The sequence below is a fragment of the Tenrec ecaudatus genome, chromosome 2, assembly GCF_050624435.1.
Source record: "Tenrec ecaudatus isolate mTenEca1 chromosome 2, mTenEca1.hap1, whole genome shotgun sequence".
Lineage (NCBI taxonomy): Eukaryota > Metazoa > Chordata > Mammalia > Afrosoricida > Tenrecidae > Tenrec > Tenrec ecaudatus.
Genome location: NC_134531.1, coordinates 200255865 through 200326097, shown reverse-complemented (window position 1 = coordinate 200326097; position 70233 = coordinate 200255865). Strand labels below are relative to the sequence as shown.

At 38.0% G+C, this 70233-nt stretch overlaps 3 protein-coding genes across 3 annotated transcripts; all 3 read left to right on the top strand.

The window, feature by feature from the left end:
- The first annotated feature begins 15307 nt into the window (after positions 1–15307).
- LOC142441222 (olfactory receptor 2T33-like) lies at positions 15308–16240 on the top strand. The gene has a single exon (XM_075543275.1). It carries the CDS (start codon positions 15308–15310, stop codon positions 16238–16240), a length of 933 nt encoding a protein of 310 aa, XP_075399390.1.
- Positions 16241–33984: 17744 nt separating this feature from the next.
- On the top strand, positions 33985–34926 carry LOC142440409 (olfactory receptor 2T33-like). Its single transcript, XM_075542858.1, has one exon. It carries the CDS (start codon positions 33985–33987, stop codon positions 34924–34926), a length of 942 nt encoding a protein of 313 aa, XP_075398973.1.
- A 15068-nt stretch (positions 34927–49994) lies between these two features.
- On the top strand, positions 49995–50942 carry LOC142440408 (olfactory receptor 2T33-like). Its single transcript, XM_075542857.1, has one exon. It carries the CDS (start codon positions 49995–49997, stop codon positions 50940–50942), a length of 948 nt encoding a protein of 315 aa, XP_075398972.1.
- The last annotated feature ends 19291 nt before the right edge of the window (positions 50943–70233 follow it).

Here is a 70233-nt window from a genome sequence, read left to right as displayed (position 1 = left end):
CAAGGAGGGTAAACCCACACGTCCTCCTTGGCACTTCAGTTGCAGAGGGAAAGCCACACGAAGTGCTCCAAGCATCCTGAGGCATAATTAGAGATCAACCAATGAAACGACATCCTCATAGGCCCACAAAATCCCAACCAGTGTCACATGAGAGGACTATCCAGCTCATATTCCAAATAATGGAATACTGGGAGGCTAGGGTAAGATTGAAACAGAAGCAAGATAAATCGGTAGCCTGACCCCTGAATACAGCTACAAGCAGGTTGTTCGTATAAGCACACATATGAGTCCTGCAAGAGAATTCCCAGTGTTTTTGACTCTGGAAGATGGCTCCAGGATCCTCTAATACAGCGCAAACAGATCCAGCCCTAAAAGCTTCAAGTAAAAAGCTGGAGAAACAGAAGACAATTCTGGAAGAAGTCATGAATCTAACAACGTGCATAGAAGAAACAGATATTGACCTGCCACAGAAAGAAATTTTCAGAGTGCTGCTTGGAGTCATACAGGATAGGAAGAAAGCAATATAGGAAAAGGTAGAAATGATTAATGAGATAAAGGCAACACACTATTTGACAGACTACGCCAATAGACTTGGGGAAACAGAGAATCACAAAACTGACCTACAAGATAATCAAACAGACCTCAGCAAACCGGAAAAGCAGTCAGATAAGGCAATCAGAGAAGCTGCAGAAAACTTGAGAGCCATGTCTGATGCTATGAAGCAGAACAATATTAGAATAATTGGATTACTGCAACAAGACACAAAGAAGAAGTCAACAGTGAAAATAGCAAGATAATTCATAGAGGAAAACTTCCCCAGCTTATAAAACGAAAATCAAGCACCATTCCGGTGGTAGAAAGTACACCAACTAGACTGAATCCCAAGAAATCACCAAGACAAATAGTAGTCAAATTATCCAACTATGAGGAAAAGAAGATCATAAAATCAGCTAGGGAAAAACAAAGAGTCACATATAAAATTACTCCAATAAGAGTATGTTCAGACCTATCAGCAGACACGATGAAGAAGAGACGGGAATGGAGTAATATTTCAAAAAATTTGAAAAAACAACACAAACCCAATAATTCTTTATCTGGCCAAGTTATCTATTACGATAGATAGAGAAGTAAGCGTCTACCAAGACAAGGAAAAACTCGGTGAATACATAAAAAGAAACCCAGCCCTACAAAAGATCATTATCAATCCAGTATGGGCAGAAGATCAACACTGACCAAGGGCAAATAAGTGACCATCACATAGAACAACTCCACCCATAGGACAATAAAAAGAAAACAGCCTCCAGGATAGCACTGGCTCAACAGTGGAAAGAAGGCAAAAATAGATCACACACGCAACACAAGCATATATGATAAGTAGGTAGGAAAATATCCAATATAAAAGAACAAGATAACATCACAGAGTCCACAGATGGATGTAATAATACTGAATAGCAATGGCCTGAACTCAGACATTAAAGGCAGATGGTAACAGACGGGCTCAGAAAACATAACCCATCAATGCTCCCTCCAGGAGGCACATCTCAAGCTAGCAGAGAAAAACAGGTTGAGAATTAAAGGCTGGAGATCAATATACCAATCAAATGGCTATGCAAAAAATATCAGGGGTAGTGATCTTAATATCTGACAAAATTGACCTCGAGTTAGAGGCCATAACAAGAGACAAGGAAGGACACTATGTAATGCTCAAGAGATCAGTAGAAAAAGAACCAGTGATCACAATAAAAATATACGTGTCCAATGAGAGACCCGTGAAATTTGTAAATCACACACTTAAATAAAAGAAAAAAAGTAACCTCAAGCTCAACAATTATAGTTGGTGACTTTAAGATACCTCACTCTGAAAAAGAGAGTTCACTGGGACTTAAACTCAACAAGGAGGCTATAGATCTAAACAGCATGTTTTTTTCAGAGCTTTACACCTACAGGAAAAAAATTTCACATTCTTTTCAAGTTCAAATGGTACATATTCAAAAGCAGAACACATGCTGGGAACAGTTGAAGTTGAGTAAATTCAAGCACATAGAAAATACACAGACATCTCTGTTCAATTACTGTGCCATAAGGCTGGAAATTAACAGAAGGATTTTGAAGAAAACAAGGGCAAACAACTGGAGCGTGAACAATTCTCTGTTATAAAAGGAGTGAGTTTTGCCCCAGATCAGACATAAAGCAGGAAGTTTCTAGAAACCAATAAGAACGAAAATACAATGTACCAAAACTTTTCGGATACAGCAAAGGCCTTTATCAGAGGAAGCCTGAGAGCAATAAATGCACACATGAAAAAAAGAACACAGACTCGTGGATGATAAACTGGCACCTAACTTACACCAATTTTAGCATAGTTGAACAATCCTACTAATATCAAGAGCATAGATATAATAAAAATCAGAACTGAGATACAGGAAATGTATGGAAAAAAATCAATGCAGCTAAAAGTTGGTTCTTAGAAAGAATTAACAGAGGTGATAGACCCACTGCCAACCTAACCAAAGAAAGGAAGGAACAAACGACTATTGCAAGGATGAGGGATGAAACAGGGGATATTACAACAGACGCTAATAAAATCAAAAGGATAATTATAATACTATGAAGGCCTATACTCTAATGAATTCAACAACTTGGAAGACATGGACAAAGATTTGGAAACACAATACCTCCCTAGACTATCCCAGATGGTTGTCAAGAACCTCAACATACCCATAGCAATGGAAGAAATAGACACGATTATTACAGGATTACCAATCAAAAAATCTCCCCGGACGAGATGGCTTCACAGAAGAATTCTATCAAGCATTCAGGATAGAACAGACATCAATTTTACACACTCTTCCACAACATAGAGAAACACAGAAAACTCCAAAACTCTTTCTATGAAGCTAGTATAATGCTGATACCTAAAGCTGGCAAAGATCCCACAAGAATTGTGAACAACAGAACAATATCCCTAGTAAACACCAATGCAAAAATTCTTAACAAAATACTGGCCAAAGAATACAAAAGCATATAAATTCACCATGACCAAGAGGAATTCATCCCAGGGATGGTTCAACGTACGAAGGACCATCAGTATTATTTGCCACATTGGCAAGAGAAATGATAAGAACCACATGATAAGATCGATGGATGCAGAAAAAGCATTCGACAACATCCAACATGTATTCTTGTTTAAGACATTAAAGAAGACAGGGATAGAAGGAAAATTCCTCAAATATACAAAATATACAATATATTTCAAAAACCAGTTCCACTGAAATTGGGGACTAGACGAAGATGTCTGCTGTCACCACTGCTATTTAACATTGTACTGGAGGTCTTAGTTAATAGCATAAGACCAAGAAAATATAGTAAAAGTATTCATTTGGCAACAGAAGAGGCAAAATTATGATTATTCACAATTGATATGATTCTATACATTGAAAATCCCTTAAGTTGAGTGTTTGGAAGCAACAGAGGAATATGGTAGAGTGGCACGATATAAAATCAACAAACGGAAGTCTATCAGACTGCTCTACACATCAGATAAGAGCACATTATTGATAATTAAAAATGTAGTACCCTTTACAATAGCTAAGCACAAATTGAAATATCTATGGATATACCTCACTAAAATATGAAAGATTTATATGAGTAAAATTATAATGCACTACTATATAAAAAACAAGAGTGACCTCAACAAATGGAAGATCAGCCTATGCTCATGGATTGGTAAATTCAATATAGTAAAGATATCAGTTCTGCCCAAAGCACTATATAAGTTCAATGCTATTCTGATACAAATACCACCATCCTTCTTCAAAGAATTGGAAAAACTGAATACCTGCTTCATATGGAGGAGCAAGAAACCCAGATGTAGCAGAGAACTCCTAAAGAAGAAGTACAAAGTGGGAGAGCTTGCGTTACCTGACTGTAGCATGAATTGTACAGCCAACGTAGTCAAAATAGTGTGGTACTGTTATAATGAGAGAATTTGAGATCAACGGAAAAGAGCTGAACACCCAGAAATAAAAACATCAGCATACAGGCAACTGATCTTTGATAAGGGTCCAAAAAATATCAAATGGAAGGAGATGCCCTCTCCAATAAATGGTGCTGCAAAAAGTGGATATCTACCTGCAGAAACTTAAGGAAGACTCCTATCTCACTCCATGCACAAGAATAAACTCAAGGTGGGTCACAGATCTTGAAATAAATCCCAAAACAATTAGGGTCATTAAGAGGGAATTACGTCAAACCTGAGAACCTTGGCACAGGGAATATTTAGGCTATTGGAAATAGGGAAGGAGACAAATGCAGAGGAATCACAAATAGACAAGTGGAATATACTGAAGGTAAGTCACCTGTGTACATGGAAATAATTCAACAAGAGAGTAAAATGACAGCCCAATGGCTGGGAAAACATCTCTAGCAATGACACATCAGACAAAGGCCTTATTACTAAAATCTACCATACTTAGCAAACTTACAAGAAGAGAAAATCTAATTACTCACTGAGAAGGTGGCAAAGGACCTGAACAGAAATTTCACAAGGTCTCAAATCTGAATGACCAATAAACATATGGGAAAATGTTCCTGATCATTAGCCATAAGAGAAATGCAAATTAAAATAACTATGAGATACGGACTAACACCTTCAAAGACAGCCCTATTCAAAACATCAGAAAGCAACAAGTGTTGGAGGGGCTATGGTAAGACAGGAACTTTCATTCACTTCGGGTGGACCTGTAGGTATATACAGCCACTAAAGAATGTGATTTGGCAATTTCTAAAACTGATGGAAATTGAGTGACAATATGACCCAACAATCCCCCTACTGGGCATATACCCAGAAGAGACAAGAAATAAACCAAGGTCAGACATCTGTGCTCCAGGTTTGGTTCATCACAGCACAGTTCACAATTGCAAGGAGATGAAACGACCCAAATTTCCATCAAAAGATGGATGGATTAAAAAACGATGGTACAACTAACTGAGAAACAACAAACTCCACATGGAAGCAGCACAGGCTTTGAAGGGATCAGGCATCAAAGACCAAAAAATAAATAAAATCATAGTATTGTGTATGAGGAGTGGGGACCCAGGGCCCATCTGTGGGAGATGGGACATTCTCTTGCAGAAGGGCTGCGGGGAGTGGACAAGCCATTCAGGGTGTGGTGTAGCAATGATGAAATATAAAAATTTCCTCTAGTTCTTGAATGCTTCCTACCTCCCACAATCATGATCCCATTTCTACCTTACAAATCCAGCTAGGTCAGAGATTGTACACTGGAACAGATAGGAACTGGAAACTTCGGGAATCTAGGACAGATGACCACCTTAGGATCAGTGGTGGGAGTGTCGATACCGGGAGGGTGGAGGGAAGGTGAGGGAGAAAGGGGAACAGATTATGAGGATCTACATATAACATCCTCCCTGTGGGACAGACAGCGGAGAAGTAGCTGAAGGGAGATGCCGGATGTTATAAGATTTGACAATATACTAATAATTTATAAAGTATCAAAGGTTCATGGGAGAGCACATCCTGGCCCATCAGCCCTGGAGGTTGATATCTCTGTTCCAAACAGCCAATGCACAGAGTGCAGCATATAGCCGATCCCATTAGGAGACACGATGTCCTTTGCTGACCCATGATCCTACAGGTGACAACACTCGAGACTCAGTGTCAGCATTGGCTGGTCTGACCCCACCACAGGCAAGGAATACACTAAAGGTGTGCGGCAGAACATCGGCGCAAGGGGTGGTGGTGGGGAGCAAAGCAAGGAGCTCCAGAAGGAGTGCAATGGATAAGCTTTGGGGCCAGAGCGTGGCACCCTATGGGACTTGACTGGAGGACTCTCCTAGAGGTCAAAAATCAGACCTTGATCAATTTATAGGTTTTTCTTTCTTTTTATTTTTTAAAAATTAATTAGTTCTTTTCTTGGTCTTTGGTTTACTTTTTTGTTGTAATCATTGTGTTTTCTTTTGCCCCTTTGTCTTGCTATGCCTTGTTTTTTGGTGTATATTATCTCTGCAGATCTATCTACATAAGATGGGCAGGATGAACAGTCTGGAGGAGAAAAAAACGGGACCGATGGCTCCGGGGGACACGGGAGGGGAGAGACTAGGGAAAGGAGGTGGTGTTGACCAACCCAAGGACAAGGGAGTAACAGGTGATCCAATACTAGAGGCAAGGAGGGTGTGAGTGACCTGGTATGAATTCAGCAAGGGTAATGTAACCGAGAGAAATTACTGAAACCCAAATGAAGGCTGAACATGATAGAGGGACAAGATGAAAGCAAAAGGAAATAGAGGAAAGAACTAGGAGGCAAATGACATTTTTAGAGGTCTAAATACAGGCATGGACATAAGTAAATATATTTATATAGGTTGGTGGGGAAATAGATCTACGTGCATATAATTATATGTTTAGTATTAAGGCAGAGATAGACATTGGACCTCCACTCAAGTCCTTACTCAATGCAAAATCACTTTGTTATATTAAATTGGCATTCCATGATGCACACCTTCCAAACATGATCTCTGAAAACTAATGTGTGCATAATGTGGTGAAGAAAGCTAATGGTGTTTGGTTATCAACAGATATGGCCTTTGGCGTCTTAAAGCCTTGCAGATAACCAAGCGGCCATCTAGCTCAGAGGCAACAAAGTCCATGAAAGAAGCCCACCAGCCTGTGTGACCACCAGGTGTCGAAGGGATTAGGTATCTGGCTTCAACGAACAAAAAATCATATCATTTTAAATGGGGAGAATGTAGACTGGAGACAAAAAGCTGTAGGCAACTGGACACCCCTTCTGTAGGCATCTGGACACCCCCTTACAGAAAGGTCATGGAGAGGAGATGAGCCAGTCAGGGTGCAGGATAGCCACGATGAACATACAGCTTTCCATAAGTTCTTAATTGCTTCCTACCTGCCACTCTCATGATCCTAATTCTACCTTAAAAATCTGGCTATACCAGAGGATGGACACTGGCACAGGTAGGAACTGGAAATGCAGGGAATCCAGGACAGATGATCCATTCAGGACCAGTGGTGAGAGTGGCAATAGCAGGAGGTGGTGGGGAAGTGGGGGAAAAAGGGGGAACCGATTATAAGGATTCTCATATAACCTCCTCCATGGAAGATGGGCAACAGAAAAGTAGGTGAGGGGAGACATCGACAGTGTAAGATATGGAAAAATATTAATAATTTGTAAATTATCTAGGGTTCATGAGGGAGTGGGGAGTTGGGAGGGAGAGGGAAGATAAGGAGCTGATTACAAAGGCTTAAGTAGAAAGCAAATGTTTTGAGAATAATGATGCCAATAAATGTATAAATATGCTTTACATATAATGAATGAATGTACGGATTGTGATAAGAGGTGTACAAGCCTGAAATAAAATGATAAAAAAGATAAACAATGAAGGAAAAGTGAGCAAAAATGAAATGCAACTGACTTTTTTTGAGTTGGAAAACCCCATGGTGTACAATGCAAAAATGACAAATCCAAGAGGAGGATGGCACTAATCATTAAAAACAACATTTCAAGATCTATTGTAAAGAATAATGCACTCTGTAATGGAATAATATCTACATACCTACAAGGAACACATGTTAATATGAATTTTACACAAATATATGCACTAATCTCCAAAAACAATAATGAAGAAAGATAATTCTACCAGTTTTCTTCAGTAGAAATTGATTCAGCATATAATCAGGATGTATTTACAGTTATTGAGATTGTAATGCAAAAGTTGGAAAGAAACAGTAGTTGAAAAATATGGTCTTGAACACAAAAACAATGCGGGAGACTGAATAGAAAAATGTTCCAAGAACAATGACTTATTCATCGCAAATATTAAAAAATAATTTAAATGAAAATTATATATTCATCTTGTTTGATAGAATAGACAGAAGTAAAATTCACCATTTATCTGGAGCTTGACAATGGAGAGGCTCAATTTCCTCAGCTAAAACAAAGGTAGGGAGCAGCTGTGGAACAATCTGTGATTTGTTTACGCCCGAGCTTTGTTAAATTATGTTGTGTTAAAGGTGAAACAATTCAGATTACTTAAAATGAAAAGAAACTGAAGCACTTGCTGACAAAGATAAAAGATTGCTTTTATTTTTCTGTGTAAATGAAACCCATCCTCAAAACTGGACCAATATGCAACATCTTGATAAATGAGAAAAAGATGGACATTGTCAAGAATGAAGTCTTGCTTGAATCCATGATAAATCATCATGGAGACAACATTTGAGAAATCAAATGCTAATTATTGTGGGAAAATGTGCTCTACGAAAACCTCTTTACAGTGTTGAATACCAAGGGCTTTATTATTTTGAGGACTAAGGTCCTACTAACCCAGGCTAGGATATTTTCAATCACCTCTTGCATGTGAAATTTGGACATCAATAAAAAGCTGGAAGAAGAATCCGTGCATTTGAATTGGGGGCTGAAGAAGAGTACTGGAAGTACCATCACTGCCTAAAGGTCAAATAAATATAACTTAGAAGAATGCCCAGAGTATTACTTTGAGCAAGGATGGTAGAACTTGTTCTTTTATATTTTGGACATATTTTCAAGATAAACCAATCCCTCGAAAATAGACCAGTCCCTATTTTCAGGATGTCCAGACCCAAGGCATCATGCTTGGTAGAGTGGAAATGAAAGAAAAGGCGATTCTCAATAAGTTGGTTGAACAATGGCTGCAACAATGGGCTCAAATATGACAACAATTTTGATGATGGCACAGGACTGGGCAGTTCTTCCTTGGTGTGCACAGGGTTTCAATAGACTGAAACCTAAAATTTTACAAAATGAAAAAGTCTGAAATCTGACCTTGAATATAATGCAGATTCATTTAGAGACCACGTCAACTGCATGTTTGACAGAGTCCATATAATTTGAAAGGTGATGTAGGATGACATGAAAAGCACCATATATAAGGAAAGCAAGAAATCACACAATGGGAGAGAAGAGAGACAGAATTGGGTGTAAAATAAAATTCAGAACACCTCTAAATTCTATTCCAGAACAGTATCTAAAGCAAATGTTAAGACAAACCAAACCTCACAACTGGACCAAGGAGTAGCATCGGGATAAATAGAGAAAAGATTGAAATTGTCAAGGAGTTTGTCTTGCTTGGATTCCCTGGTCAATATGCATGGAACCAGCAGTCAGAAGATCAAATGATGGGTTACAACATGGACACTTGCTGCACAAGACATTTTTACAGGGTGGGAAAGCAAAGATGCTACTTTGAGGACTAGGGTTGCCTAATCCAAGTCATGGCATGTTCCACCATGTGGAACTTGGACAGAGAATTAGGAAGGTCAAAGCAGAAACAATGGATTTGAAGTGTGGTGGTGGCAGAGACTTGAAACTTTCTGTCCAAAGGACAAACAATTCTGCTTTGAAAGAAGTACAGCAACCAAGCTCCTCAGAAACAAGGATGACAAGATTTTTATTCTGTACTTGATTGTGTATCGTGCTTGGTAAAGTACAGGGGCAGAGAAAAAGAGGAAGGTCTTCAATGACATTGATTGAAACAGTGGCTGCAACAATGAACTCGGGATGAGGAACATTGTGAGAATGATCCAGGATATGGTAGTGTTTCCTTCAGGTGTACATAGTGTCGCTGTGGATTGGAACTGACTCGATGACACTTAACAACAGCTCTGCCTCTTATAGTGTCAGGGCTGCTAAATTCTATTGCAGGATCTCCTTACTGAATGGTAATCTCATTGAATACTAATGAACCCTCTGCTTCAATTTCTGATGACGCTGGTCTCTCAGTCGCTTCAGGCAGAGATCTTGAATGTGCGCCACTCTTGGCTCTCCTTCCTTGATGACTCTAGAATTTCTATCTGTTCTTGCTTTTGCGATGGTTCATTTTTATAGCCAAAGAAATGACAACTGAAATTGACTCATTTTTCCTGTTAGTGTTACGCCTGTTCTATTTGCACAGTCTCATCCAATTCATTTTTGGGATTTACAGAGACCTAAATAAAAAAAGCCTTATTAAATTATTTCACTTCATCACGGCAAGGTATTGTCAAGTCTGGTAGTTATTTTCAGGGTACCATTTTCTGGGGCAATGCATTTCTAAGAGTACATCTCTTCCCTATACTTTATTATCTCTTTCTTAACATACTGAGCATTTTGAAAGTGTAAGTGCTAAGTACCATTCTCAGATATGAGATAGTTCTTGATATAAACATACTATAAGGTGGGTATAATTTTTATAAATGGGTTTCATCCTTGTTTTAGTGTGTTAATCATATCTCGAGATACAAAAATGAATTGTGTGTGGAGGTACTCAGTGGAGAAGGTATTTGATCATCAGTATTCTTCAAATGGTTTCCCATTAGCATTTTATTAGCCTGTAGACCAGTATTCCCTAAGGCTTTCCCCAGGTGCCGTGTGTCTTATATCCGTAATCCAAGCATTAGCTGACACTCGAATGTCAATTCTGGAACCAGAAGCAGGTTAGTAACTTGACTCTGGGATGGCCTGTTTTGCAGGGTAATTTACTCTAGAGCTTTCGGTGTTTTCTACTTATTTTGTTTTATTTTAAGAACTATATTATAATCATACTGCTTCAAAATCACAGAAATTAAAGTTCCAAGTTACCTCAATAACATATGACTATTTCCTTTTACTTTTATGCCAATCATATTCATCACCTTGAAAAATTTTGGTTTTTATTATATCAATTGCCTTGATATTCAAGACTATTCCAGATGATATATTGTGTTCCATGGAAATATACCAGTTCTATGGTAATTCCTGGTGAACAATTGTGAAAAACTTGCAAGATACTTCTGTGTTAATTAATGCGCCCATACACCTTTCTTTGGCGGTAATATTTTTTAGAATGATATCCAGAACTTATGGCAAAGTTTCCAAGGACCAAGACTAACTCTATGATGCTTGCTCCATATTGCCAAATTGCCTTTTACAACATTTATAACTTTTACCCTGTGAATACTTTTCATTACGTTTCAACTGGTAACACTTGCCATAATGAAGCACTTAAATCAACATTTGAGCATATATAAATAATAAATACTTGGTTTAAACTATTTTGTTTTAAAATTTCTAGTGAGACAAAACATTCTTTCATATTTATGTTGCACAACTATCATTTGATCAAATAGTAAAAGACAGGGTTTCATTCTAGGGACTCTATCATAATATATTCTGATATAAGTTGAATACCTAATTTTAAGAATAGTTTTCTTATTGTTGCATTTATTTTTTTGTTTGCATTAACCTGTTCTTTATTTTCCTTTGGGACAAGCATAATAATGATAACATCAGCAAAAGCACAACCATAGTATGCTTCTTTTTTAATTCAAATATGTTCTTAATTGAATGTTAGCTGTACAGGAATTTTTAGAAGAGTTGACTTTTGTTTGGTTAATACTCTAACTCTAAGGATAATTTACTAGTATCTTTAACAGTTTTTTCTTGTGAAACAGACATGTGTGTGTGTTTGTAGCTAAAAACTATACTGATGGTTATTTAGTGAAAGCATATTCTCAATAATTAATTTATCCTTCTATGCATACTACCTTAATTTCATTCTTACAACAGGCCTGCAAGATTTTAATTGAACTAAACTGAATATAAGGTATAAGAGAAGTAGGTGATTAACTTCATACAAGTAACAAACGCTCACATACAAACTGTAAGCTAGCTCTATCTGATTCATACTATCTGATTCATATATTCTCATCCTCCACCTCTCCACATCCTCTTACTCACACTGTGGAGTCTCTGGAATCTCTAATAGAGGAATGTGATTAAAACTACAAACAGGGAAGAAATTCCTCTTTCCTTTGATCAAATCAATGTTACTATATATTAATTTGCTCTTATATTTATTAAAATATATGTTTTCTCCATGCTTACACTTTGCAATGATATTATTGAAAGAGTCTGAGATTGTGCCCACTGAAAATGGCTACAACACATATTTTGTCTTCTTTTGTAATTATAACTTTTGTAAAAATGATTATTCAGGATAGATTACAGGTTTGAGGTAAGACATTTATGATTCAGTGGTAGAATGTTTGCTTTCAACCTGGGAGATCCAGTTCTGATTCACAGCTTCAACATCTAGGTGCAACCATAATCTTTCATTGGAGGTTTGCAAGTTGCTGTGATTCTAAACCAGTTTCAGAAGTTTTCCAGATTAAATGGAGAAGTAACTTATACGTAACCACCTCCTTACAAAATTTCAGCTAATATCTGTTCTATGAATCAAAATATTTGGATCAACTGCTGATGAGGATGGCAGAGGCCTGGACAGCATTTACTGTCATTGTGTCTGAGGTAGCCATAATTCGGATGACTTGAAAACACCTGAGAACAATGTGCTGGGTAGTTCATTCTTTATTTTACTTTGTTTTACTTTCTAAGTACTGACATTAGTAAGATAATTTTTGAAAGATAATTCTGTGAAGCTCAAATGACTGCGGAGTTTACTTTCATAAGCAGGCATCCAGCCTCATGCTTCCTACTTTTGAAATGAGAGACAAATAAATTAAGCTTTCTAATTCTTCATCTGAGGATCTGGAACAGTACCAAAGTTTCCGCATTTCGTTACTGTGACATTGGACAAGACAATCTGTATCGAGTTAACATAGTACTTTGAACATTGTTTTCTACCATTACCAAAATTCTTATGTCTGAGGTTCTTCATCTGTATCATTTAGATGTGAAATAAGAGTGATTTTTACTTTAAAAATTTTGAGCAAATTATGGTGAAAAACATACTAGATCAGACTACAATATTGGTCTGAAAAGGAGTAATGTAGTCCATATGGGAACGGAGAAGTTTTGCTAATATCTGGAAAAGGAAAAGTTTTACTAATTTCTGGAAAAGATAAAAATGAAATAATGTATTTAAAATGATAATTCTAGAATCACATATTATATGAAACTAGAAAATGAAACCACGTTTTTATCTGATTTTCAATGCATACAATAAAATAAAAACAACTAGGCAGTCTTTTTTTACCTCATTTTCTCTTTCTTTGATATTGTTGAATCATACATCATGTTCATGTTTTTACCTACTACTTTTTTCATTGTAAAGGTAATTTTAATATATGAACAATTCCATGAAATAGATTAAATATTCTCCATATACACTGGCTATTAAATGCATAAGGACACATTTAAAATTTAGCAATCAAAGAACATAATAGGTTTGGAAAAATTAAAATTAACTGTGATCATGTGTTATGTTCAAAAGAAATTCATAAAAGTTAGAGAGAGGGCAGAGGAAAAAGAAATCGAAACGATACAAAAAATGTTGGTTATGTGGAATAAAAAGAAAATTATTGATAAGTAATTTTGCTCTTTGTTTAGAGAAAATAATGTCTTATTTTAGATATATGTATAAATAGTAATTTATTATTTAAATCTTTGGTTAGAATATCTATCGATAGATAATAATATATTATTATAATCAGTACATCCATTGAACTCTTATGCACATTCTTCTTTACATTGCATGTCATTTTTCTTAAAGAAATTAAGATATAATCATTTGCTTGATTTTGCACATAACCAGATTAATTTTTAAGCACATGGCTCAAATTTATCGAGCTTCTAATTAATGTCATAGTTTTTAAACTCAAGCAAGATTTTATTTATATTATAGGTTTTTAGGTCCATGCAGGTAAAGAAAAATATTGCTAATATATTTGAACAGGCATTACCAAGGAAGTCATGTTTCATCTCTGAATTTAACAATTCCTGTTCATTTTATTTAAAATACACATATATTTTACATGATATTTGCTTTGAAAATGTCAGATTCAACTACTTACCCATAAAAGGGTAAAAGTAAATGAAATGACTCATATACTATGTTCAAATACTGCTAGTAGAAAACAATTCCTTATTCAATAGTAAATCTAAAGAAGACTTTCAGGATCACATTTCCATGATCTTGGAGCAGAGGAATGTTGGAAAGCTGACCTGAAGCACAGGACAATAAAAATTGGTTATCCATTTACCAAAGTATAGAGTACTCTTCAATGGAAGCCAGGACTATAAAACAGTAGTCCAAGAAAATAGTCGATCAATTTTCAGTACAAAAGACAAGTAGACTGACTCCAGGGGAGTAATGAATTTCCCCCAATATTACATTTGATTGCAAAGAAATTATGTACAGGGACTTATAGTTCTGGCTCCTGCTCATCAGGTTGTTTAACTAACTATAGTTCATTTTTCTATGTCCAGTATGCCTTGACCCAGAACGGACGACTTAACTGATTGAACTCTAAGCTTATGACCTTTAATTCAACTGCAGTCACAGAACTAGAGATCTGTCCGTGCACACAATGTAGTAGAAATGCTAACCATGTTTGATGGAATTCGAAAAGAAATCCATTAGAAAAGAAGCATGCTGTTGTCCTAGTTAATTGCTCTATAGCTGGTTCTGACTCATTGGGACACAAAGTGCAAGAGAACAATCCGTTTCCTGGTTCTGTGCCATGCTCACAATTGTGACTATGTTGTTGCAGCCACTGTGTTGCTCCATCACATTGCATGTCCTCCTCTTTTTCTCTTATCCCGTACTTCACAAAATGTGATGTCTTCCTCTCGATCCTGGTCCCTCCTGATAACACGTACAAAGTATTTGACGTCAATTCTCACTATATTCACTTCTAAAGAACATTCTAGCTGTAATTCCTCCAAAATAAATTTATTTGTTCTAACAATCTATGGTACTTGAAGTGCTCTCTGACAACACCATAATTCAAATGCATCAATTCGTCTCAGATCTTCTTAGTCACTGTTTAATTTTACATATATATATATAAAGCACCAGCAAACACGATGACTGGGGCAGGTACACCTTACTCCTCAAAGTGATATCATTGTTCTTTAGCATTTGGAAAGCTAGATATCAATGACCACTCCTGCTGCAGAAAGTAGCTCAAACATGACAACATATATGATGATGACACAGGAGAGTGTAATGTTTAATTTTGTGCAAAGAAGGTCGCTGTGAATTGGAAACAACTCAATCGCATCTAACAATAAAAAACATATGCACATTATCCAGGTTACATGCTATCTTTATGTGAATCCAAAAGAGTTGTCTGGCAAAAGCAGAGATGGATAATAAGATGCCCTGGTAAAAATCTTGTTCGTTACTGAAAGATTAAAGTAATGATTTGCCTTCCATGTCTGCAATTTCATAAGTAAAATTTTCATAAGAAGTTATCCAATTTTCCTTTTAAACCTATCTTCTTTCTTAGGTTTTCCAAACCGACAGAGGTATGGAAAATGCAAATAACAGCATCGGAATAAGTTTCATTCTTCTGGGGCTTTTTAACCACACAAAGCTGCACCAGTTCCTCTTTGCAATGGTGGTCTTGATCTTCATCACCTCACTGATGGGCAATGCCCTGATGATTACCCTCATCCTTGTGGACCCTCAACTCCACACACCCATGTACTTCTTGCTTAGCCAGCTTTCCCTCATGGACATGATGCTGGTCTCCAGTGTTGTTCCCAAAATGGCAGCAAACTACCTGATGAACAATAGTTTCATCTCGTCCACCGGCTGTGGTACCCAGATATTCCTGTTTCTCACATTTGGAGGTGGTGAGTGCTTCCTCTTGGCAGCCATGTCCTATGATCGGTACGTGGCTATATGTCATCCACTGCGCTACCCCATTCTTATGAGTCAGAGGCTCGGCTTGCTCATGACAATAGGTTCATGGCTTCTTGGAGCAGTTGACGGGCTAATGCAAGCTGCCATCACTTTGAGCTTCCCTTACTGCCACTCTAGGGAAATCAACCACTTCTTCTGTGAGGCGCCAGCACTGATCCGCCTTGCCTGTGCGGACACCAAGTTCTTCGAATCTTTCATGTATGTCTGCTGCATCCTGATGCTCTTGATCCCGTTGTCTCTCATTTTTGCCTCATACAGCCTCATTCTGGCCGCAGTGCTTCGAATGCGGTCAGCTGCAGCCCGGAACAAAGCCTTCACCACCTGCTCCTCTCACCTTGCAGTTGTGGGACTCTTTTTTGGGACCATCATGGTCATCTACATGAGGCCCAAGTCTTACAGGTCAGAGGACCATGATAAGGTGGTCTCAGCTATTTATACCATCTTTACGCCTCTCTTGAACCCTCTTATATACAGTGTGAGAAACAAAGATGTTAAGGGGGCATTGAAGAGGTTCCTGAGAAAACCTTTGTTGTAATGCCTACATTGCGAATATTTTTTCAAAATTGTGGCACACTAGCTGGTTTGAGATTAAAGTTCCAAAATATTGTTTTATTGCACTATTAATTTCATTTAATGTTCTCTCTTTTGTAATTCAGTATACTTTCCATTTCTTGGCAATATGCTTGCATTGTTTTATATGATTAATTTTACATTTGTATAATTAATTAACTACATTTGATTTGTGTCAAACAATTTAGTCTTATGTTTGCTCTGAAAGTAAGGCTTCAATAAATGAGCATTAGTAGTAAGTTAACTAACCAGTATATAAAACATTGTTCACTAATTGACCATATAACCTATATTTTTCCATAATGTGGAAATAATTAATTGGGATGAAGATATATTATTCAATAGATCCATAATAATTTGAAACATACATGTATATTCTAAACTTATATAGTGAAGTTAAAATCAATATCAAAATTCAAACAATATGAACAATGAACCTCAAACATAAATCATGTTTAAAAATTAGTAAAAATATTTTTTAATATGTTGCAATGAGATATGCTCATTATATATATAATTATTGAAAGTATGTCCATAGTTAAGTAGATCTCGAGATACCCTATTGTGAATTATAATTGACTTTTCATGATATATGTGAAAATATAAGGCTTAGATATGAGGTAACTTTTTTTGTAATAAAAGTTAAATATATTACTGATTCTTTTATATATTTTTCCTTACTATTTTAAGTCCTTCATATAATACTTCTCCAAAAGTGCGGTTAAGGGTATAAAAATATATGTTAATACAATGTTCTATACTTTAATACATATTACATATGTATTAAATAAAGCACATATCTGCAAACATAGAATTAAATCATTATTAATTCATATGAATAATTGGTGATTGTAAGATTGCATATATAATGTTGAAAGATTTTGTTTACTAGAAAAAGGTAAGACACAGAGAAATGTTGCTTTACATTTTATACTCCTTTCTACACTTGGCTAAGTATATGAAGTGACTGCTTACAGAATAAGCTTTAAATACTTTGGAATAAAAAATAATCTGTGTCAAACAGTATGACACTAGAGATATAAGCTAAATAAAAACATAATGTATATCATGCAGAAGATAAATAATGGATTATAAAAGAAACCTGCTTGTCTGAGCAAACAAGTCTCAATTTAAGAAAGGGCTCCAGGCAAAGATCCAGTAGAAGTCGGTGAAAATTTCAGCATGATTTAAGACAGTACCTCACACAAACACTTAAGTAAAAAGCCTTCTGAGAATGGTAAGAATCTTGGAGATTCTCTTCAGCTTTTGTTTTTTAAGCCATCAATAAAAAATTTAAGGTCCTGGAGTAAAGCCTCAGTGTCTCTGTAAACCACAGTATGATGTTCAATTCCATCCGCAGTTCCAAAGGAGGAAGTGAGTCTGTCCCCGGGAGTAAAGTTAGTTAATTCAAATCAACTTAAGGGCAATGAGACTGATTTTGTTGTTGGTAGCTTAGCAAGGCCATATGGAGTGCAAGCTTTGGAAGAGTTTATAAACTTTGATATTTGCGGCTTTTGTTTAATTAGGTAGATAACAATAGCTTTATGAAAAACAACATTTCCAAGCATTTTGTTTGTTTTTGTTGTGTTCTTCTTCCTGGTAGGAATACCAACCAGTTTTGTTTAAAATGTTAGATGACTAAATTGGCTACTCTTTAGTTTTAGGATAGAGAATGTCTGAAATGAAAGCAAGAGGCAAAGAACATGGAAAACAATTCTCAAAGAGTTATGCAGTCTTAATCAGGAACTGGCATCAATTTATATCAGCATTGCAGAATTGATAGAGATGAGTGATTCTTTCTCTCCCTAATCCCTGGTTTAAATATAAGTGTTTTAAAAGTAGAACATTATAAATTGATACAACAATATTGGTGAAGAGGAATTGAGACTCCTAGTGTGTATTCCCTGCTGAGACATATGCCTGTTTTAACGAAAGTTCTTTTTCAGTAATGTGGGGGCTCAACATGAAACTTGAGTTTTCAGCTTCCAGTTGTGTCATTCATGGGGTATAATGATAATGGATGGGGTAGAAATGAGCTGTCTCTGATAAAACTTGCTGACAGTGCATGTACATTTCAAAAATAAATAAATGTGTGAATTCCCTACTTATTGACTTGATATGGAATACCAATAATAGTGAACCTAAGGACAGAATAGACGGGACCTATCAAATTTACAAGGCAGTGCATCTTTAGGGAAGCATATTGCTATTTCTTTCTGTTGATGCGTTTGAACCACTGACCTTAGCTAACAATTTTGCACCAAGGCATTGTGTAGCGCATGTGTTTATCTATACACACCGTGTTGAAGGGGACTCTGGAGGTGTTTTGGACTGCTGATCTCAAGTCTATGATTCAAACCCACCAGCTGTCTCATGGCAGAAAGTGGGACCTATGTGCTCCCTTAAAGATCCAACCTTTTTTTTTTATGTCACATGAACTAGAATCAATGTCATTATTGCTGAATGGCATTGAGTTGATCCCTATGCAAAGTAACCCTGCACACAACAGAAAAAAACACATCCCAGTCTTGCAACATCCTCACGATTATTCCCAGGCTTGAGCTCATTGTTGCAGCTACTGGGTCAATCCATGTCCTCAAGCGCCTTCCTCTCTTCCACTGACCCTCGGCATCACCAAGCATGATGTTCTACCCCAAGGACTTTTTTCTCTTGATAATATTTTGAAAGTATAGAAGTTGATGTATTAACATATTTCCCTCTCAAAAGCATTACGGCTGTATTTCAATGGAAAGAGTATCAGTTTGTTCCGTGACCAGTTAATAGCACTTTCAATATTTTTTTTTAGTCCTGCAATTCAAATGCACACATTCTTCTTCAGTATGAACACTGCCAGATGAAACAACATTTTGCATTAAAGCCAGTCTTTCTTGAACACTGGCACTAAGTAGCCACCCGAAACTGAAACCTTTATCCTGGTGCCTCTTGCTAAGCTTGGCACCATGCTTTCTTTAACATTTTATAAAATTATTTTACAGACATTCCAGAAATGATTTTAGCATGGCATGGTCTATCAAAATTCTTTAATGACATGTAGTGCCCAGAGATGCCAGAGAAAACATGACAGAGGATATATATAATTGACAAATATATATTTATATACACATAATACATACATACATACACACACACATACACATATGCCAAGAGTATAAAGGATATATATCATAAACCTGGTGCAGCAAAATAGAAAGTAAATATGTGTGGTATTACACAATCTGGTGTCCATTTGGACTCAAGTGGATTAAGATTGAAGGTGTGGAGTCTAGTCTATCAATTGTGTTATAGCCAAAGAGGCCTCAATGTGGGCATGGATTTCTCCTGAGATTTTGGGAAATCCTGTTTTTCCTCATTGGAGGTGAGAGAGACTTTCTCTTGGCTACGTCCTTGGAGATTCTCTACTGACAAGGCTCACTCCCTGTGAGGCATTCCTAAAGGGAATCCACATTGACCTACCCTAATGCAGCCAAACACTGAACCTCGAGAAGCCACACAGAGACCTCTGCCAGCGCTGACATTCTGACAAAGCTACTGGATCTATAAGACTTCTCACACACTGGTCTTTGATCATCCAGCACTCAGCATCATTGCATGTGTTTTGTGAATCTGAAGAGAATGTTATAGATTAGTTTCATATACACAGGCTAATAATATTGGACTTTTGGACTTGATCTGGACCGCACTGATATTTTTTCCTCAATATCCAACTGCTCTTCTATATAAACCTCTTTCTTAAGGTTAGCAGCCCAACGTGTAAACCACTATACTATGAGGGCTCCTTATAAGCCTCTTTCTTATATATATGGGTTTCTCTAGCCTACCCAGAATAACAGAACCTATATATGCCATATACATACATACATATATCTATATATGCATATCACAGATAGTGAAACATATATTTGATGTTTCTCAGTGTGAATGAATTCAAGGAAAAAAATCCCTTGAATTCTGATATTGAGGGGTTATTTGTGCAAAATAATAAACAATTAAAATAATACCTAAAAAGGATGGAAAGAATGTAACAAATTAATAAGTCAATATTCAACATTTCAGGAGGTAGCATATGATCAAAAACCTACACAATTGTATTAAGAAGCCCAAGTGACACTGAAGACATTGGAATATATATATATATATATATATATATATATATATATATATATATAAATATAATACTTAAGGAGTTGATGAAATATGAACAAAAAATTCTAAAAATGAACGCGATCATTATATATGACATTTGTTTACACCAAGAAATTTGGATGTTTGGAACCTGACCAACCCACCGGATGTTTATACTTATTCTAAAAAAATGATATAACTTGTTGTGGAGATTATCAAACAATATTATTAATATCAAATGCAAGCAAAAATTTACAAAAAATCAAACATTATTGCAGCAGTGCATCAAGGGATATCATTGGTAATACTTGATGGATTTTGGTTCAAATCAGAGTACATCAACTATGTTTACCTCTATTTTATTGGCTATGCAAAGGCATTCAACTGTGTTGTCAGAAATGATGCAAATTAATAATGCAAAAAACAATAGCACCACACATTTTAGCCTTCTACTTAATTTTAACACAAATCTAAGAACAATCGCTTCTATGACATGGCCCTGCTTGATGTTCAGCCTCATGAAGTGATTGAAGATAAGGGTGCTGTAGAACAATGTGGTGAAGTAACCAGATGGTGCCCAGCTTTCAGAAAGAAAAGCAACCGGAACCCTAAAATCTTGTTTCCAACAAGCAGCCATCTAAGAGAGACATCTACTAAATCCACAAAAGAGAATCATGTAAGCCTGTGTGATTCGGGCATTGTGAATTTTAAATCCATATCTAATGGAGGGAATGGTATCAGAGCTTAAATTGTGAACACCAGGTTTGCTGAGGCGATGGATGAGAGTCGAAGCCCAAAAGTAAGCCTCTGCTGAAGTCATTTTGACTATAGTTATGAGAAGCTAATAGCCCTGTTATCAGACAGAGAACATTTTCAAGTGAATTACGGCAGATGAGGTTAGATCAAATTGTAATCTCTTTTGATTTTACTTTTGACTGATTTTAATGCTGTTTAGTTATAAAATAATAATAAGGTGGAAGAGGACTACATTAGGAACAGGCAGCAGGTTAATCTAGTCTGACCAAAGACTCCGGATGTGAATAGACAAATAGCTTTGTTAATTGTAAAACTGCAATGGAAAATAGATAGTTGCAGATGCAGTTAGGATAAAGTTATTATTTGATGTCTTTTATGAGCCATTTAAAATGTGTTAGTATTTAATCTTTTCAGGTTTTTGTTGAGGTTTTTATCTGTTTTACTTTATTATTCTTGATCCTTTCTTATGTTTTTTGTTTTCTAAGGTTTTTCTGTATATATATAATTCAGCAAAACATACATCTATAGAGATATTAACAGGATTAAGGATCTCTTAGTGGTTTTGTCCAGGGGATTGGGAGAAATATAGAGTAAATAGCTGAGTGAAAGGATGAAGAAAATACTTTAAAACCGGTATTGTACAACTCTTCTTTATGTGCCCAGAATTCAGTAGAATTCAGTAGAATACTACAGAATTTTATGATATGTGAATTATATGTCAATAAAATTGTTGAGAAAAACAGAAAAGTATCATAAACATTACAGAAAGACACTTTTCTATCCTAATAGGAATGTCACATCTGACTTCAAAATACCCATTCTACATTATTCTGGAAATATTGGCAGAGAACAGAAAACAAAAGCAAAATTTAAAATAGGACTAAAATTTCAAATAAGTAACGTTGTCTCTATGTAAGATGGCACAAACTTGTCAATCAAATACCATGAGTAGTATTCATCCATGTCTTCGTGAAATAGTAATATTACTGTGCTGTAGGAAGCTATGCCACTCATATTTGAACTGTCAGCTTGCACACTCATGGATATGCAGGACTAAGAAGAGACTTAGAAGAAGAAAAAGCCTGTCAAATTGTAAGGAATTAGTCATTGAAAACCTTATTAATACTATCAGGGATTTATATTGTACCAGATAGTGATTCCCTAGGTTGGAAGTTACTAAAAAAATGAATAGGGAAGAACTCTTGTACTCATCTTAGAATAACCTTAGTCAAATTAATGGACACAATGGTTGAGACCTTCGTTTGTGCAATAGGACATGACTAAAAATGAGATGAAACATCTGCAAATATCCAATTGTTATCAGAATGTAGACTGACCATTTAGCTGAGAAACAACAAAGCCCACCTGGAAGGAGCACACCAGCCTATCCCGACATGATCGCTGAAGACAAAGTGGGTGCATAAGCAAATGTGGTGAAAAAGCTGATGGTGTCCTGCTATCAAAAGATATAGAGTCTGGGATCCTTTAGGCTGGAAGTTAAACCAGTGGTCATCCAACTGAGAAACAACAAAGTCCACATGGAAGAAACACACCAGCCTGTGAGATCATAAGGCATCGAAGGGATCAGTTATCAAGCATCAAATATAAAAAAAAATCATAGCATTTTCAATGAGGGGGAGTGCAGAGTGGGGACCCAGTGACCATCTGTGGGAAATTGTACATCCCCTTGCAGAAAGGCTGTAGGGAGGAAGTGAGCCAGTCAGAGTACAGTGCAGCATTGATGAAACATAATTTTCCTCTTGTTCTTGAATGCTTCCTCCACCCCACCATCATGATCCAAATTCTACCTTACAAATCCGGCTGAATTGTAGAATGTACTCTGGTACAGACAAGAACTGGAAACCCAGGAAACCCAGGACAGATGAACCCCTCAGGATCAGTGATGTGAGTAGCGATTCTGGGAGGGTGGAAGGAAGGTGAGGGAAAAATGGTACAGATTACAAGGATCTATATATACCCTCCTCCTTGGGGGTCAGACAGTGAAGAAATGGGTGAAGGTTGACGTCAGGTGGTGTAAGATATGACTAATTAATATTAATTTATAAATTATCAAGGGTTCATGGGGGAGATGGGAGCGGAAAGGGAGGGGGAAAATGAGAAGCTGATACTAAGGGCTCAAGTAGAAAGGAAATGTTTTGAGAATGATGATAGAAATGAATGTACAAATGTTCTTGACACAAAGAATGTATGTATAGATTATGATAAGAGTTGTATGAACCCCTAATAAACTGATTAAAAAATCTGAAACAAAATGCATAAAAATGAACAACATATATATAAGTAAGCAAAATGAAATGTAATTGAATTTTTTGAGTTGGAAAACCCCATGGTAGACAATGTAGAGGATGACAAATGCTATAAGATATTGTATTAAACATCAATAGAATATTTCAAGGTCTTCTTTAAAGAATAATACACTCTGTAATGAAATAATATCTACACACCTCCCCGGAAGACATGTTAATATTAATTTACACAAATATATACAGCAACCACTGAAAACAATAATGAAGAAAGATAATTCTACCAGTTTTCTTCAGCTGGAATTGATGAAGCATATAATCAAGATGTATTTATATTTACTTGAGATTGGAATGCACAAGTTGGAAAGAAACAATAGTTGAAGAATATGGTCTTCAACTATGCGGGAGACACAATAGAAAAATGTTGCAAGATTGCTGACTTAATCATTCAAAATATTAAAAAAAACAATTTAAATGAAAATTATATATTCATCTTGCTAGATGGAGTAGAGAGAAGTAAAATCCACTGTATATCTGGAACATGACAATGGAGATGCTCAATTTCATCAGGCAAAACAATGGTAGGGAGCAGCTATGGAATAGTCTGTGATTTGTTTATAACCAAGTTTTGTTAAATTATGTTGTGTTAAAGGTGACACAACTCTGCTTACTGAAAATGAAAAGGACCGGAAGCACGCGCTGACAAAGATCAAAGATTGCTGTTATTATTCTGTGTATATGAAACCCATCCTCAAAACTGGACCAATATGCAACCACTTGATAAATGGAAAAAAGACTGATGTTGTCAAGGACATAGTCTTGCTTGAAACCATGATCAATCATTATGGAAACAACAGTTGAGAAATCAAAGGCTGCATTGTCGTGGACAAGTATGTTGTAGAAACCTCTTTAAATTGTTGAACACCAAGGGCTTTATTTTGAGGACTAAGGTCATACTAACCCAGGCCAGGGTATTTTCAATCACCTCATGCATGTGAAATTTGGACACCAATAAAAAGACGGAAGAAGAATCCGTGCATTTGAATTGTGGTGCTGGGGAGAATATTGCAAGTACCATCCACTCCTTAAATGTCAAATACGGACAACTTAGAAGAATACCCACAGTTCTCCTTAGAGCAAGGATGGTAAAGCTTTGTCCTATGTATTTTGGACACATTTTCAAGAGAGAACAGTCCCTGGAAAATAGACCAGTCCTATATTCAGGATGTCCAGACTCAAGGCATCATGCTAGTTAGAATGGCAGTGAAACAACGGTGCTCCTCAACAAGATGGTTGACTTAATGGTTTAAAATTGGCAACAACTGTGAGGATGGCACAGGACCAGGTAGTGCTTCCATGCCATGCATAGGGCTGCTATTGGCTGCCACCAAAATTTTACAAAATGATAAAGCCTAAAATATGACCTTGAATGTAATCCAGATTTGTTTACAAACCATCTCAAGGACATCTTTGACAGAGTCAATAGGATTTGAAAGGAGTTGTAGGATGACACCAGGAACATCATATGTAAGGAAAGCCAGAAGTCATTGAAAGGAAGGAAAAAAAGACAGAACTGGGTGTAATATAAAATCCAGAACATCTCTGAATTCTATTCTAGAACAGAGTATCTAAAACAAATGTAAAGACACACCAAGTCCTCACAATTGGACCAAGAGGCAACATGAGGATAAATATAGAAAAGATTGAAATTGCCTAGGCTTTTGTCTTGCTTGTATTCCCAGTCAATATTCATGGAACCAACAGTCAGAAGATCCAATGATACATTACAACGCAAAAAATTTGCTACACAAGACATTTTTAAACCATGTGAAAGTTGGACAGAGAAAGTTGGACAAAATAGAAACAATGGATTTGAATTATGGTGCTGGCAGAGACTATTGAACTTATCTGTCCAAAGGACGAACAATTCTGCTTTGAAAGAAGTACAAAAACCAAGCTCCTCCGAAGCAAGGATGACAAGATTTTTACTCTGTACTTTGAATGTGCTATCGTGCTTGGAAAAGTACAGGGGCAGAGAAAACGGGGAAGGCCCTCAACGAGATGCATTGAAACAGTGGCTGCAACAATGAACTCGGGATGAGGAACATTGTGAGAATGGCCCAGGATGTGGTAGTGTTTCCTTCAGTTGTACATAGTGTCGCTGTGGATTGGAACTGACTTGATGACACTTAACAACAGCTCTGCCTCTCTTATACTTGCAGGGCTGCTAAGTTCTATCGCATGATCTCCTTGCTGAATGGTAATCTCATTGAATACTAATGAACCCTCTGCTTCAATTTCTGATGACGCTGGTCTCTCAGTCGCTTCAGGCAGAGATCATGAATGTGCGCCACTACTGGCTCTCCTTCCTTGATGGGTCTTGAATTTCTATCTGTTCTTGCTTTTGAGATGACTCCTTTTTATAGCCAAAGAAATGACAACTGAAATAGACTCTTGCATTCCAATGGTGGTACACCTGTTCTATTTGCAGAGTCTCATCCAATTCATTGGTGGGATTACAGAGACCTAAATGAAAGAGCCTTATTAAATAATTTCACTTCATCACGGCTAGATATTGTCAAGCCAGTTAAGTTAATTTCGGCATACCATTTTCTGGGGCAAGCCATTTCTTAAAGTACATTCCCTTCCCAGTAATTTTATCATCTCTTTCTTAACACACTGAGCATTTTGAAAGTGTAAGTTGTAAGTGCAAATCTCAGATATGAGGTAGTTCTTGATATATACACACTGTAAGGTGGGTGTCATTTTTCTAAGTGGTCATATTCTTGTTTTAGTGTGTTGATTAAATCCCGAGATATGAAAATGAATCGTGTGTGGAGGTACTCAATGAAGATGGTATTTGGTCATCAGTTTTCTTCAAATGGTTTCCCAATAGGATTTTGTTAGCCTGAACCCAGCATTCCCTAAGGCTTTTGCCCGTGCCTAGTTTCTTATGCCAGTAATTGAAACATTAGTTGATATTCGAATGTCAACTGTGGAACCAGAAGCAGGTTAGTACCTTGGCTCTGGAATGGACTAAATTGCAGGGTGGTGTGCTCTAAAGCTTTCAGTGTTTTCTATTTAATTTACGTAACTTTGAGAACTGTATTTTCATCATACTGCTTTAAGATAACAGAAATTAAAGTGCCTAGGCCACTCTCAATAGCATAGGACTATCCTTGTCTATTTTCTGACAGTGACATTCATCACTTTGAAAAATAATGGTCAATTACCATGACAGGTGACACGATTCCAGATGATATATCATGTTCCATGTGAAATATATTAGTTTTAATGTAATTCTGAGTGCATGTTGTGAAAAACTTGTTCGATACTTTTTACTAATTGAAACACCCGTATGCGTTTCTTTTTGGTAGTATTTTTTTAGAATGCTATCCAGAACTATGGAAAAGCTTCAAAGGGCCCAGCCTAGCTCTATGACTCTTACTTCATATTAGCAAATTGACTTTTACAATATTTAAATTTTTACCAGGTGATTACTTTCCATTGTATTTCTATTGGTAACACGTGACTTAATGAAATGAGGCTGTTTGTTTTTTTTGTGTCCATTGGACAAAGAATTTTTTTTAATCATTTTACTGGGGCTCATACAGCCCTTAACACAATCCATCCATACATCAATTGTATAAAGCACGTCTGTGCATTCATTGCCCTCCTTATTCTCTAAACATTTTCTCTCCACTTGAGAGCTGGGTATCAGCTCATCAATTTTTCCCCTTCCCTCCCCTGTTCCTCATGAACCCTTGATAATTTATAAATTATTAATTTCTCATATATTACACCGTCAGATGTCTCCCTTTATAAATGATAAATACTTGGTTCAAACTATGGGCTTTTTAATTTCTGGTGAGACAAAACCTTCTTTCATATTTCCATTTCACACTTATCATTTTATCAAATAGTAAAGGAGAGGGTTTCGTTCTAGAGACTCTATCATAAATTGGTTGTGATATAAGCTGAATGTCGAATTTTAAGAATAGTTTTTTTTTTTTTAAACATTTTATTAGGGGCTCATACAATACTTATCACAATCCATACATAGACATACATCAATTGTATAAAGCACATCTGTACATATTTTGCCCTAATCATTTTCTTTTTTTTTTTTCTTCTTTTACATTTTATTAGGGACTCCAACAACTCTTACCACAATCCATACATATACATACATCAATTGTACAAAGCACACCCATACACTCCCTGTCCCAATCACTCTCAAGGCATTTGCTCTTCACCTAAGCCCCTTGCATCAGGTCCTCCTTTTTTTCCCCCCCTCCCTCCCTTTTCCCCCCTCCCTCATATGCCCTTGGTAATTTATACCTCGTTATTTTGTCATATCTTGCCCTATTCGGGGTCTCCCTTCCCCCCTTCTCTGCTGTCCCTCTCCCAGGGAAGAGGTCACATGTGGCTCCTTGTAATCAGTTTCCCCTTTCCAACCCACTCACCCTCCACTCTCCCAGCATCGTCCCTCACTCCCTTGGTCCTGGAGGTATCATCCACCCTGGATTCCCTGTATCTCCAACCCTCCTATGTACCAGTGTACAGCCTCTGTCCTATCCAGCCCTGCAAGGTAGAATTCGGATCATGGTAGTTGGGGGGAGGAAGCATCCAGGATCTGGGGGAAAGCTGTGTTCTTCATCGATACTACCTCACACCCTAATTAACCCATCTCCTCTCCTAAGCCCCTCTATGAGGGGATCTCCATTGGCTGACACTTGGGCCTTGGGTCTCCACTCTGCACTTCCCCCTTCATTTAATATAATATATATATACACATACATATATACATATACACATAAATACACATACATACACACACTTATATATATATATTTTTTTTTTTGCATGATGCCTTATATCTGTTCCCTTGGGCACCTCGTGATCGCACTGGCCGGTGTGCTTCTTCCATGTGGGCTTATTTGTTTCTGAGCGAGATGGCCGCTTGTTCACCTTCAAGCCTTTAAGACCCCAGACACTATCTCTTTTGATAGCCGGGCACCATCAGCTTTCTTCACCACATTTGCTTATGCACCCATTTGTCTTCAGCGATCCTATCATGGAGGTGTGCAGTCACTGATATGATTTTTTGTTCTTTGATGCCTGGTAACTGATCCCTTTGGGACCACTCGATCACACAGGCTGGTGTGTTCTTCCATGTGGACTTTGTTGCTTCTGAGCTGGATGGCCGCTTGTTTATCTTCAAGCCTTTAAGACCCCAGTCACTATCTCTTTTGATAGCCGGGCACCATCAGCTTTCTTCACCACATTTACTTGTTCACCCACTTTGGCTCCAGCCGTTGTGTCGGGAGAGGTTTCACATTCTTCTCCAATCCACACGGATCTTTCTCAAGAATAGATCACATGCTGGGGCACAAGGCCAGCCTGAGTAAATTCAAACACATAGATATTATCCAGACGTCTTTCTCAGACCACCATGCCATAAAGCTGGAGATTAATAGAAGGGCACCCAGAAAAGCAAGGGCCACCAATTGGAGAATAAACAACGATCTCCTGCGACATGAATGGGTTAAGGTCCAGATCAGAGAGGATATCAGGAAATTTCTAGAAACTAATGAGAACGAGCATACAACATATCAAAACTTATGGGACACTGCAAAGGCAGTTATCAGAGGTAGCTTGATATCACTGAATGCATACATGAAAAAAGAAGAAAGGCGTATGACAGATATGTTAACACAAAACCTCCAACAACTAGAACAGAGTCAACAGAACTACCCCTCCAATAGCAAGAGAAAAGAAATAATAAAAATCAGGGCGGAGTTAAACCAGTGGGAAGACAAAAGAACAATGCAAAGGATTAACGCAACTAGAAGCTGGTTTTATGAACGAATTAATAAAATTGACACTCCCCTGGCAAAGCTTACCAAAGATAGAAAGGAACAATCATCAATAGCCAGGATGAGGGATGAATCGGGGGCAATAACAACAGACCCCAATGAGATAAAAAGGATAATCACAAAGTACTATGAAGGTTTGTATTCTAATGAATTCAGAAACCTGGAAGACATGGATAAATATTTAGAAAAACAATCTATCCCTAGATTATCTGAGACAGAGATCAAGAACCTCAACAAACCCATAGCGAAGGAAGAAATAGAGAGTGTCATCAAAAACCTACCAAGGAAAAAGGCCCCAGGGCCAGATGGCTACACAGCAGAATTTTACCAAACATTCAGGGAAGAGCTGACACCGATCCTCCACAAAGTATTCCAGAACATAGAAAAGAACGGCAAGCTCCCAAACTCATTTTACGAAGCCAGCATTACTTTGATACCCAAACAGGGAAAAGACCCCACAAGTGTAGAGAATTATAGACCAATATCTCTAATGAACATAGATGCAAAAATCCTTAACAAAATATTGGCCAATAGAATACAAAGGAACATCAAACATATCATTCACCACGACCAAGTAGGATTCATCCCAGCGATGCAGGGATGGTTTAACACCCGAAAATCCATCAATATCATACACCACATCGAGAAGAAAAAGGATAAAAACCATATGATAATATCCATAGATGCGGAAAAAGCATTTGACAACATCCAGCATCCATTCCTAATCAAAACACTCATGAAGATAGGATTGGAAGGTAAGTTCCTCAAGCTCATACAAGCTATCTATGAAAGACCAACAGCCAACATCATAGTCAATGGAGAAAAGAATAGTTTTTTTTATGGTTGCTTTGATTATTAGTTTCTGGGTTAATCTGTTCTTTATTTGCCTTGGGACTAGTACAAGCACGATAACATCAGCAAAAGGACTGTCATAGCTATGCTTCCTCGTAACCCAATTACGATGTGAATGACTGGGGTTTTAGCTGTACACAAATTTTTAGAAGAATGGCATTTAGTTAATACTCTAGCTCTAAGGATAATTTACTAGTATCTTTAAAATTTTCTATCAATATCCTCTTGGAAAAGAGACAATTTCTGTATGCGTGTGTGTTTATATTTGTGTGTGTTTGTGTGTGCGTGCATAAAACCATACTGGCTGTTATGTATTGAAAACCTATTGTCACCAAGTTAGCATTCTATGTAGACTACATTATTTCATTATTACAACTGCTCTGTGATATTTTACATGTATTAACTTAAAAATAAGGTATAAGAGAATCGATTCCTAACTTCACAGGATTTACAAATGCTCAAATATAGATTGTAATTTTGCTCTTTCTGATTCATATACTCTCATCCTCAAACTCTCTGCACCCTCTTAATCAAACTGTGGAATCTCTGGAATCTCTGATAGAGTAATGTGTGTGTTCAAACTACAAATGGGGAAGAAGTTTCCTGTTCTCTTTGATCAAATCAACGTTTCTATAAATTCATTTACATATAGATATATTAAAACTTTTTCTTCATGCTTACATTGTGCAATAATATTACTGCAAGGGATTTGCATTGTGCTCACTGAAACAACTGCAGCAGATATTTTGTCTTCTTTGAGTAATTATAACTTTGTAAAAAGATTATTCAGGATAGCTTTCAGGTTTGAGGTAAGGCATTTATGATGAAGTGGTAGAAGTCTTGCTTTCAACCTGGGAGATGCAGGTTTGATTCACAGTCACGGAATCTAGGTGACAACTACAATCTCTCATCAAGACTTGCATGTTGCCGTGATTCTCAATCAGTCTCAGCAGATGTACAGATTAAATGGAAAGTAAGTAATACTTAACCACTTATTTCCAAAATTTCAGTTATTATCAGCTTCATGATTCCAAATATTTGGATCAACTATTGATGAGGATGGCAGAGGCCTGGGCAGCATTTATTTCATTGTGTACGAGGTAGTCATAATTTGAATGACTTTACAATATCAAAGAGCAATGTGCTTGTTAGTCCAGTCTGTATTTTAGTTTGCTTTATTGTGTAAGTCTTGTCATTATTAAGATAATTGTTGAAAGAAAAATTTGTGAAGCCTGAATGTAGAGTTTACTTTCATAACCAGGCATCTGATCTCCTTCTTCCTACTTTCAAAATGAGGGTCAATAATTTAATTTAATTTTCTTGTACTTCATCTGCAGATCTAGAATAATACCTAGGTTTCCACATTTAGTTATTGTGACATTGGATGATGAGGCAATCTTTTTTTAAAAACATTTTATTAGGGACTCATTCAACTCTTATCAAAATCCATACATATACATACATCACTTGTGTAAAGCACATCTGTACATTCTTTGCCCTCAGCCTTTTCAAAGCAGTTGCTCTCCAATTGGTTCCCCTTTCTCCCTTCCTCTCCCCTTCTTCCCCCTATGCTTCTAGTATCACTATTTCCACTCCTGCTCCTGTGTGTCCTGCGCTTCAATGCCTTTTTATACCTGTGTACATGCTGTGGTCTAGTCTGAATTGAGAAGCAGCACTGGGATCATGGTAGTGGGTAGTGAGAAAGCCTCAAGGAACCAGAGGAGTATTGTGTGTTTCATCAATACTTTACTGCACCCTGGTGATTGTTCCACTGTCTATAGGTGGGCTTTGGATCTCTACTCCAGCCCCCCTCATTCTAAAGAGTAGGTTTTTTGGTATGTGTCTGCTGATGCCTATTACTCTGTTCCTATGACTCCTCATGATCTACCAGCGGTATGCTTCTCCCATGTGGACTTGTTGCTTCGCTGCTGAATGGAGGCTTGTGTAACTTCAAGCGTTTAAGACCCCAGACACTACATCTTTTAATAACTGTGCACCATTCACTTTCTTAACCACCTTTGCTCATGCACTTGTTTTGTTATCTGAGATTGTGTCGGGAGTGTGAACATCTGAGACTCCCTATTGGATAGAACAAAGTGTTCTTGTATTGAAGGAAGGTAGGAACAGAGGGCCGAAGTCTATCCCCTACCTCCATGTATTGCCATATAAATATATGTACATATAAATATATGTACCTCTAATCTTGTGGATTAATGTATTTACATATGTTTACAACTGTATCCATTGCTTTGCATCCTAGGTCCTTCCTCTGTTTCCTTTTTATCTTCCTCCAGGTCCACTGACACTTTTCCCTTATTTCTCCCTCTTGGTACCTCCTCTTAGCTAGTTTGCTGTTGCTCTTACACACACACCCCACCTGGATCCCTATCTCCTCCTTGTAATTGACTCTAACACCTCAGTTGTTCCCCTGTCCATGGTACTGCCTGTCCCGCCCCCTTTGCCCACCACCCACCTCCCAGGTTTCCCAGGACCAATCCCGCTGCTCTCTCCTCGCACATGCCTCTCCTGCCTATCCTATATGGGTAGGTACACCGATTATGACCTAGCCCACCCTGATTTTTAAAAATGAAAATAGTAAGTGAATAAGAAAAATAAATTTTTTTAAAGAGAAGAAATATACACAACTCCTGGGTCTCTTCGCGGGCCTTCAAGTCTGTCAGGAGCTGCCTCTAACAGCCTGGAGCGCCCCTTGGGGGCTCCTCAGGCACTTCATAGCTCTGACTTGCTCCAACTGCTGCTCTGGTATGCTCCCTTCTTGGTTCGCTCAGTTTTGGGGCTTCAGACCATGCCGACTGCGCACCATCTAATCTCAGAAATGTCCTCCATAGCATTCAGCTCCAGTAAGGGAACAGCGTGTCACATGTTGTTATCTGTTGCAAAGTCCCCTCTGTGTCCATTAGTTTCTTGCAGGGACATCATCCTGCAAGTCTGGTGTGACAGGCTTGGGGTCCAGTCTAGCTCTTTCTTTCTCTTCCTCCCTCCTGCCTGCCTCACTGTGGGTGTGGCCTGCTGGCCCCTCTCCCCAATCTGTTGGTTCAGTTCTGCTCTCCTCCACTTCCAGGGAGGGGTCAGTTTGGCTCCGGTTGGGGCCAGCCCTGTAACTCTCCTTCCATGCATCCCTCCATGTGGCCATGCTGTCCTTATGGTTGGTGCATCATGGTAGGGTCTGAATGCTCACTCCCGACTATGTGCACACAGGACCAGGACTCTCGCCCTGGGTGGATTAGTGCCCCACTCCTTCTGTCTTCATTTTACTTTCAATGCCCTTTTTCTCCCATGCCCTTTCCTCTTTTTCGAATTGCTGTGTTGAATAATTGTTCAATTTTTAAATATAAGGCCATGGAAAATACCACGGATTGGGTCAGGTCTACTTTGGTCTTCAAAGTGATATCCTTGTTTTTAACATGTTAAAAGCTAGACAAAGACTAACACATATGCGGCAGCCAGGAACTCAAACATAACATTCAGGATGATGACACGAGAGCATAATGAATGATTTTGTGCATAGAAGGTCACTGTTAGTTGGAACCAACTCAAAAGCTTTTAACAAAAAAAGAGCAAAGGTTTATGCGTTATTTTTTTGTGAATCCAAAAGCGATGTGTAATAACAGCACAGATGGATTACAGGATGCTCTGGAAAAATATCTTGTTGATTATTGAAAGATTAAAGTAATAATTTTACCTCCCTCACTGTTATTTCACAATTCAAATTTTTGTAAGAATATATCCAATTTTTCTCTTAAACTAATCTTCTTTCTTCACCATTCTTAGGTTTTCCAAGCACCGTCAGAGGTATGGAAAATGCAAATAACACCAGCGGAATATATTTCATTCTTCTGGGGCTTTTTAACCACACAAAGCTGCACCGGTTCCTCTTTGCTATGGTGGTCTTGATCTTCATCACCTCACTGATGGGCAATGCCCTGATGATTACCCTCATCCTTGTGGACCCTCAACTCCACACACCCATGTACTTCTTGCTTAGCCAGCTTTCCCTCATGGACATGATGCTGGTCTCCACTATCGTTCCCAAAATGGCAGCCAACTACCTGATGGACACGAGGTTCATCTCTCCCACCGGCTGTGGAGCCCAGATATTCCTGTTTCTCACATTTGGAGGTGGTGAGTGCTTCCTCTTGGCAGCCATGGCCTATGACCGCTACGTGGCTATATGTCATCCACTGCGCTACCATATTCTTATGAGCCAGAGGCTCAGTTTGCTTATGACAACAGGTTCATGGCTTCTTGGAGCAGTTGACGGGCTAATGCAAGCTGCCACCACTTTGATTTTCCCTTACTGCCACTCTAGGGAAATCAACCACTTCTTCTGTGAGGCGCCAGCACTGATCCGCCTTGCCTGTGCAGACACCAAGCTCTTTGAGTCTTTCATGTACATCTGCTGCATCCTGATGCTCTTGATCCCGTTGTCTCTCATTTTTGCCTCATACAGCCTCATTCTAGTCGCAGTGCTTCGAATGCGTTCAGCTGCAGCCCGGAACAAAGCCTTCACCACCTGCTCCTCTCACCTTGCAGTTGTGGGACTCTTTTTTGGCACTATAATTGTCATCTACATGAGGCCCAAGTCTTACAGGTCAGAGGATCATGATAAGGTGGTCTCAGCTATTTATACCATCTTTACACCTCTCTTGAACCCTCTTATATACAGTGTGAGAAACAAAGATGTTAAGGGGGCATTGAAGAGGTTCCTGATAAAATGTTTGCAATGCCCACATTGAGAATATTTTTTTCAAAATTGTGGCACAGTGTCTGGTTTGAGATTAAAGTCCCAAAATATTGTTTTATTGCCCTATTAATTTCATTTTATTTTCTCTCTTTTGTAATTCAATATACTTTCCATTTCTTGGCAATATCCTTGCATGCATTCTTTTATTTGATTAATTTTAAATTTGAATAATTATTTAACTACATTTGATTGGTGTCACACTATTTAGTCTTATGTTTGCTCTGAAACTAAGGCTTCAATAAATGAGCATTAGTAGTAAGTTAACTAACCAGTATATAAAACAATGTTCACTAATTGACCATATAATCTATATATTGTTTCATTATTGGTAATAATTAATTTGGATTAAGGTATATTATTCAATATATCCATAATAATTTGAAGCATACATGTATATTCTAAACTTATATAGTGAAGATAAAATAAATATCAAAAAATGAAACTATGACAATGAACCTCAAACATAAATTATGTTTTAAAAATTAGTAAAAATATTTATTAATATATTGCAATGAGATATGCTCATTATATATATAATTATTGAAAGCATGTCCATATTTAAGTAGATCTCGAGATACCCTATTGTGAATTATAATTGACTTTTCATGGTATATGTGAAAATGTAAGGCTTAGATATGAGGTAACTATTTTTGTAATAAAAGTTAAATATTTTACTGATTCTTTTATATGTTTTTCCTTACTATTTTAAGTCCTTCATATATTACTTCTCCAAAAATGGGGCTTAGGGTATAAAAATATATGTTAATACAATGTTCTATACTTTAATACATATTTACGTATGTATTAAATAAAGCACATATCTGCAAACATAGAATTAAATCATTATTAAATCATATGAATAATTGGTGTTTGTAAGATTGCATATATAATGTTGAAAGATCTTGATTATTGGAAAACGGTAAGGCACAGAAAAATGTTGCTTTTCATTTTACATTCCTTTCTACTTTTGGCTAAGTATATGAAGTGATTACTTACAGAATAAGCTTTAAATACTTTTGAATAAAAAATAATCTGTGTCAAACACTATAACACTACAGATATAAGCTAAATAAAAACATAATGTATATCATGCAGAAAATAAATGATGGATTAAAAAAGAAAACTGCTTGTATGAGCAGACAAGTCTCAATTTAAGAAAGACTCGAGGCAAAGATCCAGTACAAATCTGTGAAAATTTCAGCATGATTTAAGACAGTACCTCACATAAACATTTAAATAAAGAGCCTTCTGAGAATGGTAAGAATCTTGGAGATTCTCTTCAGCTTTTGTTTTTTAAGCCATCAATAAAAAAATTAAGGTCCTGGAGTAAAGCCTCAGTGTCTCTGTAAACCACAGTCTGATGTTCAATTCCATCCGCAGTTCCATAGGAGGAAGGTGAGTCGGTCCGCGGGAGTAAAGTTAGTTAAGTCCAATAAACTTAAGGGCAAGGAGACTGATTTTGTTGTTGGTAGCTTAGCAAGGCCATATGGAGTGCAAGCTTTGGAAGAGTTTATAAACTTTGATATTTGCGGCTTTCGTTTAATTAAGTAGATAACAATAGCTTTATGAAAAACAACATTTCCAACCATTTTGTTTGTTTTTGTTGTGTTCTTCTTCCTGGTAGGAATACCAACTGGTTTTCTTTAAAATGTTAGATGACTAAATTGGCTACTCTTTAGTTTTAGGATAGAGAACGTCTGAAATGAAAGCAAGAGGCAAAGAACATGGAAAACAATTCTCAAAGAGTTATGCAGTCTTAATCAAGAACAGGCATCAATTTATATCAGCATTACAGGATTGTTAGAGATCAGTGATTCTTTCTCTCCCTATCCCCTGGTTAAAGTATAAGTGTTTTAAAAGTAGAACAATTATATAGTGATACAACAATATTGGTGAAGAGGAATTGAGACTCCTAGTGTGTATTCCCTGCTGAGACATATGCCTGTTTTAATGAAACTTCTGTTTCAGTAATGTGGGGGCTCAACATGAAACCTGAGTTTTCAGCTTACAGTTGTGTCATTCATGGGGTATAATGATAATGGATGTGGTAGAAATGAGCTGTCTCTGATAAAACTTGCTGAAATACATATTCATTTTAAAATAAATAAATGTATGAATTCCCTACTTATTGAGTTTAAATGGATTACCAATATTAGTGAACCTAAGGACAGAAGAGAAGGGACCTATCAAATTTTAAGGCAGTGCATCTTTAGGGAAGCATATTGCTATTTCTTTCTATTGACGCCTTAGAACCACGGAACTTAGCTAACAATTTTGCACCAAGGCATCTATAGAGCTTTCCCTCCAAAAGTAAAGGCTTACACATTCTTTCCAAATCCACATGGACCTTTTCCAAGAATGGACTACATGCTGGGACACAAGTCCATCCTGAGTAAATTCAACCACATTGATATTATCCAGACACTTTTCTCAGATCACCATACCATAAAGCTGAAGATTATTGAGGATATCCAGAAAAGCAAGGGCAACCAATTGGAGGATGAACAACTATTTCCTGCAACACGAATGGGTACAGGCCCAGATCAGAAAGGATACTAGGAAGTTTCTAGAAATTAATGAGAATGAGAATAGTATGTATCAAAACTTTTGATATTCTGTGAAGGCAGTGATCAGAGCTAGCTTGATATCATTAAATGCATGTATGAAAAAAAAGAAAGGTATATGACAGATATATTAACATAAAACCTCCAACAACTAGAACAAAGTCAGCAGAACAAGAGAAAAGAAAAAATAAAAATCAGGGAAGAGTTAACCCAGTGGGAAGACAAGAGAACAATGCAAAAGATAAATGCAACTAAAAGCTGGTTCTACAAAAGAATTAACAAAATTGACAGTCCTCTGGCAAAGCTTGTCAAGGATGGAAGGATCAAGTATCAATAGCCATGATGAGGGATGAATCAGGGGCAACAACTAGAGACCCCAATGAGATTAAAATAATAATCACAAAGAAGTATGCAGATCTGTATTCTAATGAATTCAGAAACATGGAATACATGGACAAATATTTGGAAAAACAGTCTCTACTTAGATTATCTCAGAGATCAAGAACCTCAACAAACCCATGGCAAAAGAAGAAATAGAGAGGGTCAACAAAAACTCATCAACAACAAAAAAAAAAACCACAAAACATCAGGGACAGGTGTTTTCATAGCATAATTCTATCAAGCATTCAGGGAAGAGTTGACACTGATCCTCCATAAAGTGTTCCATAACATAGCAGAGAATTTGCAAATTCATTTATGAAGCCATCAATATTTGATACCCAATCAGGGAAAACACCCCACAGGTATCAAGAATTACAGAACAATAACTCTGATGAACATAGATGCAAAGATCCTTAACAAAATATTGGCCAATAGAATACAAAAGTTTATAAAACATATCATCCAACATGACCAGGAAGGATTTATTCCATGGGTGCAGGGATGGTTTAACATCCAAAAATCCATCGATATTATACATCACATCGAGATAAAAGGATAAAAAAACATATGGTAATATCGATAGATGCAGAAAAAGCATTTGACAACATCCAACACCAATTCCTAATCAAGACACTCATTAAGATAGGATTGGAAGGTAAGTTGCTCAAGCTTATAAGAGCAATCTATGAAAGACCAACGACTAACATCATATTCAATGGAGAAAAGACAAGAACAATCCCACTGAAAAAGCATATAAGAGAAGGAGGCACTCTGTCCCCACTTCTATTCAATATCGTTTTGGAGGTTTTGGCTAAAAACATAAGACAGCAGAAAGACATCAAAGGAATTCAAATGGGAGAGGAGGAGGTGAAACTATCACTATTTGCAGACAACATGATGCCGTACATTGGAAACCCCAAAAGCTTAACAGTTGGAGTACTTTCAGCGATAGAGGAATGTGCTAGAGTAGCAGGATACAAGATCAATAAACAGAAGTCGGTAGGTTTTCTATACACATCTGACAGGAACATGGAAGACGGGATTAAAAAGGAAGTACCCTTCACAGTAGCTAAGAACAAACTGAAATAGCTAGGAATATACTTAACAAAAAACACTAAAGACCTATACAAGGAAGAATATAAGACCCTACTACAGGAAACCAAAAGCGACCTCCACAATCCACTGCTCATGGATTGGAAGTCTCAACATAGTAAAGATGATAATCTTACCTAAAGTTCAATGCTATACCAATTCAAATACCATTAACCTTCTTCAAAGAATTGAAAAAACTGACCACCAATTTCATATGGATGGGAAAGAAATCCAGAATTAGCAGAGAACTCCTCAAGAAGAAGGACACAGTTGGAAACATGCCTTACCCAATTTTAATGCCTATTACACAGCTACAGTGGTCAAAAAAGCGTGTTACTGCCACAGCATCAGACAATCAGACCAGTGGAAAAGAATAGAAAGCCCAAGAATAAAACCATCAGCATATGGACAACTGATTTTCGACAAGGGTCCAAACATCATTGGGAAGCAGAGGCCCTTTTTAACAAGTGGTCCTGGAAACAATGGTTATTCACATGTAGAAAGATGAAACAAGACGCTTACCTCACCCCATACACAAGAATAAATTCAAGGTGGATCACAGATCTAGAAGTTCAACCCCAAAACACCAGGATGATAAAGGAGGGAATTGGGACTAACCTCAGAGCACTGGCCCAGGGAACTCATAGGCTCACTGCAATAGGGAAGGGTATGCACACAGGTGAACTGGAAATCAACAAACAGGATTTAATAAGACTAAAACACCTGTGCACCTCCAAAGATTTCACCAAGAGGGTGACAAGACAACGCACAGACTGTGATAAGATTTTTAGTAATAACACATAGGACAGAGGGCTCATTACTAAAATCTACAACACCATCATGACATGCAAAAAGAAGAAAACAGGTAACCACCTAAGGAAGTGGACAAAAGAACTGAAAAGAACTTTCACTAGGGAGGACACCCGTATAGCCAATAAGCTTATGAGAAAGTGTTACAGGTCATTAGCCATAAGAGAAATACAAATCAAAATAACCATGAGATAACCCCTAACACCCCTGAGGCTAGCCCAGATCAGCAAATCAGAGGACAACAAGTGTTGGAGGGGCTATGGTGAAGTAGGAACCCTCCTCCATTGCTGGTGTTCGTGTAGATTTGGACGGCCACTGTGGAAAGCAAACTGGCAATACTTAAAGAAAATGGAAATTGATCTACCTTATTACCCAGCCATCCTACTGTGCATATCCCCAGTGGAAGCAGCAAATAAAACAGGAACAGTCATCTGTGCTACAATGTTTATTGCAGCACAATTCACAATAGCAAAGAGTTGGAAATAGCCTAAGTTTCTATCGAACGATGAGTGGATTCATAATCTCTGGCATATATACACAATGGAGTACTATGCAGCACTGAAAAGTTGGATGATCACATGAAATACGTGGTTTCGTGGGAATAGTTGGAAGGAATCATGTTAAGCGAGATGAGCCAAACTCAAAAGCACAGGTATACCATGCGTCCCCTGAGATAAGTACAATCAGCATGTCAGGAATACAAGGATAAACACCTACCTCAGAATAAATGGGTGGAAGCATAGATAGTTGGGGGGAGGGCAGGCCACACATAGTGAGGTACATGAGAGCCCAACATAAAGAAGAGCAAGTAGGGTAGGTGGAGGGAGAAGCAGGGTGGGGAGGAACCGAGTGGATGGCATGGGGGGAACAGGGCAGTAACCCACCCAGGAGAGAGTATTGGTTGTGTTCCCACAGAACTGGAACATGCATACGGATCCCACCATAACATGCCAAACCAGGAGGACAATGTAAAGCATGGAGGAATACACAAAGAGACTGGATCATATGTCCCATATGTCAGCCCTATCCAGAATTAGCTCGACCCCCACCATCTAATGGAGTACCACAGAAAATGAAAATAGATCATCTGGTGTGGGAAAGGAACTGACCTACCACACCACACCCAGAAGGAAACTGAAGCAAAGAAAGGAGGAAGTATCAAGCGGAGCACACCTGGGCCCACCAAGCTCAGAGAACGATAGCAGGGCTTGAAGGGTCCAACGTACAGAGAGGTCCATATAGCCAGCCCTACAGCAAAATGTGACATCCTGCATTGACCCGAAACCCTACACAGGACCGCACCTTAGAAACAGTGTGGGATGTGCGACTCAGCTGACCCACCACACTGAGGCAAAACACTGGGGCATGCAATGGAGTGGCGGGGAAGCAGAGCAAGGAGGTCCCGAAGGAGTATGAAGGATGGACTTTGGGGTCAGGACGTGGCAACCCATCAGACTCGTCTGGAAAGCACTCCTAAAGGTCAACAAACAGACCATGAACTACTAACAGGCTTTTTCTTGCTTGTTTGTTTGTTTGTTTTTGCTGTCTTTTTTTCCCTTCTTTTAAATTTTGTATGTCAGTGGCCTTTTTGTTTGTTTAGCTTGTCAGTGTTGATGCCGTCAACACCATGTTCTGATGTGCCACTTTGGTGCTGTCTTAGCCATCCACATTTTCATGAACATATTACTATATCTGCAGGTCCTCCTAGAAAAGATAGGCTTGACAAGCAATGTGAGAAGAAAATAACGGGACCAATGGTCCCAGAAGGACATGAGAGTGTGGGAGGTAGAGGAAGGGAGGAGGTGTTGGCCAACCCAGGGACAAGGGAACAACGAGTGGTTCAAAACCAGTGGAAGGAGGGAATGGGAGGACTGGTAGGGAGTGACCTAGGGCAAGGTAACTGAGAGGATTTACTGAAACCAGAATGAAGGCTGAACATGGTAGTGAGACAGGAGGAATACGTAAGGAAATAGAGGAAAGGAGTAGGAGTCAAAGGTCATACAGAGAAGCCTAAATTCAGACATGTACTTATGTAAATGTGTTTATGATTATGGGGGAAATAGATGTATGTGCATATATTTATAGGTTTAGTAGTAGGGTAGAAGGTGGACATTGGGCTTCCTCACGAGCATTCCCTCAATACAAGAGCACCTTGCTCAGCTAAATGACATTTCATGATACCCACCTTCCCGACATGATCGCTGAAGACAGACATTTGTATAAGCAACATGGTGAAGAAAGCTGATGGTGCCTGGCGAACAAAAGATATAGGGTCTGGGATCTTAAAGGCTTGAAGACAAACAAGTAGCCATCTAGCTCTGAAGCAACAAAGCACACAGAGAAGAAGCACACAAGCCTAAGTGAGCACGAGGTGTTGAAGGGATCAGGTAGCAGACACCCAAGAACAAAAAGCATCATTGTGTGATCAACTTCCCCACATAAACTCTGAAGACGTTTGTGTGCATAAGTAAGTGCGGTGAAGAAGGCTGATATTTCCCGGCTATTGAGAAATATAACATCTGAGGAATTAAAGACTTGAAAGTAAACAAGCAGCCATCTAGCCCAGAAGCAACAAAGCCCATATTGAAGCTGCACACCAACATGTGTGATCATGAAGGGCTGAGGGGGCCAGGTTTCAAGTACCAAAGTTGGGGAGGGGGAAGTCATACCCTCGTCAATGAGGGTAGCGCATGATGGGGCCCCAATGCCCATCTGTAGACAACTGGACATCAGTTGCAGAGGGTTAGTTGGGAGGAGAAGAGTCACTCAGGGTTCAGTGTAGCAATAATGAAACTCACAACCTTCATCTACTTCTTAAAAGCTTCCTCCCCCCAACTATCATGGTCCCAATTCTACCTTGCAAACCTGGTTAGACCAGAGGATGCACAGTGGAACAATGAGATTTGGAAACACGGGAATGTAGGACCAAGGGTAAGAGTGGTGATACCAGGAGAGACATAGAGGTACAAAGGGGAAGTGATCTCGGGGATCTTCATATAAACTCTTATCTTGGGGATGGGCAACAGGAAAGTGGGTGAAGAGAAATGCCAGGCAGTATAAGATAAAATAAAATAATAATTTATAAATTATTAAGAGTTCATGAGGAAGGGGAAGTGGGGAGGGAGGGAGATGGAAAAAGGGGACATGAGCTGATTCCAGGAACCCAAGCAGAAGGTAAATTTTGAAAATGATGAGGGCATGAATGTATAAGTGTGCTTTACACAATTGATGTATGTATTGATTGTGATAATAGTTGTATGAGCCCCAATTGTCGACCAATGGAGATCCCCTCATAGAGGGGTTTAGGAGAGGAGATGGGTTAATTAGGGTGTGAGGTAGTATCGATGAAGAACACAGCTTTCCCCCGGATCCTGGATGCTTCCTCCCCACAACTACCATGATCCGAATTCTACCTTGCAGGGCTGGATAGGACAGAGGCTGTACACTGGTGCATATGAGGGTTGGAGGTACAGGGAATCCAGGGTGAATGATACCTTCAGGACCAAGGGTGTGAGGGACGATACTGGGAGAGTGGAGGGTGAGTGGGTTGGAAAGGGGGAACTGATTACAAGGATCCACATGTGACCTCTTCCCTGGGAGAGGGACAGCAGAGAAGGGGGGAAGGGAGACTCCGGATAGGGCAAGATATGACAAAACAACGATGTATAAATTACCAAGGGCATATGAGGGAGGGGGGAATAGGGAGGGAGGGGGAAAAAAAGAGGACCTGATGCAAGGGGCTTAAGTGGAGAGCAAATGCCTTGAGAATGATTGGGGCAGGGAATGTGTGGATGTGCTTTATACAATTGATGTATGTGTATGTATGGATTGTGGTAAGAGTTGTATGAGTCCCTAATAAAATGTAAAAGAAGAAAAGATAAAAAAATGATTAGGGCAAAGACTGTACAGATGTGCTTTATACAATTGATGTATGTATATGTATGAACTGTGAAAAGAATTGTATGAGTCCCAATAAATTGTTAAAATAAAAAAATTTAAAAAAAAGCTAAAAAAAATAAAAGAAGAAGTATAGCAATCAAGCTCCTCAGAAGCACGAATGACAAGATTTTTACTCTGTACTTTGAATGTGCTCTCCTGCTTGGTAAAGTACAGAGGTAGAGACAAAGGGGAAGGCCCTCAACTAGATGCATTGAAACAGTGGCTGCAACAATGAACTCGGGATGAGGATCTTTGTGAGAATGATCCAGGATATGGTAGTGTTTCCTTCAGGTGTACATAGTGTCGCTGTGGATTGGAACTGACTTGGTGGCACTTAACAACAGCTCTGCCTCTCTTATAGTCTCAGGGCTGCTAAGTTCTATCGCATGATCTCCTTGCTGAATGGTAATCTCATTGAACACTAATGAACCCTGTGCTTCAATTTCTGATGACGCTGGTCTCTCAGTCGCTTCAGACAGAGATCTTGAATGCACACCACTATTGGCTCTCCTTCCTTGATGGCTCTAGAATTTCTATCTGTTCTTGCTTTTGAGACGGTTCATTTTTATAGCCAAAAAAGTATATGACAACAGAAATGGACTCTTTCTAGCCAATGGCATTACACCTGTTCTATTTGCAGAGTGTCATCCAATTCATTGGTGGGATTTACAGAGCCCTAAATGAAAGAACCTTATTAAATAACTTCACTTCATCCAAGTTATATATTGTTAAGTGTAGTAAAGTTAATTTCGGCATACCATTTTCTGAAGCAAGGAATTTGTAATAGTACATTCCCTTCCCTATAACTTTATCATCTCTTTCCTAACACACTGACCCTTTTGAAAGTAAAAGTGCTAAGAACAATTCTCAGGGTTGAGATCGTCTTTGATATATACGTACTACAAGGCAGGTATCATTTTTATAAATGGTCACATCCTTCGTTTAGAATGTTAATCAAATCTTAGATATTAAAATCACCCATATGTGGATGTTATCAACGGCGAAGGTATTTGGTCATCAGGATTCTTCAAATGGTTTCCTATTAGAATTTTGTGAGCCTGACGCCTAGCATTCCCTAAGGCTTTTCCCAGGTGTCTTGTGCCTTATAGCAGTAATGGATGCCTTAGTGGATACGCAAATAAATGTGGACTCTGCAAGCAGAAGCAGGTGAGTGCCTTGACTCCGAGCTGGAATAATTTGCAGGATGGTATACTCTAAAGCTTTCAGTGTTTTCTATTTAGTTTATGTAATTTTAAGGACTCTATTATAATCATGCTGTTTTAAAATAACAGAAATTAAAGTACCTAAGCTACTCTCAATAACATTAGACTATTTCATTTACTTTCTGACCAACAGATTCATCACCTTTAAAAATATTGGCTTTGCTTATATTAATTACCATGATATGCAAGACAATTGCAGATGATATTCTGTGTTCCATGATAACTATATTAGTTTTATGGTGATTCTGGGTACACATAGTGAAAAACTTTTAGGATACTTTTGTGTTAAAACTGCGGTATACACTTCTTTTCGGTAATATTTTTAGAATGCTATGCAGACTATGGGAAAGCTTCAAAGGGACCAGACTAGCCCTATAACTCTTACTTCATATTGAAAAATTGACTTTTATAACATTTTTAACTTTTACCCTGGGATAACTTTTCATTGATTTCTTCTGGTAACACATTACCTAATGAAATGCTTAAGTCAGTATTTGAGGCTCTATAAATGATAAATACTGGGTTCACACTATGTGGTATTTTCATTTCTAGTGAGACAAAATCTTTCATATTTCTATTTCACAGCTATCATTTTATCAAATAGTGAAAAACGGGGGTTCACTCCAGACACTCGATCATAAACTTTTTTTGATATAAGCTGAATACCTAATTCTAAGAAGAGTGTTGTTATGGTTGTTTTGCTTATTTGTATCTGGATTGAGATGCTCTTCATTTGCCTTGGGGGCTAGTGCAGGCATGATAACATCAGCAAATGACCGTCACAGCTGTGCTTCCTTGTAACTCCATTACGTAGTGAATGGGGTGTTAGCTGTACACAGATTTTTATAATACTTGACTTTTAAGTAATACTCTAGCTCTAAGGAAAATTTACTGGTATCTATAAGATATTCTATCACTTTCTGCTTGAAAAAGGGTCAGTTTGTGTGTGTGTGTGTGTGTGTGTGTGTAGAAAAATCCATCCTAGCTGTCATTAATTGAAAACGTATTCTTATTAATTAATTTAGCATTCTCTGTATGCTACCTTATTTCATTATTACAACAGCCCTGTGTGATTTTAAGGGCACTAACCTTAAAATATGGTTTAAGCGAAAGAGGTGCCTAATTGACAGATTTCACAAATGCTCATGTAGAGATTGTAAGTTTGCTCTTTCTGATTCATGTACTCTCATCCTCACCCTCACCGCACTGTTACTCAAACTGTAGAATCTCTGGGCTCTCTCGTAGAATAATGTGTGTGTTGAAACTACAAAAGGGGAAGAAATTTACTGTTTTCTTTTGTCAAATCTTTGTTTCTATAAATTTATTTTCTTATATATTTATTAAGGTACACGTTTTCTTTATGCTCACATTGTGCACTGATATTACTGCAAGGGATTGGGATTGTGCCCACTGAACTGACTACAACAGATATTTTGTCTTCTTTGAGTAATTATAACTTTGTAAAAAGATTATTCAGGATAGCTTTCATATTTGAGGTAAGGCATTTATGATGAAGTGGTAGAATTCTTCCTTTCAACGTGGGAGGTGCAGGTTTGATTCAGAGTTACGGCATCTAGGTGACAATTTCAATCTCTCATTGAGACTTGCATGTTGCTGTGATTCTCAACATGACTCAGCAGATGTACAGATTAAATGCATAAGTAAGTAATACTTAACCCCCTACTTCTAAAAGCTCAGCAAATATAAGCTATTTGGGTCAACTCTTGATGATGAGGATGGTAGAGGCCAGGGCAGCATTTGCTTTCATTGTGCATGAGGTAGCCATTATTAGGATGACTTTCCAATATCTAAGAACAATGTGCTTGGTAGTGAATTATTTATTTTAGTTTGTTTTACTATATAAGCTCTGTCATTATTCAAAGGATTGTTGGAAGAAAAGTTCTGTGAAGCCTGAATGACTCTGGAGTTTAGTTTCAAAACCAGGCATCTGACCTCCTACTTCCTACTTTTGAAATGAGGGGAAAGTAAGTTAATTAAGTTTTCTGGTACTTCATATGCAGATGTAGAACAGTACCAACGTTTTCCAAATTTAGTTATTGGGACATTGGATGATTAGGCAATCTGTATCAAATGTTAGTGTAGTACTTTGAGCATTGTTTGCCTTAGTTATCAAGTTGTTTTGTCTGAGTTCCTCTATCAAGTTATGTAGATATGAAAAAAGTGTGACTTTGACTTTAAACGTTTTGAGTAAATTATGGGGAAAACATCCTAGATCAGGTCAAAATATTATTCTGCAAGGGGTAACATAGAGTGTCTATTTGGGAAAGGAGAAGTTTTGTTATTCCTCAAACATGATATTAAAGTAGAGATAATAATAAAGTAATGGATCTGAAATAATTTTCTCTAGTCACATATTATAGAGAACTAGAAATGAAGACAGGCTTTTTTTTTTTTTTGTATAAAGCACATCCGTACATGAAGACAGGCTTTTATCTAATTTGTCAATGTATAGGAAAAAATAAAAATAACCAGACAGTCTTTGGACATATCTCTCTCTCTTTGATATTGTTTAATCACATGTCATATTCATATTTTCCCTACTACATTTTTAATTGTAAGGCATTTTAGTACATGAATAACAATATATGTTAATATTCTTAATATACAATCGTTGTTAAATACATAAGGACACATTTCAAAATAATAACCACGGAACCCAATAGTCATAAAAATTAAAGGAACTCTTATTATGAGTGTTTCTTTTATGTTCAAAAGAAATTCATGAAGATGGACAGTTGGCACAGAAAAAAGAAATCCCAAAGGATGCAGAAAATAACATCTCTTAGGGTGTGCAAAATTTTGATAGGTAATAATACTTTAGGCCATTGATTAGAGAAAATAGCATCTCATTTGTGATCTGTGTGCTGAATAGCAATTTTTTATTTAAATATTTGGTGATAAAATCTATGCATAGCTAGTAATAAAGTAATGTTGAATCTAAACAGTACATTTTTATAACTCTCTTATTCATGCATTTGTCTATTCACTCAATTATTGTTTTCTTAAAATGATCTCAAAATACACAGATATTACCATGTCTTGATGTACACACAATCAGACTAATCTCTCAATATGGCCCAAATATATCCAACTACTAAATAATGTCATAGACATTTACACTCAAATGTGATGTCAAATAAATGGTTTCTACATCCATGTAGCTTAAAGATAAATATTGTTATATTTAAATATGTATACCATATGAGTCATTTGGATTCCCTGAATTTCAGAATTCCTGATTTAATTTAAAATGCACATTTATATTACATGATATTTCATTTGACAATGTCAGACTCAACCACTTGCCCAGAAAATGGAATGCCTCATATACTATTTTCAGATACTGCCAGTATAAAATGATTTCTTCTTCAATTATAAATTTAAAGAAGATTTTCAAAATCACACTTACAGAATCATGACATCTGAGTAATGTTGGAAAGCTGACCTAGGGCACAGCGCAATAAAATTGGTTATCAATTCAGCAGAGTATAGAGTACGCACCAATTTGAAGCCAGGACTCCAAAACAGTCTAAGAAAATAGTTGATGTATTCACAGTACAAAAACAAGTAGACTGACTTCAGGGCAGTAATGACTTCCCCCCAATACTAATCTTGTTTGTTAAGAAATTATGTACAGGACCTTACAGTTCTAGCTCCCACTCATTAGGGTATACAAGCACATTATAGCTCACTTTTCCTTAGCCCGTATTTCTTGACCCAGAATGGACTTCACTGATTGAACTTGTAAGTTTCTGACCTTCAATTCAACTGCAGCCAAAAAAATAGAGATCTGTCATTCAACTCAATGCAGTAGAAATGCTGACAATGTTTGATGGACTTCACAGAGAAATACAGTGGTAAACAAGCATACTGTTGTCCTGGTTAACTGCTGTATGTATGAGTGGTTCGGACTCACAGAGAATTAAGCTGCAAGAGAACAATCCATTTCCTGGTCCTGTGCTATTCTCACAATTGTTACTGCAGCCACCGTGCTGCTCCATCACCTTGCAGGTCTTCCTCCTTTTCTCTTATCCCGTAATTCACAAAATGGGATGACTTCCCCTAGACAGAGGTCCCTCCTGACAACACGTACAAAGTATTTGAGGTCAAGTCTCACTATATGCACTTCTAAGGAGCGTTTGAGCTGCACTTCCTCCAAAATAAACGGACTTGTTCTTCTGAAGGTCTATGGTGCATGCAGCAATCTTTGCCAACACCATAATTCACATGCACCAATTCTTCTGCAATCTTCCTTATTCATTGTTTAATTTTTAAATACATTAAGGCAAAGGCAAATACCATGGCTTGGGCCAGGTAAACCTGAGTCCTCAAAGTAAAGTCTTCATTCATTACCATTTTCAACCATACATAGAGAGGAAAACGTTTGCTGCGGGAAGCAGCTAAAACGGGACAACAGACATGATGATGGCACAGGAGACAGTGATTTCAATCTGAGCGTAGAGGCTCGCTAGGAGTTGGAACCCACTCAATGGCATCTAAAAAGGCGTTCACATATCCAATTAATATGTCATTTTTAAAAATCATTTAATTGGTGGCTCATACAACTCTTATCACAATCCATACGTACTTCCATTGTGTCAGGAATATTTGCACATGTGTTGCCCTCATCATCCTGAAAATATTTGCTTTCTACTCAGCCCTTGTTATCCGCTCCTCATTTTCCCCTCCCACTCGATTCTCGCCTCCTTCATGAACGCTTAAAATGTATAAATTATTATTATTTCATCATATCTTACAATGTACGAGATCATATCTTACACTGTATGACGTCTCCCTTCAATAACATGTTATTTTTATGTGAATCAAAAAGACTTGTGTGGCAAAAGCAGAGATGGACTAGAGGAAGCTCTGGAAAAAAATCTTGTTCGGTACTGAAAAATTAAAGTAATGATTTACCCTCCATGTCTGTTATTTCATAAGTCAAATTTTTGTAAGAATATATCCAATGTTCCTTTTAAACAAATCTTCTTTCTTCACCATTCTTAGGTTTTCCAAGCACCGTCAGAGGTATGGAAAATGCAAATAACAGCATCGGAATAAGTTTCATTCTTCTGGGGCTTTTTAACCACACAAAGCTGCACCAGTTCCTCTTTGCAATGGTGGTCTTGATCTTCATCACCTCACTGATGGGCAATGCCCTGATGATTACCCTCATCCTTGTGGACCCTCAACTCCACACACCCATGTACTTCTTGCTTAGCCAGCTTTCCCTCATGGACATGATGCTGGTCTCCACTATCGTTCCCAAAATGGCAGCCAACTACCTGATGGACACGAGGTTCATCTCTCCCACTGACTGTGGAGGCCAGATATTCGTGCTCATCTCTTTGGGAGGTGGTGAGTGCTTCCTCTTGGCAGCCATGGCCTATGACCGCTACGTGGCTATATGTCATCCACTGCGCTACCCTATTCTCATGAGCCAGAGGCTCTGCTTGCTCATGACAACAGGTTCATGGCTTCTTGGAGCAGTTGACGGGCTAATGCAAGCTGCCATCACTTTGAGCTTCCCTTACTGCCACTCTAGGGAAATCAACCACTTCTTCTGTGAGGCGCCAGCACTGATCCGCCTGGCCTGTGCGGACACCAAGTTCTTCGAATCTTTCATGTACGTCTGCTGCATCCTGATGCTCTTGGTCCCTTTGTCTCTCATTTTTGCCTCATACAGCCTCATTCTGGCTGCAGTGCTTCGAATGCGGTCAGCTGCAGCCCGGAAAAAAGCCTTCACCACCTGCTCCTCTCACCTTGCAGTTGTGGGACTCTTTTTTGGGACCGGCGTGTTCATCTACATGAGGCCCAAGTCTCACAGGTCAGAGGCTCATGATAAGGTGGTCTCAGCTATTTATACCATCTTTACACCTCTCTTGAACCCTCTTATATACAGTGTGAGAAATAAAGATGTTAAGGGGGCATTGAAGCGGTTCCTGGTAAAATGTTTGCAAAGCCAACATGCAGAATGATTTTTCAAAATTGTGCCACAGTAGCTGGATAGAGGTTATAGTTTGAAATTATTGTTTTTTTGCACTATTGATTTCATTTAATTTCTCTCCTTTTTAAGTCAAAATACTTTCCATTTCTTGGCAATACCTTTGCATGTTTTTACATGATTAATTTTACATTTGATTAATTTGGGTCAAACTCTTTAGTCGTCTGTTTGCTCTGAATCTAAGGCCTCAATAAATGAGCAATAGCAGTAAGTTTACTAACCAGTATATAAAACATTGTGCAGTAATTAACCATATAATCTATATTTTTTCATTATGTGGAAATAATTAATTTCTCTGAAGATATATTATTCAATATATCCATAATGAGTTGAAACATACATGTATATCTAAACTTGTATAGTGAAGATAAAATAAATGTCAAAAAAATAAACCAGTACAAACAATGAACCTCAAACCTAAAACATGTTTTAAAAATTAGGAAATTTTTATTAATATGTTGTGATGAGATATGCTCATTATATATGTAATTATTAAAAGCGTGTCCATAGTTAAGTAGGTTTCTAGATACACGATTGTGAAGTAGAATTGACTTTTCATGATATATGTGAAAATGTACGGCTTAGATATGAGGTAAATATTTTTGTAATAAATGTTAAATATTTTACTCATTCTTTTATATGGTTTTCCTTACTATTTTAAATCCTTCATAGATCACTTCTGCAAAAGTGAGGTGTAGGGGACAAAAACATATGTTAATGTTATGTTCCATACTTCAATACATATTTACATATGCATTAAATAAATCACATATCTGCAAGCATAGAATTGAATCTATTAATTCATTTGAATAATTGGTGTTTGTAAGATTGCATCTATAATGTTGAAAGATCTTGACTATTGGTAAAAGGTAAGGCACAGAGAAATGTTGCTTTTCATTTTACACTCCTTTCTACTTTTGGCTAAGTATATGAAGTGATTACTTACAGAATAAGCTTTAAATACTTTTGAATAAAAAATAATCTGTGTCAAACAATATAACACTAGGGATATACGCTAAATAAAAATGTAATGTATACCATGCAGAAAATAAATAATGGATTAACAAAGAAACCTGCTTGTCTGAGCAAACAAGTCTTAATTTAAGAAAGAACTCCAGGCAAAGATCGAGTACAAGTTTGTGAAAATTTCAGCATGATTTAAGACAGTACCTTACATAAACACTTAAATAAAGAGCCTTCTGTGAATGGTAAGAATCTTGGATATTCTCTTCAGCTTTTGTTTTTAAGCAATCAATAAAATATTTAAGGTCCTGGAGTAAAGCCTCAGTGTCTCTGTAAACCACAGTCTGATGTTCAATTCCATCCGCAGTTCCATAGGAGGAAGGTGAGTCTGCCCGCGGGAGTAAAGTTAGTTAAGTCCAATCAACTTAAGGGCAAGGAGGCTGATTTTGTTGTTGGTAGCTTAGCAAGGCCATATGGAGTGCAAGCTTTGAAAGAGTTTATAAACTTTGATATTTGCGGCTTTTGTTTAATTAAGTAGATAACAATAGCTTTATGAAAAACAACATTTCCAAGCATTTTGTTTGTTTTTGTTGTGTTCTTTCTTCCTGGTAGGAATACCAACCAGTTTTGTTTAAAATGTTAGATGACTAAATTGGCTACTCTTTAGTTTTAGGGTAGAGAACGTCTGACCTGAAAATCAGAGGCAAAGAACAAGGAAAACAATTCCCAGAGAGTTATGCAGAGTCTTAATCAGGAATTGGCATCAATTTATATCAGCATTGCAGGATTGATAGATATCAGTGATTCATTCTCTCCTAATCCCTGGTTTAAATATAAGTGTTTTAAAAGTGGAATATTATAAATTGATACAACAATATTGGTGAAGAGGAATTGAGACTCCTAGTGTGTATTCCCTGCTGAGACATGCCTGTTTTAACGAAAGTTCTTTTTCAGTAATGTGGGGGCTCAACATGAAACTTGAGTTTTCAGCTTCCAGTTGTGTCATTCATGGGGTATAATGATAATGGATGGGGTAGAAATGAGCTGTCTCTGATAAAACTTGCTGACAGTGCATGTACATTTCAAAAATAAATAAATGTATGAATTCCCTACTTATTGACTTGAAATGGAATACCAATAATAGTGAACCTAAGGACAGAATAGACGGGACCTATCAAATTTACAAGGCAGTGCATCTTTAGGGAAGCATATTGCTATTTCTTTCTGTTGATGCGTTTGAACCACTGACCTTAGCTAACAATTTTGCACCAAGGCATTGTGTAGCGCATGTGTTTATCTATACACACCGTGTTGAAGGGGACTCTGGAGGTGTTTTGGACTGCTGATCTCAAGTCTATGATTCAAACCCACCAGCTGTCTCATGGCAGAAAGTGGGACCTATGTGCTCCCTTAAAGATCCAACCTTTTTTTTTTTGTCACATGAACTAGAATCAATGTCATTATTGCTGAATGGCATTGAGTTGATCCCTACGCAAAGTAACCCTGCACAAACAGAAATAAACACATCCCAGTCTTGCAACATCCTCACGATTATTCCCAGGCTTGAGCTCATTGTTGCAGCTACTGGGTCAATCCATGTCCTCAAGCGCCTTCCTCTCTTCCACTGACCCTTGGCATCACCAAGCATGATGTTCTACCCCAAGGACTTTTTTCTCTTGATAATATTTTGAAAGTATAGAAGTTGCTGTATTAACATATTTCCCTCTCAAAAGCATTACAGCTGTATTTCAATGGAAAGAGTATCAGTTTGTCCTGTGACCAGTTAATAGCACTTTCAATATTTTTTTTTAGTCCTGCAATTCAAATGCACACATTCTTCTTCAGTATGAACACTGCCAGATGAAACAACATTTTGCATTAAAGCCAGTCTTTCTTGAACACTGGCACTAAGTAGCCACCCGAAACTGAAACCTTTATCCTGGTGCCTCTTGCTAAACTTGGCACCATGCTTTCTTTAACATTTTATAAAATTATTTTACAGACATTCCCGAAATGATTTTAGCATGGCATGGTCTATCAAAATTCTTTAATGACATGTAGTGCCCAGAGATGCCAGAGAAAACATGACAGAGGATATATATAATTGACAAATATATATTTATATACACATAATACATACATACATACACACACACACATACACATATGCCAAGAGTATAAAGGATATGTACCATAAACCTGGTGCAGCAAAATAGGAAGTAAATATGTGTGGTATTACACAATCTGGTGTCCATTTGGACTCAAGTGGATTATGATTGAAGGTTGGAGTCTAGTCTATCAATTAGACAATGAAGCCTCAATGTGGACATGGATTTCTCCTGAGATTTTGGGAAATCCTGTTTTTACTCCTTGGAGATGAGAGAGACTTTCTCTTGGCTACATCCTTGGAGATTCTCTAGTGACAAGGCTCACTCCCTGTGAGACATTCCTAAAGAGAATCCACGTTGACCTACCCTAATGCAGCCAAACCCTGAACCTCGAGAAGCCACACAGAGACCTCTGCCAGCGCTGACATTCTGACAAAGCCTCTGGATATATAAGACTTCTCACACACTGGTCTTTGATCATCCAGCACTCAGCATCATTGCAAGTGTTTTGTGAGTCGGAAGAGAACTTTGTAGATTGGTATCATATACACGGGCGAATAATATTGGATTTTTGAACTTGATCTGTACCGCGCTGATATTTTTTTTCTCAGTATCCAAGTGCTCTTCTATATAAACCTCTTTCTTAAGGTTAGCAGACCAACGTGTAAACCACTATACTATGAGGGCTCCTTATAAACCTCTTTCTTATACATATATGGGTTTCTCTGTATTTGTTTCTCTAGACTACCCAGAATAAAAGAACATATATATGCCATATACATACATACATATATATATATAAGCATATCACAGATAGTGAAACATATATTTGCTGTTTCCCAGTGTGAATGAATTCAGGGAAAAAAATCCCTTGAATTCTGATATTGAGGGGTTATTTGTGCAAAATAATAAACAATTAAGGTAATATCTAAAAAGGATGGAAAGAATGTAACAAATTAATAAGTCAATTTTCAACATTTCAGGAGGTAGTATATTATCAACAACTTACACAATTGTAGTAAGAAGTCCAAGTGACAATGAAGACATTGGAATATATATATATACTACATATATATGTTATACTTAAGGAGCTGATGAAACATCAATGAAAAAAATTCTAAAAATGAACGTGATCATTACATACGACATTTGTTTACACCAAGAAATTTGGATGTCTGGAACCTGGCCAACCCACTGGATGTTTATGCTTATTCTAAAGAAAAATGATATAACTTGATGTGGAGATTATCAAACAGTATTATTAATATCAAATTCAAGCAAAAGTTTGCAAAAAATCAAGCATTATTGCAGCAGTGCATCAAGGGATATCATTGCTAATACTTGATGGATCTTGGCCCAAATAAGAGAACATCAACTATGTTTACCTCTATTTTATAGGCTATGCAAAGGCATTCAACTGTGTGGTCAGAAATTATGCAAATTAATAATGCAAAAGAACAAGAGCACCACACATTTTGACCTTCTACTTAATTTTAACCCAAATCTAAGAAAAATCGCTTCTATGACATGGCCCTTCTTGATGTTCACCCTCATGAAGTGATTGAAGATAAGGGTGCTGTAGAACAATGTGGTGAAGTAACCAGATGGTGCCCAGCTGTCAGAAAGAAAAGCAACCGGAACCTTAAAATCTTGTTTCCAACAAGCAGCCATCTAAGAGAGACATCTACTAAATCCACAAAAAAGAATCACGTAAGCCTGTGTGATTCGGGCATTGTGAATTTTAAATCCATATCTAATGGAGGGAATGGTATCAGAGCTTAAATTGTGAACACCAGGTTTGCTGAGGCTATGGATGAGAGTCGAAGCCCAAAAATAAGCCTCTGCTGAAGTCACTTTGATTATAGTTATGAGAAGCTAATAGCCCTGTTATCAGACAGAGAACATTTTCAAGTTTATTATGGCAGATGTGGTTAGATCAAATTGTAATCTCTTTTGATTTTACTTTTGACTGATTTTAATGCTGTTTAGTTATAAAATAATAATAAGGTGGAAGAGGACTACATTTGGAACAGGCAGCAGGTTAATCTAGTCTGACCAGAGACTCCAGATGTGAATAGACAAATAGCTTTGTTAATTGTAAAACTGCAATGGAAAATAGATAGTTGCAGATGCAGTTAGGATAAAGTTATTATTTGATGTCTTTTATGAGCCATTTAAAATGTGTTAGTATTTAATCTTTTCGGGTTTTTGTTGAGGTTTTTATCTGTTTTACTTTATTATTCTTGATCTTTTCTTATGTTTTTTTGTTTTCTACGGTTTTTCTGTATATATATATAATTCAGCAAAACATACATCTATGGAGATATTAACTGGATTAAGGATTTCTTAGGGGTTTTGTCAGGGGGATTTGGAGAAATATAGAGTAAATAACTGAGTGAAAGGATGAAGAAAATACTTTAAAACCTGTATTGTACAACTCTTCTTTATGTGATCATACTACTGAATTGTATGATATGTAAATTATATGCCAATAAAATTGTTGAGAAAAACAGAAAAGTATCATAAACATTAGAGAAAGATATTTTTCTATCCTAAGAGGAATGTCATATCTGACTTCAAAATACCCATTGTACATTATTCTGGAAATATTGGCAGAGAAGAGAAAACAAAAGCAAAATTTAAAATAGGACTATGTAAGATGGCACAAACTTGTCAATCAAATACCATGAGTAGTACTCATCCATGTCTTCGTGAAATAGTAATATTACTGTGCTGTAGGAAGCTATGCCACTCATATTTGAACTGTCAGCTTGAACACTCATGCATGTGCAAGACTAAGAAGAGACTCAGAAGAAGACAAAGGCTGTCAAATTGTAAGGAGTCACTGAAAACCTTATTAATACTATCAGGGATTTATTTATATTGTACCAGACAGTGATTCCCTAGTTTGGAAGTTACTCAAAAAATGACTAAGGAAGAACTCTTGTACTCAGATTAGAATAACCTTAGTGAAATTGATGGAAAATATGGTTGAGGCCTTCGTTTGTGCAATAGGACATGACTAAAAGTGAGATGAAACATCTGCAAATATCCAATTGTTATCAGAATGTAGAATGGGCTAAGAGTGGATCTAGGAAAATTAAAAGTTTCTAAATTGAAACAAAATGTGTAGGGGAAATGGCCACCAGCTAGGTAGCTCATGGCCAGAGCTCTGTGGAGATCAGTGAGTGGGGAGAGTTGGGGGCTGGGTAGGGTCATCAAGTCTGCCTGTCGATTCCCAAGACCAATCAGAGCACCTCTCTGAAGCAGATGCTAACTTCCACACGATCGCTAGTGCTCCCTGACACCATGGTCTCTCTTGTAGTGCTCAGGACAGCTGCCCTGCCCTCACGGGCACCACAGGGCAGGCAGGTGCATGGCAGAGGCCTTGCCTTGCTCGGTGCTCTATGCAGAATCGTCAGCCAGCACCCCACACCTTTTCCCAGGGTGTCCATGGTCCCACATGATTGCTCCAGCTGCCGTTCTCCCCTTCCCTCCCACATAGACTCATGTCCCACCTGGGCACCCCTTGAAGACCAATCAGCCATTTCCTGCCCCCTCTTCCCAGGAGGCACATGCGCAGGCACGACAGCACAAGCAGGCAGATGGAAGAGGCTATGGTCCATCCTTTGTGCTCCCCCAAACCACCAAACAGACCTAGTCCCACACTCAAAGGTCTCAGCCCAGAGGTACCCGCCCCATCTCTGCACTTCTCACAGATCCATCAGCCAGCTCTCTTTCTGGCCTCCCCCTTCATCCCTCACCCCCACCCCCAAAGCTTCCCATCCTGCCACATCACTTAAGGCCTAAGAGGCAGGCGACACAAGTCTGGCAGAAGCTTCTACAGCTGTGGCATATGGACCCAAGGTTTTGAGGCTTGCCTACTACATTCTCCCTTCTCCCAACTCAATCCATGCCACCCTCTATGCTTCAAGCGGTGAATGGCCCTCCTCCCACCCACCTACCTATGTGAAGTGCCCCTAGCCAGAAACAGATTACCCAATTCCCAACCCATCCCCTAAGTATGCTCCCCTGCATTTTGGTCAGCATTTTCTATCAGACTGCAGCATGCACAGCTGCAAACAGCCCCCAAGGAGACCTCAAGGTGACTGGAGCACAAACCATAGACCAAGACTACAAGGAAACCCCAACAGGACAAAGATAAAACACATCCCTCAAGGCAGCTGGCTAACGGCAGCCTGCAGAAAAACCAACACCAACCTCCCAAAGAGAGAGTCCAGGGCTCTGAGACACAGGGAAAATGGCACCTAGTTCCCATGAGTCGACCAAAAAACAACAAGCTGCTTCCACAGTTTCAATAAGAGAAGATAAACAAATTCCAATGCCAGAGGACCACCTTGAGCTAACAGCAATCATTGAAAAGGCAGATGTTGACCTCCAACAGCAAGAAATCTTCAGAATGATGCTTGTAGCCATACAAGACATGAGGGAATCATTATAGAGAACGGATGAAATGATACAGGAAATAAATGCCATGCACCAAAGGGAAAGACAAGAGTCAAGGGGCAAAATAACAAAAACTAATAGCAAACTCACGGACTTCACCCAGAGAACAGAGGAGACAGAGAACCGTACCAATGACCTAGAAGATTCATAAGCAGAAATAAATAATCGTGAGAAAAAAAGTCTAATAAGTCCATCGGAGAAGCTGAAGTAAACCTCGGAGCTATGTGTGACGCTATGAGAAGGAACAACATCAGAATTATCAGCTTGCTGGAGGAAAGCACATGAAGGAAACCAACATCCAAAATAGTGATGGAATGCTTGGAGGAAAACTTCCCTAGCTTAATGAACGAAAACCAGGCAACTATGCTGGAGGCAGAAATGGCCCTAGACTGAATGCCAAGAAGAAATCACCAAGACAAATCGTTGTTAAACTATCCAACTATGAGGAAAAGGAGAAATTTATGAGAGCAGTTAGGGAAAACCTGGCAACCACTTATAATGGCAAGCAGATAAGACTATGCTCAGACCTATCAGCAGACACTATGAAGAAGAGAAGACAGTGGAGCAGCATATTCCAAGAATTGTAGGAAAATAATGCAAAGTCAAGAATACTCTATGCAGTCAAAATATATATCAAAGTTCATGGAGAAGTGAGATTCTTGCCAGACAAGAAAGTCTCAAAGAATATGCTAAAGGAACCCAGAACTACAAAAGATCCTTGCCCACACAATGTGGGCAGAACAACACTAACCCACCACATGCAATAGACTGGCATACAGAACAACTCCACCCAGAGACCTCCAAAGGGAGAACAGCTCCCAATAAAACAAAGGCTCAAAAGTGGAAAGAAGGCAAGTATGAACCACAAACACACACATGCACAACCCACAGAAAATAATTGCAGGTTGGAAAACACTCATTAGAAGGATAAAATGACATAACTGAGTCGACAAATAGAGGCAATAACCCTGAATATCAATGGATTGAACTCAGGCCTTAAGAGACAGAGACTAACAGACTGGCTAGGAAAACACAACCCCTGGATCAGCTGCCTACAGGAGACACACCTCAAGACTACAGATAAAAATAGGCTGAGAATCAAAGGCTGGAGCAAAACATTCCAAGCAAACAGCAATTCCAAAGAAGCAGGGGTTGAAATTCTAATCTCATAATAAAATTGACCTCAAAGTGCACACCATAAAAAGAGATATAATATTCAAGGGAACAGTACACAAAGAACCACTAAGCATTATAAACATTTACTCGCCGAACAAACACTCAGCAGAATATGTCAATCAAACACTCCAATAGATGAAAAAATAAATCACAGCCTCAACAATTCTAGTAGGTGACATCAATACTCCATTCTCTGAGAAAGATAGATCATTGGAAAAGAAACTCGACAAGGAGGCTAAAGATCTAAACAGTACAGTTAGGCAATTTGACCTGATAAATACCTACAGAGATCTTCACCCAAATGAAAAAAAAATCACTTTCCTTTCAAGTCCACATGGCACATATACAAAAATAGGCCACATGCCATGGCATAAGTCGAACGTACATAAATGTAAGCACATTGATATCATACAGCCATCTCTCTCTCTGACCACTGTGCTATAAGATTGGAAATCAACAAAAGCAAGATAAAGAAATGAAAGGAAAACAATTGGAAGATGAGTAACTCTCTGTTGCAAAAGGAGTGTGTACTGGCTTAGATCAGAGATGAAATTAGGAAAGTTCTAGAAACCAACGAGAATGAAAACAAGGCATACCAAAACTTATGGGACACAGCAAAGGCAGTCATCAGAGGAAGTCTCATAGCATTACATGCACACATAAAGAAGGAGGAGTGCTTATGGTTGATACACTGGCACAAAATTGTAGCAGCTAGAGCAGAGTCAACAAGACAATCCAACTAATAACAAAAGAAAAGAAATAATAAAAATTAGATTTGCGATTCAGGAGAGGGAAAATAAGAAAACTATGAAAAAAATCAATGCTGCTAAAAGCTGATTCTTCAAAAGGATAAATTGAATCAAGAGACCTCTCATGAATTTGACCCAAGAAAGATAGGAACATATTTCAATAGCAAGAATGAGGGATGAAAGAGGGAATATTGAAACTGACGCTAGTAAAATCACAAGGATAATTACACAGTATTATGAAGGACTGTACTCCAAAGAAGTCAAACACTTGGAAGACATGTACAAATTCTTAGCAAAGCAATACCTCCCTAGATTAACCCCAATGGCCATCAACAACCTCAACAGGCCTATATCAATAGAAGAAATAGACAAGGTTATCAAGGAAAGATTACCAACCCAAAAATCACCTAGACTAGATAGGTTTACATTCAGGGAAGAACTGACACCAATCCTCCAGAAATTCTTGCAGAACAGAGAAAAAGATGGCAAATTCCAAATTCCTTCTGTGGAGCTAGTATAACTCTGATACCCAAACCAGGCAAGGATCCCACAAGAATTTAGAACTACAGACCAATATCCCTAAAGAATATCGATGCCAACATCCTTAACAAAATACTAGTCAACAGAGTACAAATGTATTAAAGCAAACAATGCAACATAACCAGGTGGGATTCATACCAGGGATGCAGGGATGGTTCATTAGTATCACTTGCCACATTGAAATGAAAAAGTATAAGACCCACATGATAATATCGATAGACGCAGAAAAAGCATTTGACAACATCTAATACCAATTCGTGTTTAAGACAATAAAGAAGATAGGAATGAAAGGAAAATTCCTCAATATAATATAAGCTATATATGAAAAATCAACAGCTAATGTGGTATTCAATGGAGAAAAGAGAGTTCAATTCTTTTGAAAAAGGAGACTAGATAAGAATATCCCTTGTCTCTACTACTACTTAGATCGAACTGGAGGTCCTAGCTAATAATATGTCAAAGAATGGACATCAAATGTATTATTCTGGGGAAGCAAGAACTACATATATCGTTATTCACAGATGATATGATTTTATAAATGGAAAATCCTAAAAGTTGCACGAGAGGAATACTAGAAGGAATAGAGGAATATGACAGACAGTAGGTTGTACGATCAACAGACAGAAGTCTACTGCACTACTGTACCCATTGGATAAGGCCACAGAGGAGGGGAGCAGAGAAGGAGTGCCTTTCACAATAGTCAAACACAAATGGAAAGATGTAGAGAGATACCTGACGGAAAATCTAAAGAGCTGTATGACAAAAACCATAGAACACTCTTAACAGAAACCAAGGGTGACCTCAACAAATGGAAGGACCTTCCATGCTGCTGGATCAGTAGACTCAATATATAAAGACGTCAATTCTGCCCAAGTCGCTATATAAGTTCAATATTATCTGATCCAAATTCCGGCATCTTTCTTCAGAGAATTGGAAGAACAGATTACCAACTTCATATGGTGAGGGAATAAGCAGAGAACACCTATAAGAAGGATATATTTGGAGGGTTTGCTTTATGTGACAGTAGCACCTATTATACAGCCACAGCGGTCAAAGACCATGGTATTTGTATAATGATAGATATTCAGACCAATGGAAAAGGATTGAAAACCCAGAAATGAAATCGTCAGCATACAGACAACTGATCTTTGATAAGAGCCTCCAAAATATCAAATGGGAAGCCAATTCACTCTTCAATTTGTGGTGCTGGAAGAAATGGATATGTAGCTACGGAAAAATGGAGCAAGACCCTTACCTCACTCCATACACAGGAATAAACTCTATTAGGGCTATTAATGAGGGAATTGGGACAAACCTGAGAACCTTGGCACAGATATTACATAGGCTATCGGAAATCAGGAACGACACAAACACAGAGGAGGAACAAATTGACTAGTGGGATATACTAAAGATAAAAACACTTGCGTACATCGAAAGATATCGCGAAGAAAAATAAGAGACAACAGAGAATGGGAAAAAATCTTTGACAATGGTACATCAGACAAAGGTCTCATTACTAAAATCTATAGTAGTCTGCTAACTTACAACAAAAAAAGAACCAATTGTCCACTCAGGAGGTCGGCAAAGGACCTGAGCAGGAGTTTCTGAAGGGCAGAAATCCAAATGGCCAATAAATATATGCGAAAATGTTCCAGATCTCTAGCCATAAAAGAAATGCAAATTAAAACAATCATGAGTTAGCACCTAACACCCTCAAAGACAGTTCAATTCAAGAAATCAGAAAGTAACAAGTGTTGGAGGGGATGCGGAGAGATAGGAACTCATGTCCACTGCTGGTGGACCTGCAGGTTGTACAACCATTATGGAAATCAATTCAGTGATATCTGAAATAATTGGAAATTTAGCAACCATATGATCCAGCAATCCCCCTACTGGGCATATACCTAGAAGAGACAAGAAACAAACCATGGCCAAACATCTGTGCCCCACTGTTCATCACAGCACTATTCACACTTGCAAGGCATTGGAAACAGCCCAAATCTCCATCAACAGACTAATGGATTAAAAACTCTGGTATATGCATACAATGCAGTACTATGCATCCCTAAAAACCAGTGGTGAATGCATAAAGCATACCACCCCATGAAAGAACTGAAGGAAATTATGCTAAGGGAAGGAAGCCAAGCTCAAAAGGACAAGTTACTACATGAGTTCGTTGAGGTAAGCTAAAAAAATTCCAGAGGGGCCTAGGGAGAAGCTACTGTATACATACGTCCCTGGAGTGATATCCAGGTAATATGGCAGGGGCCAGACAAAACCCATAAATATATAACGTAGCCCACGAAAAAGCAGGAGTGGAGGAACACATGGGTAGTTGGGGGAACAGTGCACTCACCCACACAGGAGAGTGTTGATTGTGTCTCCCCAGGGAAAGAGGGACCATACTTCAACCCCGGGCTCCAAGACAATAATACAATTTACTGAAGTGAAGCGGGGAGCCGATAGAGAGGCCTGAAGGGCTGGCTGCATTGTCAACTAAGTGGACAGCAGCACCCTCCCCTGCAGAAGAATTCACTTCAGAGGACAGATACAACTCAAGGAGAGGAACTTCTCTGTTCACAGCATACAGGGGCCAAAGAGGGCTGAAGGACGAGAAAACAAGTGAGGCACAACCTGGCTCACCAAGCCCAAAGGACAATGTTTTTGCTCAGAGCAGCAATGCATCGAGACGACCACAGGATCGGCTTCACCTTGGGACACAGTGTTCTTCACTGACCCATAACACCAATGGGGACAACAGTAGGGATACATGGCATGGATTGTGCCTGCCCTGAGCCCACTACACTAAAGTCAGCCACTGGGTCATGCAGTAGAGCAGCAGGGGAAGCAGAGCAATGAAGTCCCCAGGGATAGATATGGGGCCAGGGCATAGGGCCCCATCAGACTCGACTGCAAAGCACTCATTAAAGGCAGCAATTAGACCCTGAACTATTTATAGTGATTTTGTTGTTGTTGTTATTGTAGCTATTGTTTATTTTCTATTGTTGCTTCCTTGTACTTGTGATGTGATGGTGCATATTGTTGTCTTTGCATGTCTCCCTGGAAAGGATAGGCAGGATAAAAAGCCTGGAAGAGGATATAATGGGATGATAGTTTTGGAGGGACATGGGAGAGGTGGAGCCGGGGTAAAGGAAGTGGGTGTTAACAAACACAGGGACAAAGGAACAAGAAGTGATCCAAATGCAGTGGCAAAGAGGGTGTAGGAGGTCTGGCAGGGCTGGGTCAAGGACAATGTAACTGAAGGAATTCCTGAAACCCAAATGAAGGCTGAACATGAAAGTGGGACAAGAGGAAAGTGCAAAGAAATAGAGAAAATAACTAGGAGGCAAATGGTAGTTATACAGATCTAAATACAGGCATAGACAGATGTACATATATTTATATATGATGAGAGGGAAATAGATCTATGCACATATATTTATAGGTTTAATATTAAGGAAACTGATGGACAGTGGGTCCCTACTCAAGTATTCCCTCAACACAAGAACACGTGTTCTAACAATTTGGCAGTCTCACATGCTCACCTTACTGGCACAATTCCTGAAGCCAACGGGTACACAAGCAAATGCAGTGAAGTAAGTTGATGATGCCCGGTTATCAAAAGATATAGAGTCTGGGGGTCTTAAAGGCTTGAAGATAAACAGGCGGCCATCTAGCTGAGAAACAACAAAGCCCACCTGGAAGAAGCATACCAGCCTATCCTGACATGTTTGTTCGCTGAAGACAAAGTGGGTGCATAAGCAAATGCGGTGAAGAAAGCTGATGATGCCCTGCGATCAAAAGATATAGAGTCTGGGATCCTGTAGGCTGGAAGATAACTTAGAAACAAAGAAGTCCACATGGAAGAAACACACCAGCCTATGACATCATAAGGCATTGAAAGGATCAGTTTTCAAGCATCAAAAACTAAAACAAAAAAAAAATCATAGCATTGTCAATGAGGGGGAGTGCGGAGTGGGAACCCAGGGGCCATCTGTGGGAAATTGGACATCCCCTTGCAGAGGGCTGCAGGGAAGAAGTGAGCCAGTCAGAGTACAGTGTAGCAATGATGAAACTATTTTCCTCTAGCTCTTGAATGCTTCCTCCGCTCCACTATCATGATCCAAATTCAACCTTACAAATCCGGCTGAATTGTAGAATGCACACTGGTACAGTTAAGAACTGGAAGCACAGGCAACCCAAGACAGATGAATCCCCCAGGATCAGTGATGTGAGTAGCGATTCTGGGAGGGTGGAGGGAAGATGAGGGAGAAACAGGGTACAGATTACAAGGATCTACATATAACCTCTCCTTGGAGGTCAGACAGTGAAGAAATGGGGGAAGGATGACATTGGATGGTGTAAGATATGATAAAATAATATTAATTTTTAAATTATCAAGTGTTCCTGGGGGAGATGGTAATGGGGAGGGTGGGGGAAATGAGGAGCTGTTACCAAGGGCTCAAGTAGAAAGCAAATTTTTGAGAATGATGAGAGGAATGAATGTACAAATGTTCTTGACACAAAGGATGTATGTATAGATTATGATAAGGGTTGTATGAACCCCCAATAAAATGATTTAAAAATCTGAAACAAAATGCATAAAAATGAACAACATAGGTATAAGTAAGCAAAAATGAAATGTAACTGCTTTTTATGCGTTGGAAAACCCCTTGGTAGACAATGTAGAAGATAACAAATGCAATAAGAGATGGCATTAATCATCAATAGAACATTTCAAGGTCTTCCTTAAAGAATAATGCACTCTGTAATGAAATAATATCTACACACCTCCCAGGAAGACATGTTAATATGAATTTACACAAATATATACAACAACCACTGAAAACAATTATGAAGAAAAATAATTCTACCAGTTCCCTTCAGCTGGAATTGATCAAGCATATAATCAAGATGTATTTATATTTACTTGAGATTGGAATGCAGAAGTTGGACAGAAACAGTAGTTGAAGAATATGGTCTTGGTCTCAACAACTTATGCGGGAGACACAATAGAAACATGTTGCAAGTCTAATGATTTAATTATCCCAAATATTTAAAAACACAATTTAAATGAAAATTATATATTCCTCTTTCTAGATGGAGTAGAGAGAAGTAAAATCCACTGTGTATCTGGAGCATGACAATGGAGATGCTCAATTTCATCAGCAAAACAAAAGTAAGGAGCAGCTGTGGAGCAATCTGTGATTTGTTTATACTCAAGTTTTGTTAAATTATGTTGTGTTAAAGGTGACACAACTCTGCTTACTGAAAACGAGAAGGACATGAAGCACTTGCTGACAAAGATCAAAGATTGCTGTTATTATTCTTTGTAAACAAAGTCCAGCCTCAAAACTTAACCATTATACATCATCTTGATAAATGGAAAAAAGACTGATGTTGTCAAGATGTAGTCTTGCTTAAAACCATGATCAATCATTATGGAAACAACGGTTGAGAAATCAAAGGCTGCATGGTCGTGGGCAAACATGCTCTAGAACCCTCTTTAATGTGTTGAACACCAAGGGCTTTATTTTGAGGACTAAGGTCATACTAACCCAGGCCAGGGTATTTTCAATCACCTCATGCATGTGAAATTTGGACACCAATAAAAAGACGGGAGAAGAATCCGTGCATTTGAATTGTTGTGCTGGGGAAGAATATTGCAAGTACCATCCACTCCTTAAATGTCAAATACGGACAACTTAGAAGAATGCCCACAGTTCTCCTTAGAGCAAGGATGGTAAAACTTTGTCCTATGTATTTGGACATATTTTCAATATAGATCAGTACCTGGAAAATAGACCAGTCCCTTTTTCAGTATGTACAGACCCACGGCATCATGCTTGGTAGAATGCAGTGAAAGCAAACGTAATACTCAACAAGACGGTTGATTCAATGGCTCAAACCTGGAAACAATTGTGAGGATGGCACAGGACCGGGTAGTGCTTCCATGGCATGCATAGGGATGCAATTGGCTGCCGCCAAAATTTTACAAAAAGGAAAAAGCCTAAAATATGACCTTGAATGTAATCCAGATTTATTTACAGACCATTTCAAGAACATCTTTGACAGAGTCAATAGGATTTGAAAGGAGTTGTAGGATGACATCAGGAACATCATATATAAGGAGGGCAGAAGTCATTGAAAGGAAAGAAAAAAAGACAGAACTGGGTGTAATATAAAATTCTGAATACCTCTGAATTCTATTCTAGAAGAGTATCTAAAACAAATGTAAAGACACACCAAGTCCTCACAACTGGACCAAGAGGCAACATGAGGATAAATATAGAAAAGATTGAAATTGCCTAGGCTTTTGTCTTGCTTGGATCCCCAGGCAATGTTCATGGAACCAATAGTCAGGAGATCCAATGATATATTACACTGCAAAAATTTGCTACAGAAGACATTTTTAAACCATGTGAAAGTTGGACAGAGAAAGTTGGACAAAGTAGAAACAATAGATTTGAATTGTGGTGGTGGCAGAGACTATTGAACTTATCTGTCCAAAGGATGAACAATTCTGCTTTGAAAGAAGTACAGAAACCAAGCTCCTCCGAAGCAAGGATGACAAGATTTTTACTCAGTACTTTGAATGTGCTATCGTGCTTTGAAAAGTACAGGGGCAGAGAAAAAGAGGAAGGTCTTCAATGAGATGGATTGAAACAGTAGCTGCAACAATGAACTCGGGATGAGGAACATTGTGAGAATGGTCCAGGATGTGGTAATGTTTCCTTCAGGTGTACATAGTGCCCCTGTGGATTGGAACTGACTTGATGACACTTAACAACAGCTCTGCCTCTTATAGTCTCAGGGCTGCTAAATTCGATTGCATGCTCTCCTTGCTGAATGGTAATCTCATTGAATACTAATGAAGCCTGTGCTTCAATTTCTGATGACGCTGGTCTCTCAGTCGCTTCAGGCAGAGATCTTGAATGTTCGCCACTATTGGCTCTCCTTCCTTGATGGCTCTGTTCTTGCTTTTGAGACGGTTCATTTTTGTAGCCTAGGATATGACAATTTAATTGACTCTTTCATTCCAATGGTGCTACACATGTTCTATTTGCAGAGTCTCATCCAATTCATTGGTGGGATTTACAGAGCCTAAGTGACAGAGCCATATTAAATAATTTCAGTTCGTCCAAGTTGGATATTGTAAAGCCTGATAAAGTTAATTTCGACATACCGTTTTCCGAAGCAAGGAATTTCTAATAGTACATTCCCTTCCCTATACTTTTATCATCTCTTTGCTAATATATTGAGTGTTTTTAATGTATAAGTGCTAAGAAAAATTCTCAGAGATGAGATCATTCTTGATATACACCTACTATAAAGCTGGTATCATTTTTATAAATGGTCACATCCTTCTTTTAGTATGTTAATCAAATCTTAGATATTAAAATCAATCATGCATGGATGTTATCAACGGCGAAGGTATTTGGTCATCAGGACTCTTCAAATGGTTTCCTATTAGAATTTTGTGAGCCTGACGCCTAGCATTCCCTAAGGCCTTTCCCAGGTGTCTTGTGCCTTATAGCAGTAATGGATGCATTAGTGGATACGCAAATAAACGTGGACTCTGCAAGCAGAAGCAGGTGAGTGCCTTGACTCCGAGATGGAATAATTTGCAGGATGGTATACTCTAAAGCTTTCAGTGTTTTCTATTTAGTTTATGTAATTTTAAGGACTCTATTATAATCATGCTGTTTTAAAATAACAGAAATTAAAGTACCTAAACTACTCTCAATAACATTAGACCATTTCCTTTACTTTTTGACAAACAAATTCATCACCTTTAAAAATATTGGCTTTGCTTATATTAATTACCATGATATGCAAGACAATTCCAGATGATGTACTGTGTGCGATGATAAATATATTAGGCATTTATGATGAAGTGGTAGAATTCTTGCTTTCAACGTGGGAGATGCAGGTTTGATTCAGAGTCACGGCACCTAGGTGACAACTACAATCTCTCATCGAGACTTGCATGTTGCTGTGATTCTCAACCAGTCTCAGCAGATGAACATTTTAAATGGATAAGTAAGTAATACTTAACCCCCTACTTCTAAAACTTCAGCTAATTTAAGCTATTTGGATCAACTGTTGATGATGAGGATGGCACAGGCCTGGGCAGCATTTGCTTTCATTGTATATGAGGTAGCCATAATTAGGATGACTTGACAATATCTAAGAAGAATGTGTTTGGGAGTGAATTATTTATTTCAGTTTGTTTTACTATTTAAGCCATGTCGTTATTAACAGGATATTTGGAAGAAAAGTTCTGTGAGCCTGAATGACTGCAGAGTTTATTTTCATAACCAGGCATCTGACCTCCTGCTTCCTACTTTTGAAAGAAGGGGAAGTAAGTTAATTAAGTTTTCTGGTGTTTTATATGCAGATGTAGAACAGTACCAACATTTTCTAAATTTAGTTATTGTGGCATGGATGATTAGGCAATCTGTATAAAACGGTGGCGTAGTACTTTGAGTATTGTTTGTGTTAGTTATCAACTTGTTTTGTCTGAGTTCCTCCATCAAGAACATGCAGATGTGAAAAAGAGTGACTTTGACTTTAAATGTTTTGAGTAAATTATGGGGAAAACATCCTACATCAGGTCAAAATATTAGTCTGTTAGGGGAAACATGGAGTGTCTCTTTGGGAAAGGAGAAGGTTCGTTCATTCTGGAACATGATATTAAAGTGGTGATAAATATGAAGTAATGGATCTGAAATAATTTTCTCTGATCACATATCGTATAGAACTAGAAATGAAGACAGGCTTTTATCTGATTTTTCAATGTATAAAAAAAAATACCCAGACAGTGTTTGGACATATATCCCTCTCTCTTTGATATTGTTTAATCATATGTCATGTTCATATTTTTCCCTACTACTACTTTTCTAATAGTCAGGCATTTTAATAAATGAATAATAATACATGTTAATATTCTTAATATACACTCATTATTAAAGACATAAAGATGCATTTCTAAATAATAACCAAGGGAACAAAGAGTCTTGGAAAAATTAAATGAACTCCGATTATGAGTGTTTTTTTTTATGTTCAAAAGAAATTCATGAAAGATAGTCAGTGGGCAGAGAAAAAAGAAATCCAAAAGGATGCATAAAATGTTGTCACTTTTACTGTGCAAAATTTTTATAGGTAATAATACTTTTGTCCTTTGATTAGAGAAAATAGCATCTCATTTGTGACCTGAGTATTAAAAAGCAATTTATAATTTAAATATTTGGTGGTAAAA

Bases quoted from the DNA above. Each gene is read 5' to 3' on its own strand.
- LOC142441222 (XM_075543275.1), top strand. From the start codon at position 15,308: ATGGAAAATGCAAATAACAGCATCGGAATAAGTTTCATTCTTCTGGGG.
- LOC142440409 (XM_075542858.1), top strand. From the start codon at position 33,985: ATGGAAAATGCAAATAACACCAGCGGAATATATTTCATTCTTCTGGGG.
- LOC142440408 (XM_075542857.1), top strand. From the start codon at position 49,995: ATGGAAAATGCAAATAACAGCATCGGAATAAGTTTCATTCTTCTGGGG.